Source organism: Patella vulgata, chromosome 3 (assembly GCF_932274485.2).
Source record: "Patella vulgata chromosome 3, xgPatVulg1.2, whole genome shotgun sequence".
Lineage (NCBI taxonomy): Eukaryota > Metazoa > Mollusca > Gastropoda > Patellidae > Patella > Patella vulgata.
Window position 1 is genome coordinate 62,499,535 of NC_065881.2, and position 60,948 is coordinate 62,560,482.

Below are 60,948 nucleotides of genomic sequence, written 5' to 3' on the forward strand. Positions count from 1 at the left end.
CAGAGGAAATAGTGATACATGTCGGGCTCTTCAACCGGGAGGAAAGTGGACCCAAGGATACGCGTCATATAGCTTTACTTAGCAAAACGTTTTATTATTTTTTTCTTTGTATAACGTTTTACGGGCTACAATTTATCCTAAACAAATTGCAAAAGAAACCAATGCAGTTTGTTCCAATGATAAATATGTCAGACAAAATCATACTAAAAATCGGCCAAGGCAAAATGACATGATTAACAGAATTCAATTTGGCGTTCTTCGGGAATTATCGGAGAGCGATATCTCGTAATCAGTGTCTTTCAGTGGTGGGAGGATAAATATTTTTTTTTTAAATTCCTCAAACACAGAGTGGTTATGCAAGCGAAATGTGTCGAAAAATCGAATTTGACAAACATCAATTTAAAAAATGTATTTTTCATTTGGTGGCGGGCATTTATTTCAAAATGACTGCCAAATTTATACCATTTTTAAAAAAATGAAAATAAAAAACAACAACATTAATTTGGTAATAAATGGGAAGCGATGATAATCTCAAAAAAATAATTTCGAGAATTCTTGATGCTAGATATTCAAAATGGCCGGCAAAATGAAATCTAAAATGGTGGAATTTTAATTTTTTTCCGCTGGGTATGACTTATATATGGGTTTAGTGGTTGTTGGATTCTATATTAAAAAAAATTATGAATTGTCCATGGCGATGCCTGTCCTCGTGGATATTGCTTGTAATTAGGTTTTTACGGTTACTGAATCAATAATTGGTTCAAAACTCAATTTCAGATAGGATTGCACACATCAAATTTTGCGTACGTTAGAAACATCAGGACAAATTACAGAAGACATTTTTACGATCGGTTTTATAAAAGCAGGGAGAGAACCCCACGGGACCCGCAACAGAGTGGTAACCCCTCGCGAGGCCAAGTTCAGGGACCCTCGGTCCCCAAGTGTTTCTTGCGTGTGAAAAACTGTATAAATGTGGCAATTACAAGAGCCTGTCGTGAAATGAATAACAGACAGAAATAAACCCGTGGTAATTATCGGCCTTGATGCTACCAGGGACAGACCGGAAGTCGAGGATAACTAAATCATGATGTACCCTGTAGTTCGGAAAGAGTCTCTAAACCATGATGTATCCTGTAGTTCGGATAGAGTCCCTCTAAACAATCATGTACCCTGTAGTTCGGATATAGTCTCTAAACCAAGTCGTGTCACAGCCTCCAGATCCGTGACCATTTCTCGGGGAACAAGGTTTGACAATGGTTTCTGATAGAACGGTCCCTAGTGAAGATATTTGTAGTTTGCTACCTCTGAAATCTACGGGCTAACACCAGAAGAGCCGAAAATCCAAGATGGCGGCCAAAAATGGCCTGAAGTTGACATTGACAAGCATTGTTGGCGAAATGACCGGTGTAATATAGCATTTAGGTTTTGTTGGTCATCGGAAAAACTCTAAACCAACTGCGTCTCCTTCACTGAACCCCTTCAATGCCTGTCTACCAGTGGAATAACATGTACATTATTTGTATCTGTTAAATTTGTGAGGTGTATATATTAGATTAATATACTCTTCAAAAAAAGTAGGGGTATTCAGTAAAAATACAAAACTGCGGAAATGCACTGCTGTTTTTATTAGAGGTAACCAGTGTATGTTAATAACAGGCCAATTGCCTACAGATGAACATAAACAGTTCATATAAGCGGCTTATCTGACAGTCCCATTTCACTCGCAAAGAGATACACTGTCAAAAGTGAAAATGGACGTTTTTGATTTTTGTCTTAATAATGAGTAATTGCTCCACCAATCCTCAGGCATTCAGCAATTCGTCGTGGCATGCTCCTAATCAACCGTCCAATTACGATTTGGGGCAATCTGACCCACTCCTCTTGCAGTGCCATGGCCAATTCTTGCTGTGTTGTCGGTTGACGTTGACGTCGACGAATACGTCTCCCGAACATGTCCCAGACATGCTCTATAGGGGAAAGATCAGGACTCATGGCTGGCCAAGGCATATGGACAATATGGCGACGCTGGAGGTAGTCATTCACGACACGAGCGCGGTGGGCTCGGGCATTATCATCTTGAAAGATGAAACGTCGACCTACACGTTCAGCAAAGGGCAGAACTATCGGTGCCAGGATGTGGTCATTTTAGTACACACCATTGACCCTCCCTTTAACAATATGGAAGTCCGTTCTGCCAGTCATGGTGATTCCTCCCCACACCATAACAGACCCACGCCCGAATCTGCCATGCTGTCTGACGTTAACATTAGCATGACACTCATTTACACGCCTCCAAACGCTAGCACGCCTATCGGTGAAATCCAGAGTAAATCTGGACTCATCTGACGATTACCCCAATTTCTACGCTGCCTACACCATCGCGCGCATGCAAATGGGCTGCATGTAGGCGATTTCTAATCGTTTGAGGTGTAACTCGAATTCCTGTAACATGGTACAAGTTTACAGAAAGCTGATTGGCCGTTTGTCCTCGATTTCGCAGGACCTGTGTACGAATGTATCGATCTTGGGTTTGTGTAGTGGCTCTAGGACGACCTGAACGATGTCTATCATCAACATTGTACAGTCTGCTGATCACAGACTGTGACACATTAAGCATGTTGGCTACTGCTCGCTGTGTAGAACCAATTTGAAGCATGTCAATGGCGCGAAGACGTTCATCATGTTAAAGACGTCTCATTGCAAATTAAACGTTACACACTTAAGCAAAGATACGCTAAACAATAAATCTTATGCAAGAACCGATAGCACAAACTGTCTTGCAATGGTTATTCATGATTCCTGTGGTGGTACTGAACAACTCCAAAGCTGTTTTAGGTGGTACAGATTTCAGCTAATCTAGCCTAGCTGTGGACTGGAAATTAGATAACTCTTGTCAGGGATACTCTACCACTACAAATGTCTGACAATTCCATAGCTCTGTCAGGGGTAACCCACCACTAGAAATATCTGTTAGAATGTTTTTGTAATACCTGAAGATGTACGGTACACTGCTGTACGATTTTCATGTGTTACACTTTTGAGCTAATCTAGCCTATAGACCGGGAGCCCGGGAGGTTAGCCTAGCTTAAAAGTGTACCAATTTTCGCATATATGGTATTAAAGCATGCATATCTGGTATCATCAAAATGTAAGTCTGCCGGGTATCTGATGGTGGGTGTGGCTGTGAGAGCTTCGATACTGGGTATGGATTCTTGAGCTAGATTAGCTCAAAAGTGTACCACATGAAAATGGTACAGCAGTGTACCGTACATCTTTAAGTATTACAAAAACACTCTGACAGACATTTCTAGTGGTGGGGTACCCCCGACAGAATTATGTAATTGCCAGACCACAGCTAGGCTAGATTAGCTGAAATCTGTACCACTTAAAACTGCTTGGAAGTTGTTCAGCATCACCACAGGAATCAAGAATGATCACTGCCAGACAATTTGTGCGGTGGGTTACCCCGACAGACACGACGAAAATACCCCCCCCCCCCCCAACTAGACTAGATTAGCTGAAGTCCGTACCACCTAAAAGTGCTTGGAAGTTGTTCAGCACCACCACAGGGATAATGAATTATCACTGCCAGACAGATATTGCGGTGGGGTACCCCTGAAAGAAACGCCCAAAATGTCCCGCCCCGCAACTAGGCTAGATTAGCTGAAATATGTACCACTTTTAACTGATTTGGTGTTGTTCAGCACCACCAAAGGAATCATGAATGATCACTGCCAAACAGATTGTAATACATCTTCAAGTATTACAAAAAAAACTCTGACGGACAGTTCTAGTGGTGGGGTACCCCGGACAAAGTTATGTAATTGCCAGACCACAGCTAGGCTACATTAGCTGAAATCTGTACCACTTAAAACTGCTTGGAAGTTGTTCAGCATCACCACAGGAATCAAGAATGATCACTGTCAGACAATTTGTGTGGTGGGTTACCCCTAGCAGAACAGACACACCCAATATGCCACGCCTCCCAGCTAGTCTAGATTAGCTTAAATCCGTACCGCCTAAAACTGCTTGGAAGTCATTCAGCACCACAGGAATAATGAATGATCACTGCCAAACAGTTTGTGCGGTGGGCTACCCCTAACGCACATGCCCAAAATGCCAACCCCGCCCCTCCGCACCCAGGCTAGATTAGCTGAAGCCCGTACCACCTAAAACTGCTTGGAAGTTGTTCAGCACCACAGGAATCATGAATGATCACTGCCAGGCAGTTTTTGCGGTGGGTTACCCCCAACACTAACAGACACGCCACAAATGTCACGTCCCCAACTAGGATAGACTAGCTGAAGCCCGTACTACCTAAAACTGCTTGGAAGTTGTTCAGCACCACCACATCAACAAGAATGACCACAGCCAGACAGTTTGTGTGATGGGTTACCCTTGACAGACACACCCAAAATACCACGACCCCTCTCCCCCAATTAGGCTAGATTAGTTGAAGCCCATACGATCTACAATTAATTGGACGTTGATCTGCAAAACCTCAGGAATCATGGATTACCACTACCAGACAGATTGTGCGGTAGGGTAACCTTGACGACCGGCCAAATTGCCACGCCCCGCAACTAGGCTGGATTAGCTGAAGTCGCTACCACCTAAAACTGGAGGTTATTCAGCGCCACCACAGGAATCAAGAATGACCACTACAAGACAGTTTGTTCGTGGGGTACCAATGACAAAAAGCCCAAAATGTCACGCCCCGCAACAAGGCTACATAAGCTGAAGGATGAGGCCACTCTAGGGAAATTTTAATATTCATGATGTCCGTCATGAGACATTTTCTGATTATTTACTTTAATTTAGTGGGGTAAAATTCGGGAGAGATTCTCTCGAACCTTGGTATGAAGGTAGTTTCTATAAGAATTTGACCCATTGAATCCGGCAAGCTTGGGTGTTCCTCCTAAAAGTGACTGCTAATTCCAGTATGAAGCCAAATTCCGCTTTCATCATAATCATGCAACGGGGGTGAACCTTGTCTTGACAGTTATTAGGTCACTCATACGCGCCGGTAAAGCTGAGGTTGGCAAACATTTTCCATCCCTTCTTCCCCTCTGTAGAGAGGGTGTCATAGTGAATCATAATGTATGCTTGACAATTCGCTCTATGAATTCGGCGAATCAGAAAACATTACTAACATCGTTATGTCTCGCGAAAATTGGCCGCCACTTTGAATATGACCTCAACCTGGAATACCTTTTGGTCGGAATATGTTTTTATGTTTATATCTGAAGTAACTGACATTGAAAACCTATATTTTAATATACGGCACACCTTTGTTAGGGGACGATATGGGTTTCCCTCCAAAATAAGCCTCCATTTTGAATTTGGCCCCCTAGCGGAATTAGCCATCACTTTTAGGAGGAATAGCAAAATTCATTGGATTCAGCGGGTCAAATTACGATAGAAACCAGCTTCATACCGAGGTCCGAGAGAATCTGTCCCGACTTTTACCCAACTAAATTAAAGTAAATAACCAGAAAATGTCTCATCTTGAATATTTAAATTTTCCGAAGGGTGCCAGGGTGGCATTACCCAGATTCTGAATCTACATATATGAAAGACATATAATCCACCCAAAACCTACATTTCAATATATTGCACATCTTTTAAGTGAACTTTATGAGTTTCCCTCTAAAATGAGCCTCCATTTTGAATTTGGCCCTCTAGCGGAATTAGCCATCACTTTCAGGGGGAATACCCTAGAAATATATTCAAACCGAGGCCCGAGAGCAGCTGCCACATATTTTACCCCACTAAATAACCAGAAACCGCCTCATGTCGGCCATCTTGAATATATAAATTTCCCCAATTCTGAATCTACACGTATAGAAGATATATAATCCACCAATAAACATTAGGTGGGCTATAGTTCCATGTCAAGGCTTAAAATGGGATTTGGCAACTGGACTTTATGGTTCGTATGTCAGTGGTCACTGAGTTGAACCACTACTTATTATTCTTCATATGTTTACTTAATCTTTAATAGATATTACATACTCATGAAAATATGTAATAGTCTGACCCAGCTGATAAAGCCAGATTTTTGGGAGGGGGCGCTTGGCTGTCGTGTCTCTTGGGAGAACCCCACCAAACAAACTCTCTAGCAATAGACAGTGTGATCCGTAGGGTGCTGAACAATTTCCAAGCAGTTTTAAGTGGTACACACTTCAGCCACTCTAGCCTAATTGCGAGGCGTGTCATTTTGGGCGTGTCTGTTAAGGGTTACCCACCGTACAATCTGTTTGGCAGTGAACAACACCAAATCAGTTACAAGTGGTACATATTTCAGCTAATCTAGCCTAGTTGCGGGGCGGGGCATTTCGGGCGTTTCTTTCAGGGGTACCCCACCGCAATATCTGTCTGGCAGTGGTAATTCATGATCCCTGTGGTGGTGCTGAACAACTTCCAAGCACTTTTAGGTGGTACGGACTTCAGCTAATCTAGTCTAGTTGGGGGGGGGGGTATTTTCGTCGTGTCTGTCGGGGTAACCCACCGCACAAATTGTCTGGCAGTGATCATTCTTGATTCCTGTGGTGATGCTGAACAACTTCCAAGCAGTTTTAAGTGGTACAGATTTCAGCTAATCTAGCCTAGCTGTGGTCTGGCAATTACATAACTCTGTCGGGGGTACCCCACCACTAGAAATGTCTGTCAGAGTGTTTTTGTAATACTTGAAGATGTACGGTACACTGCTGTACCATTTTCATGTGGTACACTTTTGAGCTAATCTAGCTCAAGAATCCATACCCAGTATCGAAGCCCTCACAGCCACAGCCACCACCAGATACCCGGCAGACTTACATTTTGATGATACCAGATATGCATGCTTTGTTACCATATATGCGAAAGTTGGTACACTTTTCAGCTAGGTTGACCCCCTGGGCTCCTGCTCTACTAGTTGGGGTGCATGGCATTTTGGGCGTGGAATACCACACCCACCACCGGAAACCCGGCAGACTTACATTCTGATGATACCAGATATACATGCATTGATAACATATAGGAAAAAATTGGTACACTTTTCAGCTAGGTTGGCCCCCTGGGCTCCCAGTCTAATACTCTCAAAGCATGTCAAGTGTCCATGACTATTTATCATACCACAACCTGCATAGGTATTTGCATTTCAGTTGGCCCTATCCCCTCCTTTTTTTTTCTTTTTTTTTTGAAGAGTACATTATTATTTTCACATGGCCCGGGAGTGATAACGTCTTACCCACAACAAATTGCAAATGAAACCAGAAAGTTTCGGAGAGCGATATCTCGTATCACTGATGAAACATGTTATATCCCCGAAAGACATGTCACAGACACTGATTTTTAAGTTACACTGATTTTAACTGTTTTATCCATTAGTTAATTAAAAGAAATTTCAATTTTCGAAAAATTGATGATGCAATTAATGATCGATGACTGAAAACTGACACACAACGCGGAATGGCTCCAAACCAAAAAATCAAGAATTTCCAGGCATTCTATATTTATTTTGCCGGCTAGAAGGCAAAAAGGTTTTACCTCCCAAATTACTATTTTAAATTTTTATTTTTCACTTTACCCTTCTGCACAAAAAATCTGATTTTTAAAAGCGTACGAGCGTATTTAAGTTAAATATATTTAATATAGAGCGAAGCTCTAAAGCATCGCGCGAAGCGCGGTGCTTGAGCAAAGCTCTTTTCCGGTAACACAGGAGCGTAATTGAAAATGTCACCCACAGACTGTTGATTAAAAAAAAATTCAGACAGGAACCGGATACACTGGGGAAAACAGGCAATGCGCATGTCTGTCAATGCGCATGTCAGCGCATGTCAACTTACCAAATCTCGCCCAAGCGAGATTTTGGGTCTCTAAGAAATATTTCTATGACGCGTCGAATAAATGACGTCAGATAATTTTGACGTCAATGAAAATCCTCACACCTTTTTGTTCTTTTTTCAATTGGGGAAACTTTATTATGAAGGTTTTATTTGACAACAATCACATCAGCTTTGCTCTACTCAGGCAAGGCCTGTTACATATTAATATAGAGCGAAGCTCTAAAGCATCGCGCGAAGCGCGGTGCTTGAGCAAAGCTCTTTTCCGGTAACACAGGAGCGGAACTGAAATTGTCACCCACAGACTGTTGATTAAAAAAAAATTCAGACCGGAACCGGATACACTGGGCAAAACAGGCAATGCGCATGTCAACTTACCAAATCTCGCCCAAGCGAGATTACGCGCCTCATAGAACTATTTCTATGACGCATCTAATCAATGACGTCACATATTTTTGATGTCAATGAAAATAATTCTCACACTTTCTTGTTCTTTTTTTAAAAACAAAATTAATGTATACAATTTAGATCTAAATGAAAATCAATTTGGAAAAACTAAATTATTTAACATTTTTTGTATCACTTGAGAAAATTAATTATGAAGGTTTTATATTTGACAATAATCAGCTTCGCTCTACTCAGGCAATGCCTGTTACATATTATAGAGCGATGCTTGAGCAAAGCTCTTTTCCGGTAACACAGGAGCGTAATTGAAAAAGTCACCCACAGACTGTTGATTAAAAAAAAATTCAGACAGGAACCGGATACACTGGGCAAAACAGGCAATGCGCATGTCAACTTACCAAATCTCGCCCAAGCGAGATTACGTAACTAACAAAAATAATTCTACACACCAAATCTCGCCCAAGCGAGATTACGCGCCTCATAGAACTATTTCTATGACGCGTCTAATCAATGACGTCATATATTTTTTTACGTCAATGAAAATAATTCTCACACCTCTTTGTTCTTTTTTTAAAAACAAAATTAATGTATAAAATTTAGATCTAAATAAAAATCACTTTTGAAAAACAAAATTATTTAACATTTTTTGTATCACATATTTTTGACGTCAATGAAAATAATTCTCACACTTTTTTGTTCTTTTTTAAAAAACAAAATTAATGTATACAATTTAGATCTAAATGAAAATCAATTTGGAAAAACTAAATTATTTAACATTTTTTGTATCACTTGAGAAAATTAATTATGAAGGTTTTATATTTGACAATAATTAGCTTCGCTCTACTCAGGCATTGCCTGTTACATATTGAAGCAATGCCTGTTACATAATATGCAACAGGCAATGCCTGAGTAGAGCACAATATGTATTCCTATACAGTAAATTTGTTAAATTGTTTTAGAAATTTATGGAACTAATTAATAAAGAGTGTAGAGAAATGAATAGCCCGCAGAATTATATGTACCGGTATTTTTATTTATTTGTTAATTATTTTTTTTAGGAAATTAGGGAATGAAAAGTGAAGAAAAATTAATAGCCTACTTAAAATGTTGTATTTCTATTTACCGGTATTTATTTATTTGTTAATTATTTTTAGAAATTTATGGAACTGAAAAAGTGAAGAGAAATTAATGGTCTGTAGAGAAATGATCCGAATAGTTTTAGAACAACAACAATAATAAGGGAAATATGTTTCCACTATTCCAGAATGAAAAAAAATAATAATGAAATGAAATGAGGTTTAATGCCCTACTGTTCTGCACCAACCGGGCTAATGAAGACGGCCGCCATGGAAACCACCTAAAAAGTCATTATCACCAGCCATCCTAAAAACTTTCGACGAAATGAACACAGAATGTAGCACCATGGGTCGTCTGTCAGATGTAGAGTGCGGTGACGTTAAACCGGTCGCCACACCCGACGTATAACCCATGCATTGTTTCTTACTACATATTTTGGAATAGCCCTTGATCGTTTAGTGTTGTTTCTGACTGTATTTGTAATGCCTTAACTGGTTAGGACGTATCTTTAGATGCCACTCTGACATCCCACATTAATGACAGCTTCACGTTGTAATTGAATATACTGTATCTTAATTAGTATCACTAACAGGAACAACAAATACAAGAGTTTCTTGATAACAGTTTTATATTAAGCTCCGACACATAGGCCTAATACAAACACAGATTATATTAAAGTCATTCTCACTATCCCACAATCCAGATGTTGCCACTTGAACCTCAACGGTCTCTCCTAACGAATTTCTCCCTGATGTGTCCTCTCTCAGATCTTTATGGTGTCTACCTATATATATTCTCAGATTTACAGCCATCAATTATTCTATTGGCTAATTATGATGTAATTAATCATGTGATTGGTCACTCATGCTAAATATGAAATGGTAACTTTCCAATCACGTTTTAGACACAGAATCTATCCTTGAACTTAGACCCCCTTTCCTGTTATTCTCACAATATTTCACGAACAATTTAATTTGCGTTTTAAATACACTCATACCATAACTAATATACTGGCAATGGATAATACAAATAAAACATATGTATTTATCAAATTATAACTCATGTCCTCTCGTGCACTTATATTCGTCTAATACAATTCGCATAAATTATCAAATAGTATTACAAGAAATATCATCCCTTCAACCATAATCACAAAAAAACAAATCTCAACCGAGCAACGAAAACAGCATTAAACATCCTCAAAAAAGACAAAAACATAATAATTAAGAAAAACGTCAAAGGCTCGTGTTGTGTCATAATGAATCGCACAGACTATATCTTTGAGGCAGAAAAACAATTAAATAATCCTTAACGTTACACTAAATTAGACCAAACTATCTTTAAGGACACCGTAACCTTAGTAAACAACATCTTACATGAATTGCAAGACAAGGAATATATAACAGTAAAACAATATGATTATCTATCCGCTAAATCTGACTGCCAACAACGACATCTCTATACGCTACCAAAAATACATATAAATCCAGAAACGGGATTGTTTATACCTAACAAATTACCCAAGGGACCTCCAATAATATCAGACTGTGGCAGCGAATCATACAGCGTACCACAATTTATAGACCATTTCTTATTACCCCCGAGCATGCCAACACCTATCCTACTTTAAAGACACTAACGATTTTATTCACAAAATCAAACAGTTAAGAGTCCCTGAGCACACCATCGACGTACAGAGCATGTACACGAACATCGATAATACCACAGGAGATGAAGCAGTTAGGAAAGCATTTCTTAGGAACCCGAAAGCATCTAGACCGAACAAAGAAATCCTTAAATTACTCGATATTTGTCTGAGGAGGAATGACTTCGCTTTCACCAAGTATACATCCAGTCTCCCGGAACAGCGATGGGAAAACGAGTTATGCAAATCTCTTCATGGCGGAGTGGGAAAGGAAAGTTCTGCCACTCTCTCTCTGCCCATTAAAACCAGATTTCTATGGACGTTTTTTAGATGGCGTTTTCATAGTCTGGGCGTACACACTAGACGAATTTTGGACGTTTTTCAACGTTCTGAACACTCATCATCCATCTGTCAAATTATCCGAAAATGTAAGTCATAACAGCCAATTGGAAACTAAAGTATTTTTCAAAGAAACCGACACACATCAATTATTGTTCAAAAGTTTCTTTTACCCAAAACATACTTTCTCTGGCATCATAAAATCTCAGATTCTCCGTTTTCATAGGATATGTACTCAGAAGACTGGCTTTGAGTCAGCATGTACGCTGGTATTTAGCAAACTAAAAGAAAGGGGATACTCCAAACGCTATCTCCGACGTATAAAAAAACAACACTCTAGCAATCAGCCGTTAAAACCAAAACTTGTGGCCACCCAAGATGTCAAACATGCAAAATCATAAACATATCCGACCATTTCCAAACCAAAACATCTGGCATACCATTCCCAATATTAGACCAACTTCCATGCAGTAGTCCAAACATAATTTATCTTATGACACCAATGATTCAAAAGAAATTTCACCGATAGCCACGGAGATAGTTAACACAGGATGGGAGATTCTCGAGAAAATTGTTAGGGGATTTCGAGAACATTAAATAGAGATCTGGAGAAAGTATCACAGGATCGCATGGATCTCGAGGTCTTCTACAAAATTTTGCATGACCCCTATAATTTTCTCGAGAATCTCCAATCCCGTGTTAAAGATCTCGAGAATTCGAGTTAATGTTCTCGGGATCTTGCCATCCTGTGTAAATGTTCTCGAGATCTCGGGTATTTTTATGTATGCGCGTAGTTTTAACGTATTCTCAGCGCCCCACAATCTGTCGTTTCGGAGTTTACCCCCCCCCCCCCCACACACACACACACATACACACTTTCCCGAAAACCTTAATAGCACGATAGAGCCTACAGTTTTTAACGGATTTGTTTCAAATTTAGTGTAAAGCATTGGGGCCATGAGAGGACGGTCCCTGTCGCTTCTAGCGCACCTTGTCGTTCTGAAGTTATCTCCCTTTTCTGAAAAACCTGTTGACGTAATAGAGGCTAGTTTTTAACTGATTTTGTTTTTCAATGGTGGTGTGAAGCACTAGGACCTTTCGATTTTCAGTACTCAGCAAAATTCTATTCGAAGTTTACCCTCTTTGTCGGGTTTTTTTTTCAAATATGTGACGATGAGAGGACGAACCATATAGATATTCAGCATTCTATGACTTTCAGTTCCTTAATATACCCCCCCCCCCGGCCCGCCCGCTCCCTCCCTCCCTGAAAGCATTGTTCACGCCATAGAGGCTTCCATTTTACAATTTGGTGTGAAGCTTTGGACTTATACTCTCCATTCTTTGAAAACCTTGTTTTTAACGGATTTTCGATATTCAGTGTTCCGCGACAAGGATGACCCCTGTTAATTTTCAGTAATATAACGTTTTCTGTCCCAGAGATATAACAAGCACGTGAACACGATAGAGATTCGATTTCTTGATGAATGCTAGATCCTTATTCAATTTATTAAACAACCAAGTTTTCCTTTCGAATAATCTGCTGTTGAGGCATAGATGCTGCGTTGGCGTATCTCCACATTTTGCGTGGCTATTGTTCAAATTTCTTTTGAATCATTAGTTTCATAAGCAGAGGAACCCTATTTATTTTCGGTGGAACGATGAACCTTATTGATTTGCAGCGCTCCCTGACGTTTTGTTATTGCGTTATTCCTATTTTCCGGTAAACCTTGTGAACGCGCTAGAGCCTAGAGTTTTTCAAGATATTTTATTTAAAATCTGCTCGAAAGCATTTGTGCCACAAGAAAATAAACTCTGTGTCTAGCTTTATTCTAAAACAAAATATGGTCCGAAAACCATGTAAATAATGACATTTCAATTAAACGTCGCCCACACATTAAATTGAAATAATTTAACAAGCATGTCTGTAATTCAGTTTCACACATTAAAGCTAACGTGGTAGGGTTTTGAATTTCATATTCGGTGTGAAGTATTGGGGCCATAAGACGATGAACCCTATCAATTTTAATCATATTTCAAATTTGGTGTAAATCAGGGGCGGATCTAGGAATTTTGAAATGGGGGGGGGGGGGCGCCGCAAAATGAGGGCACTGACCGCGGAGACGGGGCACGCCGCTGAGAGGTGATTTTTTAAAAAAAATTTTAGGAGGGGGGGGGTCCCCCCAAGGAAATTATCCGTCATTTCCTTGCATCTGTAGCCATTCCAAGAGCTATTTGGCTGATATTTTCGTCTAAGTAAACGTTCGGAAATCGTTGAAAAAGAGCCTTAAAATCGAGCAAAAAACCCAGTTGAACATGCGACTCGAAAATTGTCAAGGCGAGCGAGGCATTATGATGGGAAAAAAGACGAATTTATTCCCTAGCCACCTCACTATTTAAGCCTTGTAACTTGTATTTTGTACTGTCCACACATGAAACAATGCTACATCAAGTTGCACTCATGCGCGTCTGTGATGGGCATGAGTGTATACGCCGCCGATTCCACAAGATGTCTGTCTATAGTCACTCTATCGGATTAGGGCACCGTCAGCGAAACAACAAGAATTCGTTTGCAAGTGGAAGCATTAATTAGACCAGACTGGTGTGTTTGAATCGATGGTTTGAGTCATTTGGGATCCCTGCAACGGGTTGGGAACTGACATATTTGGGTCTGAGAAAGGGCACTTTCAGCAGTAAAAAAGGGCACTGTCGAAAATTAGGGGGGGGGCGCCCCTCGCGCCCCCCTTAAATCCGCCTCTGTATAGAGGTCACAATTTTTATCCGATTTTGTTGAAACTTGATTGTACGAAAAATCGCGTTTTTAGCTTGTGGACCCTATAGAGGTCATAATTTTTATCCGATTTTAAAAAAACCCAACGTATTATTATATCACAGTTACACCCTAAGTACGGCTGAGTTCGAATTTCGTGAAAATCGGCCTAAAGCTGACAGACAAAATGACCGCCCTTCGTTCTCAAATAGCGTAAAAATATGGTATATCAAGGTTGTGGACACTATATAGGTCACAATTTTAATCCTATTTTGATGAAACTTGAAATGTAAGTTTATAACCCAAAGATCTCGGTTACTGTCGATATTCGCGCATATCGGACCGTAACTTCCTGAAATATGGCCCCTGATTGTATGAAAAATCACGTTTTTAGCTTGTGGACCCTATAGAGGTCATAATTTTTATCCGATTTAAAAAAAAAATGTATTATTATATCACTGTTACACGCTAAGAACGGCTGAGTTCGAATTTCGTGAAAATCGGCCCAAAACTGACAGACAAAATGGCCGCCCCTCGTTCTCAAATAGCGTAAAAATATGGTATATCAAGGTTGTGGACCCAATAGAGGTCACAATTTTTATCCGATTTTGTTGAAACTGGAAATGTAAGTTTATAACCCAAAGATCTCGGTTCCTTTCGATATTTGCGCACATCGAATTGTAATTTCCTGAATTATGGCCCTTGATTGTAGGAAAAATCACTTTCTTTTTAGCTTGTTCTCTTTCCATCTCACGAAAATGTGGGCGTATACTGCCTGGCAGCCGCTGGTTCCACTATCCCGGGGTTAGGGCTAGGGATTCTTATAACTAGCTGATTTTATTTACTAAGGGTTAGGGCTAGGGTTTGATATATTGTCTGCTTTGGGTTAGGGCTAGGACTGGTGTTATTTAGTTTAATTTTCTGTGCACTAAGATGTCGTTCAGATTTTTATTTTTAGAATATGCTATTATAAGTTTATGTGTAAAAATTTCCGGGTGATTTTCTTGGAGAGCAGTATAGTGTTTTCTGATGAATTTGGATGCACTTGCTGCTGTTGCGCTAAATGGGACTGCAAGGGGGGCTATTGTGCTAGCTGTATGAATATGCAAACCTAGAGGAGCTATTGTTTTAAATTTGTCAATTCAGAGATCACAATGAGATCAGAAATGTCATGATTTGGTTGGTTGAAGTGAATGGTACGGTGGATGATAAGGTACATGAAAAATAATATCATTTTTATCTTATTTTCAAACCAGTTCAAATATATCATCGTTACATAATAATTATGGTCGAGCCTGAATTTCGAGAAAATGCGACCGCTCCCCTTTATAGTTCAAAATTTCGTTTTACTTGTCTTCACTACACAAGGATCTGGAAGAGTTGTTATATTGCCGGCGTTTTGGTTGACGTGAGGGATAAGCCAATGAAGCGGTCTGTTACGGCGACTACATGAAACGTCAACACTGGTTGATTAATCAATGTCTGACGCCATAAGGTCAAAAGCCGCTCGTACGACAGCTCCTTCGGTCATCGACCATTAATTGTGTCATCAATTTTTGGAAAATAGAAATTTCTTTAAACTGACTAATGGATAAAACATTTAAAATCAGTGTAATTTAAAATCAGTGTAAATTTAATGTAATTTAAATAAAATGTGTCTAGCGTGACATGTGTTTCGGGCATATGTTTCATCAGTGACATGTGATGCGAGATATCGCTCTCCGAAACATTCTGGTTCCTTTTGCAATATGTTTGGGGTAAGACGTTATCACTCCCCGCCCATGTGTAAATAATAATATTAATCTAATATATAAACCGCACAAATTTAACAGATAAAAATAATGTACATGTTATTCCACAGGTAGACATACATTGAAGGGGCCCACTGAAAGAGACGCAGTTGGTTTAGAGTTTGTCCGAATCCTTTGGTTATTTGCGCTCCATTTCCAATGAAATAATCATGTTGTTCTGATGCTCAACTAGTATCAAACATATATCGTGTCTGAGATTTGTTACAAATCGCCTCGAGCATGTTCCACTACACATCTCAACATTTGTCAAATTTTTGTTCAATCTATAAAATCCTACATTCCGCCAAAACATTTTGTTTAATCAAGTGAAATAAGAAAATTCATAGGCTAAATGGAACAATAGAATAAATACACAGTGTCGACAAATACCTAAAACTATGAAATAAGATACTATTATGATATGATTCAACCGAAAGGTCCTAAATATGCAACGTAGATAAATGATATCTACATTCAAGTTAACCGAACTGCATCTATTCATTTTAAGTCTTGCGTCGAGCCGAATAAAGTATATGAATTATTGTCATTAAAACATCTATTGGTGGTTAACTGTGTGTATCTAGAATTTTCTACACCAAGTATCTTGCATCCAGATATTTTGGGCGCGTTAACAATATATTCATTTAAGAGAAACTATGTCATTTCGCGAGTAACATATTCATATTATTTGACGATCGACCCCTATTTACGAAACTATGGTTTATCCCAACTGCAGAGTAAACATGATTTAGAGATTCTATCTGAACTACGGGGTACATCATGTTTTAGAGACTACATTGTAGATTATGGATAAGAGACTCTATCTGAACTACAGTGTACATCAAACTCCAGTGTACATCATGGTTTAGAGACTATATCCGAACTACAGGGTACATGATTGTTTAGAGGGACTCAATCGGAACTACAGGTTACATCATGGTTTAGATATCCTCGACTTTCGGTCTGTCCCTGGTAGCACGATTGTTTAGAGGGACTCTATACGAACTACATGATACATCATGGTTTAGAGCCTCTATCGGAACTACAGGGTACATCATGGTTTAGATATCCTCGTCTTCCGGTCTGTCCCTGGTAGCATCAAGGCCGACAATTACCACGGGTTTATTTCTGTCTGTTATTCATTTCACAACAGGCTCTTGTGATTGCCACAGTAGTACAGGGTTTTTTTTACAAGCAAGTGAAACTAGGGGACCGGGAGTCCCTGAACTTGGCCTCGCGAGGGGTTACCACTCTATTCGGGTTCCGGTGGGGTTTGCTCCCTGCTTTTATAAAAATTTGCTTTTACCAAATTTGGCAGTCATTTTGAAAGAAATGCCCGCCACCAAAGGAAAAATACATTTTTTAATTGATTTTTGTCAAATTCGATTTTTCGACACATTTCGCTTGCATAACCACTCTGTGTTTGAGGAATTTAAAAAGAAATTATTTATCCCCCACCACTGAAAGACACTGATTACGAGATATCGCTCTCCTATAATTCCTGAAGAACGCCAAATTGAATTCTGTTAATCATGTCATTTTGCCTTGGCGATTTTGAGTATGATTGAACCATTGAACCAAACTGCATTGGTTACTTTTGCAATTTGTTTAGGATAAATAGTAGCCCGTAAAACGTTATACCAAGAAAAAAATAAAACGTTTAAATTGTTACGTAAAGCTATATGACGCCATGACGTCATAGTTTTTATGGCGTCATAGTTGGGACCCAAAATGGTACCGGTAAATGAGTTGTCGTAACTTTCCCTATACAGGACTTTGAGGCATGCCAAACGGTGACGTCATATTCTTATCTTGAGAGCATGCGCAATAAAAACTATCGCGGTGTAGACTGAAATAACCAGACGCTAGAGATTGCAAGTCGATTGAGACTTCGGGCGTATTTCGCCGAACATAACTGATTTGAAATTAGAGTAAAAACGGAAACGACTGAATGTAAATCAGTTTATATACATTCATGTTACATTATTATATCCGTTGTGACGCATTTGTGTCAATTTCCAGGTCCCAAATATTAGCGATTTAGCTCCTTTGAACTATGTGTTAAGGATCAAAAGTTCTTGGATGAGTTCGACTTTGGTACGCATCAGACCTTACATTGTAGAGCTATAGCCTAGCCCCTGCTTTTACGCAAAATTAATGTGAAATGTCTGTGAATTGTGTAGGCCCTCCAGAGGGTCTACTATTGTTGCCACATTCTGAGGAAACTTAGCAAATATGTTAAGAATCAAAAGATCTTGAATGAGAGGATGAGATCTACATTTCCCCATACATTTCTTGAAAAATGTGGGCGTATCTTGCATGGCAACCGCTTGTTTCAACTGATAGCTGTGAATTATTTGATGGATAAGGGACACAATGAAAGAGAGTGAGAAAAACTATATCCCTTCTATGTTAAAGTGGTGTCAGTCATTATCATAGAACTCGTTAAACACGTTCCAACACGTTTTAACACAGAGATCATTGCTACGATAGATGCGCAATGAAGGTTTCTACAAAAGGAAGTGACGAACACAAAAGGAAAACACGAGTTATCCTTCTATATAACTTACTGAAGTGACGAGTGATAACAGATACACGGGCGAATTTCTGCTCACTAACAATTCTTTCGAAGACTGTGAGAGGATATCTGATAATTCAAAGAAGTAATTGAATGTCACTAGATAAGAGAACACGAGAAAAATAGAAATAGTCCGTACATTCATTTGTTTTTATTCATTCTATACTTAATAAAAACATGGTAATGCACGGACTTTTTCTATATTTTTTTGTTTTCTCGTTTCTAGTGATAGTCAATTTCTGTTTTGAATTGTCAGATATCCTCTCAGTCTCATATAACCACTTTTGGTCTTCGAAGCAATTATTAGTGAGCAGAAATTTTGCCCGTCTGTTATCACTCGTCACTTCAGCCAGTTATATAGAAGGATAACTCGTGTTTTCCTTTTGCGTTCGTCACTTCCGTTTGTTGAAACCTTGATTACGCATCTGCCGTAGCATCTGTATTAAAATTATATTTGGAACATGTTAAAGCAGTTCTATCACATATGTGATAATGACTGACACCAATATTGTTCTTTAAAATCAGGTCTCGTATCTATAACCGCACAATTACTTGCGATAACCCGTAGAAAGAAGTACTTGCGGCCAAATTATTCGAGCCCCCCCCCCCCCCACTCCGCCAGGCCTGAGACGTACATACGCCATACTTTTCAACAAAAAAAATTGCCCCCCCTCCCCCGGTGAAAAAATTGTCGACCATAAAAAAGATAGATATACATTGTCCGACAATTTTACAGCACACCGGAGAACACTTCCCGCTTCTTTTACATGCACGCCAACGTGTGCACGGGACCTCAGTTTTATCCGAATAACTACACCAGTGATTCTCAACCAGATCTTCCTAAGTGTGCCGCGAAATTTTGAACTGCACTCTAAGAAAATGCGAAAACCACGTAATCCCAATTGAGTATTCACTGGTGTCTACTGATAAATTCATAGTTGTGTTTTTCTTTATTTAGTTGAGTCATTCTGTGTGTCCACTAGTCTCTGTCTACGGTTGTATGCCGTGTGGCTTACAACATTTTTATTTTGCAAAATTCAAATATTTTTCATATATATTTAGCCGGGTGTACCGCTATTATTTTCATGTGTTTCAAGGTGTGCCGTTGGCAAAAAAGGGTTGGGGACCACTCAACTAGACGCTACCCATCACAGCGATAAATAATTAAAGTAGATCCAAAATGATCGATTCCCAATCCAGCCTCATTTGATCTTCTTTCTAACAACGATGCTGTACAATATGCATATGTTTATGCTAAATTCCAATGTGAACATGCATTATGTAAGAGCTAATAATGCCTATTGCAGTTCTTTTCTTTTTACTTCAAATGTTATAGTAATTAGGCATTTATTCACATCGGTTAAATTGGATCGATTAAACCTATTCTCCATTTATCAGCTGTCTAGTCGTTCGGATGGGACGAAAAACCGAGGTCCCGTGTACACATTGGCGTGCACGTAAAAGATCCCTTGGCAGTTGGAATTCGATATAAGAGTAGGCCGTTGCGCCGATATCCGAGCAAAATTTCCCTCATAGCACACTATGGCGTATGCCTGTCTTTGGAGCAGAACAGTAGGACGTTAAACCCCATTTCATTTCATTCCATTTCTCTCCATTTAATAAATTAACATTAAAATGGATAATCGAGACTATAGCCACTTGAAATTTCCATTTTTTTCTATTGACTAATTAATCCACGCCATACTGACGTTTTATGCATTTTGGTTTAAATCAAAATTTAACCAATAGCATATTCTTTGCATGGGATGAAGGCATCGGGTGTTTTCGCCAATATTTTATTTTATGTCAACTTCACAATTGTTTGTATAAATATAGCATTTATTTAACAATTATCACAATTTTCATCTGGCCCTAAATCGAGTTATTGCAAACATTTTGCTTGGAACTCTCTGGATTTGTGTTGCTGGGGTTATAAGCTTTCCAAAAATGTATAGTTTGTCTTGTAGGGAGGACCTTGTAGCGGAACTTCACGCTTAAAGTTTTGGCTGCAGGCCTATTTTGTTGATTGCGGGTGAGTTTGATTTTGGTGGACTTTGCTTTTACCTTTGCCCAAATTATGGCAAAGCATGTAATACATATTAATACATGTACACGTGTGCGCTAGGGATCAAACATTGTTATCCGATTTAGCATGAGCTCGGGTAAGTGGGATTGTAACGCCCTAAAGCATAAACTAGAAACATAAGGATATACTATAGTAAGCGCCATTTACATTCTGTTTTTCAAAAAGATTCTCGAGCCAGGGGGACGGGAGAGACCCCCTCTCGGTCATTTCTGCTATATTCAACGCCTTTTAACCTTCCGTCCTGGGTTTATCCCCCAGTCCCTTTCCCAAAAACCTCAAAACCTTATGGGCACGATATAGGCTATATAGTTTTTAACGAATTGTGTAGCTCCATGGGTCTTCTGTCAGACGTGGAGAGCGGGGAACCCAATCCGGTCGCAACATCCTACGTACGACCTATGCATCTTTCCTTACTACATATCTTAGTAGCCTTTTGATCGTCTTTGCGTTCCCTTCACGTTGTGTATTTACTTCTTACTGTTTTCTCTGCTGATGGAAATTGTTACATCTTTTCCCTTTCAGAATCTGTCTTCTGTCTGACGAATTCTCACAAGTATGATAGTTTTGTAGCTTTGGGTTTTGCACCTTCAATTATCTAATTGGTCAAATATGATGTAAATAATTAGAGAGATTGGTTAATTGGGCCAAATGACGTCGAAACCCACCCTTATATGGTTAGTGGAAATTCGCTGGAGAAAATTCCCATGAGATATCTGTTATCAACCTAGAATTGAATGTTTAGCACATTATGACTCTTTTTTTATGTGACCATCTGTCACTCATTCGATAACTTGATTTAAATACAAATATGTGAATCTACTAAGTTTCCAGAGATATTACTTAATACAATATAATGCTATCCCTAATTTAAAGAGCAAAAATCCTACACAAGTCTTACAATTGATATCAAATTTGGTGTGGAGCATAGAGATCGTGAGAGGACGAACCGTGCCGATGTGTCGCTTTTCAGCGTTCCTTGACCTTCCGGTCCGGAGTTTCCCCATTATATTCGAAAAACTTGCAAATGCCATAGAGGCTACACTTTTTAACGCCTTTTTTCCCATTTCGATGGTAAGCATTGGAAAATGTTGTCTTTCCTGACAACCGCTTGTTTCATTTGTTGTTAAGGCCCCTTTCTGTGGACCCAGGTTTTCGAGTTTTGTACCATATGGTCCATGGTAAATCTGGCAATGGAAAATTTCGGTAGTGTCCACCTTCTCTTGATACCCTAAGCAGGTCCTTATTTTTTTTCAGGGTTAATCCAGCGCTGTATCTATGTCTTACACATACGGTACATAAATACAGAGGTATTTGAAGCTATGTCATAGCCGGCTGCACAAAGATGTATAGATTGACCTGGTTCTGTCTATATGCTATTAGTTTACTCTAAGTGCCTATAAGTGCGGGCAGTTGCGGCAATAGAAATGCCGACCGCGGTTTATGGTCGGTCTACACGTTTATTATCACCAAAAAAAAAGTCCCAGTCCGAAATCCGTGCCCAAATTGGTCAAAATCCAAAATGGCCGCCGGTTTTGGAGTGTAAATTCCGATTCCCACCCAATTATCATAATGTAATCGAGTTTGGTATCAAAATATACGTTTCCGGGGTAACTGAATCCATTTTCATACACACTTTTGTGATAAGTGTTACCGCTGAGTCAATATTGGGGGTTATTCAAGATGGCGGTCAGTTTTGGCGGGATTTTAGTGATTAAGTTGTTTCCTGTGTCAATGTAGAAGAAATTCTAATTACGGATTTAGATTTCCGGTTGGGGATTGGAGATTAGACCTAACAATGACATTCATCCAGTATCAACTAAATTTCATATGGAGTGTCCCCCAGCTCACTGCGGTAGCCGTGTAGGGGTGTGTCGACTGGGGCCACTCTCAGGTCACTGCGGAGTATTAGTATCTTGGTGCTTTAAATTCTGCTTCCACAGAAGTCGCGAAGCTTGTCGTGCCTTTTGAAGCACGTGGCGACTTTATTTCACAAAATGTTTCAAATGTTGAGGCACATATGAATACAGTATCGCCTGTTTTCATATATGCAATGAGCCATTTGATAATGAACAACTCACCGTTATTGCTCAATATTGAAACGCTGTTGAAGTGGAGGAACCTGTATCAAGGTCTAGACGGTCCGCGGTGCCAAAATTCATTTTTGCGGACCATTTTCTTTTACATTGTCCGTAGGAAAGATTAGCAGACTGTCCATTACAACAGATATAATCGGTGACCGCTGTTGCAACATTAAACAGAAGTCGCAACACCTATTTTTTGGACATGCCAAGACAGGACAAACGACCACTGGGCATTAATCCAGAGATACTACACAACCAATCACACTCAATGTACGTACAGAATATGTTCGTTTTTCATTGATGATGTAAGGTCCCCATACAAGCTCAATCAGACCCTGATTTCCACGGCTGACTTCCAGAATAGATTTCACAGCCGGATTACTATTTCCATTAAATTCAGAATCCACTAATTTGTCTTAGTTTTATTTATTGATCTAACTGAATTCAGGAAAATTGCAACACGGGTAATGGGAACCTTTTTGTCGGTTAGCATACTCAAGGGCAATACGCTAACCGTCACCACAAACTCTATTGACATTTAATCTGTCACCAATAACTTCCTTGGTCTGGCTTAAAGTGTATCTTATCCGTCGTCTCGTTCTTGGGGTTGTCAGTCTACTTTCAATTCTATCCCCACTCCCCACCCCTCCCTTCATTTGGGAACAGAATCGAATGAAACTTGGCAGGTACCCTTTGTAAGGAATACCAGTTCTTTTTGATGCTTGTTTCTCGTTACTCACGGGAGCTTTAGTTCTTGATTGCAGCTAACGATGTTCTTGTTCAGATCCTTAGGACTTAATCATAATCCCTTAACCATGTGTCAACCTATTGTATGTCATGGCTCTCATAGACGTCAAATGGCTTCTACCATGTGCCACAGAACTCAAATTTTCCTTTGGTCATGCCTGTCACGCTTCTTCCGTAGTGAACAGTGGTCAGCCAGAGAGTCTAGTTGATGCTTGATGAATAAATACTGTAACACTATCTTAGTGATAACAGATATCAGTTTAGTAAATATATGATTTATTTACATCGGGTATATAAAACAGTTACATAACTATAACATGAACATATATTAAGCATAAACTAGACTACGACAAAAACACATCAGGACGGTGCATAAATATATTAAATTCACCATTCCGCCCCTCCGCCAAGGCAGCGCCTGAACTCGGGTGAGTCCGTGCACTCGTCCAGGCCTCTCTTCTCCTCCCCGCTCGTCTCTGGTGTCTGTCTGTCAGCAAACTCCTTGTTATATATCGTCCGACAATAGGTAAATAGATAAGCCTCAACTGCCTCATGACCATATATGGAATTGTCTTCTTATCACGTCATTGTATGATTACTGACCAGTGCGTATTCCTTTGAAGTCATGCCGAGTGTTGTACACAGATCACGTGTAGCTTGTAAAGGACATGTTGAATTAATTACATGTTTAATTACAACACAGACAGTCGTGAGTTAAGAGAAGTACATACAGGTCAATATCATAGATATTATCAAAAACCAGCTGTAGGTCAATAAGTTCAATTTGATAAAGGTTATAAATCAATTTGTCACAATCTAAGGCAGACTCGACTACCCTTAATCACCAAATCTCCAATGGGATTTCCACATATTTTGACCAAGGGGAACCAGTTAATTACCAAGTTGAAAACATGTGTCGAAAATGGAATCAGCTGCCTCCAAAACGTATATTTTGATACCCAATGTGTCATTTTGTAAAATTTGAATTTTCCCGCCAAAATTAACCGCCATCTTGAATTATTTCCCAATGTTGACTCCGCGGTATTACTAATCACCAAAATGTGTATGGAAATGGCTTCAGCTACCGCGAAAGAATATATTTTGATACCAAACTCGATCACATTATGATAAGTGGGTAAAACTTGGCATTTTCTAATCAAAACTGACGGCCATTTTGGATTTTTGCCAATTTGACCCATTTGAGCATAAACCGACCATAAACCGTGGTAGGCATTTCTATTGCAGCAACTACCCGGAATGGTGCGAAATTGAGTTAAAATGCCTGGGCTATAAAGGATTTTTATATATATGCCAGTTATATTTACAGAGATACGGCGCAAATGTGAGATATTTTTCTGATCATTTCAATAATCCACGATATTAAATTACCCAAAGTATTTTTTTTATACGCCCACAACTGAAGTGTGGTCGTATATTGTCGTCACCTCCGTCCGTTCGTCCGTCTGGCGTCCACAATTGCTTACGGGCGCTCTAGAGGTTAAAGTTAATATTCGAATGACTTTCAATTTATACACAGTCTTTAAGGTCATGAGACGAAGAAGTCTATTGATTTTCAACGATTTCCGATAATTTCCGCCTGAGTTATGGCCCTAGATCACTTTGAAGAATCTTGCGGGCGCTCTACAGGCTAAATTTAATATTCGATTGACTTTAAATATATGCACAGTGATTAAGGTCATGAGACGAAGAAGCCTATTGATTTTCAAAGATTTTCGATAATTACTACCAGAGTTATGGCCCTTGATGCTCTAGAGGCTAAAGTTAATAGTTGATTTACTTTAATGACTTTAAATTTATACACAGGGTTTTAGGTCATGAGAGGAAGAATCCTGTTGATTTTTACCGATTTCCGATAATTACTGCCAGGGTTATGGCCCTTGACCTCTTTGAAAAATCTTGTAGTTTAAAGTTAATAACTGGTTGACTTTAAATTTATACACAGTGTTTAAGGTTATGAGACGAAGAAGCCTGTCAATTTTCAACGATTTCCAATGATTATGGAAATTGATATTAAATGTTTTGTATGCTAAATGTTAGAATAGGGCAGAACTAGAAGCCAAATGGGTTGTTACTTGTAATCAGATTGTAGTGTGTTGTAAATGTTTTCATTTCTGGCGAAAAAAATAAATTATAAGCGACAACCCTTGTTGACACCACAGACGACTTAGCTGCTGTGGGAGTATGTTTCGTTGCCTGGCAACCTATCTTTCAATTGATTGGTTGGACTTCGCTTCATTGCACATAATTATAAGGCTAACTTCTTTCGGGTAATCGTTTCTGCATCAGCTGTTAGTTCAATTCAGTTGTCAGAGTAGTATACATTTCAGTAGTGTCATAAAGCCTTACATTCAAAATTTTAGAAATTTAATGGAAGAACATTGATAATACGAATACGAAATAATTAAATTGATTTTTTTGAGTAAAATTTGGTAAAGTTTATAATAAAATTATTCTTCGCTTTCATCTTATTTAATTAATTATATTGGTTTAAGGTTACCAATTCAAATGATTAGTATCATGTTGTTTTGTGACATCGATGGGCTAAATTTACGATGTCTTCTTTGTTGAACCGTATATACTAACTGCAAATGACCAGGTTTACTCAATTCTTATCAACTTCTTTATCGACGAATGTCTGATTGGTTGAAAAGAACAGGTGTTCGTCACACTTTATATTCTCGTCAAGTTTTATAGACCCCATCGACTCTCAACATCCTACTATTATTCTCTGTCAACACGTACTGTGTATTTCCTTGTGTTATTCATTTATGTAAAGCACAGATCATATCAATATATAAGATAAAGTTAAAGGCCAGGGTTCATGTTATATTTTTGTAAGGTGCTTATAATGAAATGACACATTTTTGCACAATCAGTTATGACCACAGTGGTAATCTCCTTATAACCGCTGCATTGTTGCTGATAATTGGTGTAATGAATAGATAATGAAGCAAACAGTTTGTTTTTAAGAGAAAAGTTGTCTGGATAATAAGTGTTACATGTAGAAGTTGATCAGAGACTTCATAAATATTAAACTGATTACGCAGTACTGTTCATTCGATTAAGTTAATGACACATGGTAATGTTAGTTGTGCGACTTGGCAACAGATGTTCCTCATGTGTTCAGACCGATCACCTATATCGGATATTGGTACAAGTCATACTTAACATTGATTGCAAAGTTGGGTGAAACTGGCGAGGACGCTTAATGTGTGAGGTTCAACTATTTGGATACAGCAGACAATTACATGCTAGAAAATCAACACGTCTAATTTCCAGGGTTCAAACAAAGCGGGCTGTCGGTTTATTAATGGTAAGACAATCTTTCTTGTCTGGTCTCTACTCATGAAATGCTATATAACACTCGTGATAAATTTAGAAAATGGTTCTAAGTGATATCCCAGAAGGCGCCTGGCGACGCGTGCATTCAGTAATATGAAATGACCTTAATTTTCATAATTTCTTAATTGTATAGCCTCCGGAATAATGTCCACAGAGCCCGTGCATGCAATGACGTCACGTAGCGACCCCACAACGTGATCGATTGTGTACGGCGATATTCTGTGTGTTGTTTCAATGCAATACATTGGCATATTTTTCAACGTCTTTGTTCTGTAAGGCTGAGGCCGATTCGTAAGACTTGTAATTTTTAGGGCCAAAAGGGTGTCTAATTTACCAAATAGTGAAATGATAGGGTTGGATAGCTGTTTTTAACCGCCGCCTTTCTGTATATTGCAGTGCTGCCGGCCTCGATGTGACTCGCTCTGCTGTTGATTGGACGTGAAGGGATATAGAGAATTATTACATAGCATTCACCGTATCTCGCTGGTTCACGACCGTGTCGAGATCTCACTTTTTATGCAGAAGCACAGCAAGAGCGAGTACCAGGGTGAGGAGACGGTGTTGTAGGGGGTCAAAACATCTCGGATTCTCCCACATTGTGCGGGCGGGGTGTGGATAAATTTTAATCAACACGGAAGCGGAGGTTTCATAGCAGATTTTGTGAAAGCTATAGCTGGATATTATCAGTCAGAATGGGGTGTACTCTCAGCGCCGAGGAGAGAGTTGCTATGGAACGGAGTAAAGCCATAGAGAAAAATCTCAAAGAAGATGGTATCCAAGCAGCAAAGGATATAAAACTGTTGCTTTTAGGTAAGATAATTGTAATGCAATATTGATTTGATGTGCACAAAGCCGACGTTGCATTAATGAATTGAAAACATTCACCGGCTAGAGAAACATGATTGTTATTATGCGGCCGCCATTTTGGATAACTCATAGACATTGGCATTACCATTACCAAAATGGCACCGAGTACACAAGTCTGATTTTACATTAATTCCTGGCATTACTGGTGATTTTCTTTAAATTTATATCAATAAAGAGTCGTATTCTTTTACTGGTGTATTATTTCTTTAATACTGACACTGTTAACTTTCGGTTGTTTTTTTTACTATTCTTAGGTGCGGGCGAATCTGGGAAAAGCACTATAGTGAAACAAATGAAGTAAGCATTTTTATTTTTATTCCTGCATACATTACTGTATTAGTAAATGGCATGTCTGGGGGCCGAGGTAGGGTTCATAAGTATATTGGACATCTTCACATGCCATGTGCCCATTATATGGTGATTGCTTGTTTAATAATCCCATCTTATTCTTATTTTCTGGTTTCTCTCACTATCATTTGGTATTCTCCAGACTAAAGAAGGGTTTAATTTAGACATTCGATAATTCTAAATCTGAATGGACACATTTAGAACAAATCAAAACATTTCATGAACATGTGGTTATTCTTCACCAACAACCTATTAGGGTTTTAAAATGATTAGTCATCCTAGAATGCGTTTAAATACATTGGCTTTGGATTAATGAGCTTTGGATCATAGTTCATTCAAAGGTTATATGTATTTTACCAAATCTTTACCTAAAGAGATTAACTCCATTAATTGTATTATCGGCACTATGGACTGTATGGGTCTCGTATTTCGGTAAATGACCTAATCAAACTGTGAAGTATGGTCAGCTTGACGTCTGTCTGCTGGTTTTGAAGTGATTATATATTTTGAAAGTGTAAATAACCCTGTCCACTCATCCGGATCATAGCCCATTATTGTAGGGCAGCTGGTCTTCTGATTACCCACTGTATCATTTAAGCTGTCATAAATCGCTGTAATGTCATAATAATAGATTGTCATGGCGCCATCTTCTTTCTCTGTTGTTCCAGTTTATTCTTAGCCAGACAAGAAAGCATAGTCGAGTGATATTATGTCATAATGACAATTTTATTCAGTTTTAATAGCAAACGGTTGTAATAAACTAGCCTAGGTTAAGAAAAACATATTTAAAAAGCAATAGGCAATCGTAAATGTAGATTTCACACAACCATGATTCATAAATTATAGCAGACTACGTTACTTAGCTATTCAAAATGGAGGCTCGTTTTCTCAGTTCTATCGACAGCCGTGTGCTTGTTGTAAAATTGAAAACCATCAAATGAGAATTTATGCTCACTAAAAGATTTAGACACTGATCGAGAACTAATATTTGTTGTTAACAAATAAGCAAGGAGACAAAATCATCCGTTGAAAGAACGATATTTCAGCCATATGTTCCATTTAAAGAAAGCGCAATACTCTCCACGACAGGGTTGATCTGCAGATCGCGCGCATTACCACAGAAAATGGCATTTCATAGAATGAGTGTTGGTACCCGGTATAGGTCTACAATCTGCGCAAATAAGGATATCGATCAGGGCTGCGCCCATATCGGTGGTTGTTAAATAGTGTTTAATATACCAATAAATATTTGTTGGCGTAGCGCAATTATGTGAATAGACAAAAATCACCAATTTTTAAATAGCACAGGCTAACAATATGTAAAGCTGCGTGTATGTGAGTGGTTTAGTATATCGTGCAAAACTCAAGATGTAATTTCTTAATCCACGATTTTGAATTAGGGCAATTGATATTACCAAATGATAACTTACGAAAGAAGACATAACGACTCCCTTGTTCACATATTGTAATACTTCAAGGACTGACCTATACTTGAGTTATGTAACCAATATGGGGTAACAATAAGAATCTTATACAATACACCATCCAAAGGTACAAATGAATAGGTAACTAGCCAAATTCAACTACATGTTGATGTGGGATCTTCATCTATTTACGTGTATATTTTTGGACATTCACTCCATTTAAATGCGTATGAATTGTGCTAAATTAATGAATTATTAAGAAAATAACAACACATACAATTCATTTATCACATGGGAATGACAGTATATTTTTCGTCTGTATACATGTATACTTAAAAATGGTAGTTACATGAATATTGTTTTTGAATCGATTAAACTTATTCAGAAAATAATACATGTACACTACTACTAGTTCCTCTATTATAATATTATAATCAGTAAGATTAAATGAACATTTAGACGTGTTATCTTATCTCATAAATTTATAAGAAGTAATTATTAATTTTTCCTTATGTTGGATTTTGTTAGTCAAATCCCCACATTTCTTAAAATTATAATATGAATAACCATGTAACTTTTAATGGGGAAAAAGTAGAGTGTTTTTTTATGGCAATTTTATTTAATCTTATAAATAATAGCCAGAACGGTGAATTATTTATAAATATCATTTTGATATTGACCTTAAAGCTTCGTGATTTCCTACGATAAAAAGTATAGAAATTGGTCATTTACACACTAAAATAATTAATGTTTTATTATATGAAAATCTAAGAAATCTTTATACGAAACTAAATATACATATAATGGCAAATCGGATAAGTTTTGTTTGATGGTTGCCGTTTATCTGAACTGGATTATCTTTCCATATTCGACCATAATATATATATACATGTATACACACACACACGCATGTATAAGCAACTATACCATTATTTTGTCCACCTCCTCAAGTATCTGTAATAAATCAGGAAATGACAGATACAGTCAATATCACAGATGATATACTGTTTTATATACTGTAAGGTACATGTACATACATTCGAAACGATAGCAAATTGACTGTCAACAAAAGAAAATTCACAACACACATTTTTTATACGTCCACATGGAAATATGGTCGTACATACGGTACATGTATATTGTCATCGCCCCATCCATCCGTCCGTCCGTCCGTCGTCCACAATTTTTGAAATTGAAATATGTTGTTTACATTAGAGAGATGAAGAATCCTATTTAATTTCAATAATTTTCGTTAATTACTTCTAGGGTTATGGCCCTTGTTTCACTTTATTGCACCTTGTGAAGGCTCTAACAACAACAAAAATATCATCCGATCTGTATGAAATTTATGTGCATCGTTTAATTTAGTGACACGAAAAAGACTATTGAATTACAGCAATTTATGTTAACTACGTCTAGAGTTATGGCCATTGCTTTACTTTGTCGAACTCTGTGAATGCTCGAACGACAAGTCATCATCCGATCTATATACGAAAAAGGCTGTCGAATTTCAACAATTTTTGTATATTGCTTCCAGAGTAAAGGTCTTTGTTTCAGTTTGTAGCACCTTGTGAATCCTCGAAGGAAGAAAATTTAATATGATCTGATCTGTATGAAATTGTCTTGTAAATGCCCCCATTACCTACAAAAGATTAAATATGCGACAACAATTGTTGACCAACGGATGATTTAACTGCTGTGGGCGTATGTTTCGTTGCCTGGCAACCTATTTTAAGAGATATATTTGTAGGCCTGCCAATTTTGCCATCAACATTGGAAATTCTTAAAAGTTTCTTTTAAGACACGTTCTGTCTTACCGGTGTAATAAAATGCTGAATTTACAGCCATAATTCGAATTATGTAGTATTTTAAAAACAGATGGACATGTATCTCATAAGAAGATTTAGCATCGGATTTTACTCAAAGCAGCAATATAATGGATTTGTTAAATTTTAAGCTAGTGCACTACTGGTATTTGTACCGAAGAACGCATTGGTCTCCTGATATACATAGTTATCACAGACATTTTTTTACCTATGTGAGCTACATCTACATGTACCTGATGTGAAGAGGTGTGCTCTTGATTAAGCAGACACAGACTCGCCCTTTGTTCTGTACCTGTGGTGATTTATATGGTGGCCTCCGCGTTCCGACTTGGCCAGGAAAATACAGCCATCGGTTATTGGTAATACTGGGATGGTTAGGAGATGGATGTACATGTACATGTACCTTACATAAGGTGTCAAAATATCTGGATGTTAACCGCGTTCTAAAAACTGGACTGATTGGGACATACATGTACATGTAGTGGGACTTATAATTATTAAAACAGGTCAGCGTAATGGGGTGTCTTGGACGCCAATAAAACCAGTAACGTATGTGTAATCGGATTAGGGAATGCATTACATTTCGGAAACGGTGATGTTCACGAATTTCATCAGATGCAATAGAATGGGTCAATGTACACAAGCATGATCTCATAAAGTTAAGCAGATCTTTGCTATGGTAATTGTTAATGTTGTCATCGGGATTGTAATTTTGAGGCTTGGATTCTGGGCACTAAACCAAAACACCTCAGGTAAATGTTAAATTTTTAAAAATTGTTCACAAGAAAAGACTAGCTACTACATCCTTTGTGTTATCTTTTATGTACATGTACATCTTAATGAAAATGATATTGTGTGCATTTTGACAAGGACCTATATATGAGTGATTATTTAAAGACAACACAAGTTCTTACTGAAAATTACAGCTCTAACAAATTTTTGTGGTAATGAGAAGGTGACAGAATTATGCACATTGGAAAAGGAGCTTTCGTAAACCAACATAAACTGGCCGCTTGGTTAGGTGGAGATAGTAGGTTTGGAAATTGAATCTCCGCTAGGGTTGGGCCTAACCCTAACATTTGGAATAAAATATATTTGTCATCTTGGATTCTACTGGAGGTGTCGGTTACAGTTAAATTTAGCCGCTTTTTATTTAACTTTAAAATAGTGCTGGCAACTCGAATACTGCTAAATATTGGACTTCCTCGCATCAGGTGCGTCTGAAACTACTATTGTTATAGTAATGCATATTACGTATTCCGGGAATTCCAGACGTATATTTTAATTATAAGTGGACCTCAAGAAACTTCGATCTTGCATATGCGTTTTTAATAAAGGATCACATGGCGAATCAACGCAAGATTGATACTGGTATATGTCACCAATGCACTGTCGAGCTCTCAGTATATTAACTTCCATACTAGTTATTGTGAGGTATGGTCATCAACGCCTAGAAAGGTCTATGGACATGTCATTCTGTCGGGGAAAGTGTAAGATGTTGATCGAAATGTTATTCAATGAAAGGATTTCAGACAGCAAAGGAGTATCGTCACCTGAATTCGAACCAGTCGTGCGGTCGGTTAAATCTATGGTGTTTGCTTTTCATTTGCTAATGCTTTTTGTTTAGTGAAGGATATTCGTCATGCTCATCGGCGCATTGTTTTATTGATTATGTAATATTTCTCCTTACAAGGCCTCTGGAATCTGTTAACGTGGTCGTCAGGACAGCGGTGAAAGGTATCAGCCTGCGTGACTAGCTTAAACCTTTCAAAAATTCTAGAACCGGACCTGGAAGCATAGCAACATTGGGTCAAAATATTGTATGAATTAAAGTGTCGTTTTTTAAAAACATAATCAGTTTGTGTTGTAAACTCAACATTGACAAATGTTCTTCCTTTTTGAACATTGAGCTGCTTAATAACTTCTAATCTTCGCGAATTTTATAAACTGGTAGACGAAATTATGAATACGAAAACTAGCGTATACAATTCCAACTCACCTATATTTTCACGCGCATTCAGTAAACCTCACAGGTCTTGCTTCACAATTAAATACGCAAACTACTTGCATGTGGCCGTGAAAGAGAGCGTTAGTCTGAAACTGTTTATTTTTAGACCAAGAAGAAATAGTATCCGATAGGCATGTGGTATATAATTCTAGTTACGGTACCGCAAGTTATTTATATACAACCGATTAATGCGCCCAATAAACATTCCGAAATAATTTACTCGGGTTTGACACTACCATCAATGTTTGTTGTTTCGGTGTTAACCCTTTATGCCTTTTGTTTCATTCATATCTATTCTCATCTTGCCAAATCAACATCTTTCGTCTCCATAACATATTTTACTTTTCTTCTTAAAAGTAAAACTCACAGCAAAGTCTACATCATATCGGGGGGTTGGATGGCTGAATGGTTAGCGTGCTGTATCATAAAGTCTGTCATTGAGTCAACTGGCGTGGTTTCGAATCCCCGGTTGTACGTGGCAAGGAGTAAGGTCGCCTGTCCAACCTCGCGGGTTTTCTCCGGGTCCTCCGGTTTCCTCCCACTGCTAAAGACCCCTACGCGCAAGCGAATTATTGAAATAAAATTAAACAATATGTTAGTCCCGAAATGACCTAGTTTGTGTCGAGTGGACGTTAAACCCCTTCTCTCTCTCTCTCTACATCATATCCACGGCATACCACGTACAGTTCATATATGTTTATGTTACATGTATAATGATTCAACAGTTCTGGAAGATATTTATAGAATGCCAATACAGATCTGGAAAGACCAGTGGTCGGTCAATTTTATGACACGATCCAAATGTCGAATGTAGGTAGACGAGAAAACACATTTAAATGCATATTAAATCTTTCCCCCTTTGAAAATCATACTATGTGGGCTGAAAGTTAGTTTTTGAATTGTCGCGCCAACAAGCTTTTTGTTCATGGAAGCAAATTCTGTTCTGACTAGTTCATATATGTTTATGTTACATGTATAATGATTCAACAGATCTGGAAGATATTTATAGAATGCCAACACAGATCTGGAAAGACCAGTGGTCGGTAAATGTTATGCCTCGATCCAAATGTTGAATATAGGTAGAGGAGAAAACACATTCAATAAGCCCATGTTTTTTAACGTATAATAATATAGTTTTTGTGAAGGCGGGATGGGACCAATTCACATTTGTTTAATACAAAATGGTGCAAATCGAAATTCAATTGGAATTTGCTGTCCATCTCTATTATTATCAGACATTTAGTTTAGTAAGGATACGAGGTACTTTAATTGTCTCCCTGCTCTCTGTCCGAAGGATGAAAATTTTTATAAGTTCGTGGAACAAATCTCCGAGAATGCCACGCCCGCATTTACTCTGTTTAGTCAGATTTTTTCATATTATGCGGCGTGGTTTCCCCTTGTCAGTGATGCAGGACGGAGGGCCTGACAAGGATAGCTGTCTAGTCGTTCGGATGGGACGAAAAACCGAGGTCCCGTGTACAAATTGGCGTGCACGTAAAAGATCCCTTGGCAGATGGAATTCGATATAAGTGTAGGCCGTAGCGCCGCTGCCCGGGCAAAATTTCCCTCATACATGTAGCACACTGTATGGCGTATGCCCGTCTTCATTAGCCCAGTTTAGGAGCAAAACAGTAGGACGTTAAACCCCATTTCATTTCATTTCTCATATTATGAACAAGGAGTAGGGTCGTCCGTCCAACCTCGTGAGTTTTCTCCAGGTCCTCCGATTCTCTTCCTACTACTAAAGACTCCTACGCGCATGCGAATTATTGAAATAAAATTGAACCATGTGTTATTCCCGAAATGGCCTAGTTTGTGTCGAGTGGACGTTACCCGCCTCTCTCTCTCTCTCTCTCTCTCTGCTTATTCCAGTCTACACCAGTCCCATTCTCATGTGGGATATATTTAGCCTCATTCACGTTTACAAATCGCGTTTGAAAGCATTCGTGTGCCAATTTTAAAATTTTCATTTTGTCTTAAATATTATATAAACAAAGCCCATCTTTCCATGTTGATTTAAATCGTCCAATCAGCCGTGTTTGCAGTGTTGAAGACTGGATGATATTGAGTTGGAGACTTGCCTTCTTTAAAGGCCTTTCATCCCCATGTTTGCTGTTTCTAAATGGTAGGCCTATATCTTTAAACAATTTATAAATCATTATAACGTGACCTTTTTCAGAGCAGTATATAAATATTAATTGGCTCAAATGTAGGGGGTTGGATGGCCGAATGGTTAGCACGAGCGCGCTGTATCATAAGGTCTGTCATTGAGTCAACTGGCGTGGTTTCGAATCCCCGGTTGTACGTGACAAGGAGTAGGGTCGCCTGTCCAATCTCGTGGGTTTTCTCCGGGTCCTACGGTTTCCTCCCACTGCTAAAGACCCCTACGCGCAAGCGAATTATTGAAATAAAATTAAACCATAAGTTAGTCCCGAAATGACCTAGTTTGTGTCGAGCGGACGTTAAACCCCATCTCTCTCTCTCTCTCAAAAAAAATGAACCAATGTTGTATAGCCTATTTGACGTAGTATTTTAAAAACTAGATCACATTCGATGTTCTTTCCAATTTTAGCATTCCGTCCAGCCATTCAACCAGACGAAGAATTACCAAATAAACATGTAAAGAGTCAATGAAGAAGACATTTTTCATCTAAATAATAGAAACAAGATGAAAGAGAATTAAAATTTACGCCGAACAATAAAGAAATTGTATTATGTTATATTGTCGTAATTTAGAAATTACGTGCATAGAAGTTAGAAATTAGATGATAGCACGACATTAATAATCTAATATTAGCGAATAAATGATAATATTTTCATTTTTCATGAAAATAGTAATTATAGACCCAAATACAAGTCAGATATGCATATTATGTACACGGGACACAATTAGAAGTTAGAAATTAGATGATAGCACGACATTAACAATCTAATATTAGCGAATAAATGATAACATTATTATGTTTCATAAAAATAGTAATTATAGACCCAAATGCAAGTCAGATACACATATTATGTACACGGGACACAATTATATGGATTACAATTACCATTTATTACTGAGCAAGTGTCAACTACATGTATGCTTATTTAGTCTTTTTCCAACACAACACAATCTAATTAAAATACACATCCTATTTCGTTTCGTTTTTATAGTTCAAAATTTCGCTTTACTTGTCTTTACTACGCTAAGATCTGGAAGTGTTATCATTGGCGTGTTCTGGGTGGTGTGAGGGATTAAACGCTTTAGGCGTGTTTAGCACGGAACTGTGGGTAATCCACTAGTAACATCAATGCTGATTGGTAAATCAAATGTCTGACGTCATAGGTCAAAAGCCGCTCGTATGACCACTGACGCGACCTATCGCTACAACCGGTCAGATCTTCATGTAGTGTAGGCCCCCGAAAGTATAAAAAAAAACGTCAACTATTGGCTTGTGAACGCAATAGAGGCTACAGTTTTTAACAGATCGTTTTTATACGCCCACATAGAAATGTGGACGTATATTGCCGTCGCCCCCGTCCGTCCGTCGGTCCGTCCATCGTCTATAATTTCTTGTGATCGCTCTAACGCCAAAGTTATCATCCAATTGTTTTAAAATTGATATTTAATTTCAATAATTTCCGTTTATAACGTCTAGAGTTATGGCCCCTGTTTCACTTTGTTGAACCTTGTGAACGCTCTAATGCCAAAAGTGAACATCCTATCTTTCTGAAATTTACATGCATTATTTAAATTAGTGAAACAAAGAAGCCTATTGAATTTCAACAATTTCCAAGAATAACGTCTAGAGTAGAGTTATGGCCCTTGTTTCACTTTATTGAACCTTGATCTTTCTGAAATTTATATGCATTATTCAGATTAGTAAAACGAAGAAGCCTATTGAATTTCAGCAATTTCCGTTTATTACGTCTAGAGTTATAGCCCTTGTTTCACTTTATTGAACCTTGTAAACGCTCCAGCGACACAATTTATCACCCGATCTTTGTGAAATTTATATGGATGATTTATATTAGTGACACAAAGAATCCTATTGAATTTCAGCAATTTCCGTCTATTACTTTTAGAGTTATGGCCCTTGTTTTACTTTGATGCACCTTGGGAATGCTCTAACATCAAAAGCTATCTGCCGATCTGTATGAAATTTACATGCGTCATTTAAATTAGTAAAGAGAAGAATTTCAGCAATTTCCATTTATTACTTCTAGAGTTATGACCCTTGTTTCACTTTGTTGTACTTTGTGAACATTCTAACCTCTAAAGTTATCTGCCGATCTGTACGAAATTTATATGTGCCATTTAGGTTAGTAAAAAGAACAATCCTATTGAATTTCAGCAATTTCCGTTAATTATGTCTAGAATTATGGCTCGTTTCACTTTATTGAACCTCGTGAACGTTCTAACGTCGAAAGTTATCATCCGATCTTTGTGAAATTTATATGCATTATTTAAATATGTGAAACCACGAAGCCTATTGAATTTCAACAATTTACAATAATTACTTCTAGAGTTATAGCTCCTGTTTCACTTTGTTCAACCTTGTTAATGCTCGATTGATGAAAGTTATCATCCGATATGTATGAAATTTATATGCACCATTTATATTTGTGAATTTAGGTTAGTAAAAAGAACAATCCTATTGAATTTCAGCAATTTCTGTTTATTACGTCTAGAGTTATGGCCCTTGTTTCACTTTATTAAACTTTGTGAATGCTCTAACATCAAAAGTTATCTGCCGATCTGTATGAAATTTACATGCGTCATTTAAGTTAGTAAAGAGAAGAATCCTATTGAATTTCAGCAATTTCCGTTTATTACTTCTAGAGTTATTGGCCTTGTTTCACTTTGTTCATCCTTGTTAATGCTCGATTGATGAAAGTTATCATCCGATATGTATGAAATTTATATGCATCATTTAAATTTGTGAAACGAAAAAGCCTTTTAAATTTCAACAATTTCTGTAGATTACTTCCAGAGTTTAGACCCTTGTTTTAATTTGTATAACCTTGTGAACCCTCAAACGGCAAAAATTATAATCTGATCTGTATGGAACTGTCTTGTAAAGGCCCCCAATTACCTACAAAGGAATAAATATGCGACTACCCTTGTCGACCGCTCGGACGATTTAGCCGCTGTGGGCGTATGTTTCGTTGCCTGGCAACCTATCTTTAAAATTTGTTACGAAGCAATGGGGTCACGAGGAATCATTTCCAAATTCAGCGTTCCTAGATATTTAACTCTGGAGTTCCCCCTCGCCCACGACCGCTTTTTCTCAAAACCTTTTGAACACAATATTGACTACAGTTTTGAACAATTTGATTTTTTGTTTTTTTCGAATATCCAGTGTTCCTCGACCTTCCGTTCCGGAGATAACCACCTTACAGTCTTAACAATAACAGATTTTTGTCCGATCTGGTGTAAATCATTAGGTCCATGCAGGGCAAACCTTATCGATATTCAACGTTCCGCTACCCTCTGTCCCGGCGTTCGCGAGCGTCTAAATTATATCGAGTTTTAGCGTTCCACGACCTTCATGTGAAGCTTATATTATTTTATCGGAGAATATGAGCCTTGTTTCGGCTTTCCAGGATTTTCTGTTCCAGAAATATATTACGTGTCCGGAAAGGCATGTGGACACATTGGAGATTCAATTTCCTGAACGCATAAAGGATCCTTATCAAATTTGGTTAACATCCAAGTCTTAATTTCGGATAAGCTACTGGCTATGGTCATCTTTTTTTTCGAGACACAGCTATGATCTGTTTCACAGAGGTACTGCGAAAGCCCTAGCGAATATTCACAGCTACTCTGTAGGCGTATTTCTACGCTTTTCGTTTCCATTATTTGGTACGGTGAAGAAGACTTATATTATTTGTAGAAAATTAGACACACCAAGATCTTATCGAATGTTTATACAAGTAAGAAAATAATGAAATTAGTATTTTTTTAGTGGGCCGCCCTGAAGTAGGCATATAGACAATGCTACTGTGTGGGCGTATTTCTACGCTTTTCGTTTCCATCATTTGGTACGGTGAAGAAGACAATATTATTTTCAGAAAATTAGACACACAAAGATCTTATCGAATGTTTATGCAAGTAAGAAAGTAATGAATTGGTATTGTTTAGTGGGCCTGAACCCACGAAGTAGGCATATAGACAAATCGTACGACATTCCGGTTAACCGACAGTTTCTGTTATATTTATTGTTTATTTAAAATATAAAAACTGAGTGCCGTGGAGGTGTATCTATTTGGTAAGAAATAAGTAAAATATGGATTGGTCTACAAAGATATGGTGGAATTCAGATCTCAAGGAGAAACTCGAGGTACTTACATTTAGAAGGACTCACGAAATCCATTTGCATAGGCACACAATGGATTTTTGTCAGATTTAGATAAATATTGAAATATGTGGACCAAAAGACCTTAGATGAGCTCGAGTTTGGCGCGCATCGAAAAGTAACTTTCTGCATGGGTTATGACCCCTGCTTGGTTTGGAAAGGGGTTCACTAGTCCGCCGCTATAAGAAATACTATAAATATGGGTATCAAAAAACATAATCCGAACCCTATCCCTGATAATAGATATTGATGGATTAATGAACCCACGGACTAGTGTACCTTAACCCTAACCCGACCCCTATAATAGATATCGGTGGACTAATGAACCCGCGGTCTAGTGAGCATTCCCCTTGGTTTGAACCAACTTGAACAATTTTAAACGGCCAATTTTACCGTGATGCATTGTAACCATGAGGGGGGGGGGGGATCACGATGGCTAAGTGGGTAAGGCGCTGGCTCGCTAGCCTGGAGGTCGGGTGTTCGATCCCTGCATTGGCCGAGAAAGTTCATCCAGATTTTCCGGCGTGGTTTCCCCTTGCCAGTGATGCAGGACGGAGGACCTGACAAGGACTGCTGTCTAGTCATTCGGATGAGACGAAAAACCGAGGTCCCGTGTACACATTGGCGTGCACGTAAAAGATCCCCTGACAGTTGGAATTCGATATAAGAGTAGGCCGTAGTGCCGCTGTCCAGGCAAAATTTCCCTCATAGCACACTGTATGGCGTATGCCCGTCTTCATTAGCCCAGTTCGGAGCAAAACAGTAGGACGTTAAACCCCATTTCATTTCATTTCATTTTTGTAACCATGAGTCCCCGGTCCTCCGGTTTCCTCCCTCTGCTAAAGACCACAACGCGCAAGCGAATTATTGAAATATGCTCGACCACTGGGACATTTTCTAAGACCAGTGGATAGCCTCATGGTTTCTTCCACAGCGGTAAACGAAGATTGACCGTCCTTTGTAGGTAAGGTGAGGTCGAAAGTCTTAATTTGCGTGCATGTTATTCCCCACTGTTGCAGAAATATACAGTGTAATTCCGAAAGATACAATTGATAAATTGTACCAAAACGTTCAGCATACATGTGCATATACAAAATTCATAATTAGCATAACACAATCTTTAAGTGACATTTAGCGATCGGGAAACACATTAACACTTTGACACAATGAACAAAGACTGTTTTGAGTTGGCGGTATCGTTGTATAAATTGAGCCGTGATTTCGTGGCACCCATTCGTCCATTCGGTTTACAAGATTTTATATTTCGTATATGTTTTCTTATTCAGAGTGAATGAGAGTTGTGAACTGAGATTCCTTTTAGCCTACATGTACCAATTCCATTCAACCAAACCTCTTTATTCCCGTAACGTTTTAGCATTATGTAGCAGGAGGATCGCATGATCTACTCCAGGCCGGGGTTGCACATAAACAGTCGAGACGAATTAATAACACAACAGTTTATTTCGGGACAATATATACACTTTACACAAAAATACTGAAAAGATACAAAATGATTATTTACATTGAGTGAACAGAACATGCCATATTCAATTATTAAATGATGGATATATTCTACTAATCACTAATAGATCAAAAATCAAGTTATAATATAAGTAGGCCTACTATATTGTGTATTAAAATATAAACATTATCTATTTACATTTTATCAGTTATAACGAAGATATAAATACAGATATATATCAAACATACCCTAAGACAGGTGCTTTCCAGGCAAATAAATAGGACCATAGAGTTGTGCACTTTATGGACAACACAATTAGGAACACTATAAAATAATTAGACATCACAATTAACAAGACATTACACACAGGGGATACTATATTTAATTATGAAATATAAAGTTGTCTAGTTTCTATTATATTAACTTGCTAATACTTAATTGTGCTGTAACTCAGAAAAGATGTTGAAAGTTGAACAGATCATAAGAGAGTGAAGTTAGTAACCAAGATCAGCTAAGCAGAGCCCTGTTTCTCGAGATTTTAAATAAAGATAAAATCCAAATTTTAGTAGATACATGTACTTCAATTTTGATTGGCTAAGCACTAAAATCAATGTAATATTATCCAATCAAATTACTAAAATTTGGATTTTATCTTAGTTAAAATTTCGTGAAACAGGCCCCAGGTTTCTAAGATACTGAAATCTACTCCCTATCTTAAAATAGCATCTTTAAACTATAAACTAAAGTAATTATAACCACTGGAAATAAAAGACTAGCTGAATACACAGGACAGTGGAAACTGGCTAAAATATTTAAATCGAATATAACACTCTACTAAAATATTTAAAGAGAATATAACACCCTACTACAATTACGAAAAAATACAGATTGTTTTGAAATAAATTAATTACGACAACAGTGTACCATAGTATAATAGACTGTTGCAATGATGATGACTTCAGATCTAGCTTTCAATAATGCCGTCCTGTAGGCCTTTCTCCAACTGTGTCGTATTTAATAGACAGTTCTCTGTTCAAACTGGGAAAGTGTATAGTACTGAATGCTGCAGAGGCTATTTTTAGAAGCCGTGTAAAATATTGATTTCTGTGAAGCAGTTCTAGACTAGTATTGCTGGTAGCTTCAGATAGTATAATGAAGGCGAACCTTTTTCAACAGCCATATCTAGAAGTGTTTGTCGTGTCATAATTTGTTATTCTGATCCGTGGTGGACTAAATCCATCGCGGTAGTCTTTCTCTTACTCCATGTGTCTGCTACAAATATATGTTCATTTTATATGAACTTTATAGACAGTTATCTGAAAATCAATTCGCCGATTGTATGTGACAAGGAGTAGGGTCGCCTGTCCTACCTCGCGGGTTTCCTCCGGTTTTCTCCCAAGGCTAAAGACCCACTACGCGCAAGCAAATTATTGAAATGACTTTAAACCATGTGTTGGTCCCAAAATTACCTAGTTTGTGTCGAGTGGACATTAAACCCCATTTCTCTCTCTCTCTGTATCTGAAAATCAACAACCGGAGCGACCTTTCTTGTGAACAAAGTAGTGCCATCATAGTGCCAGATTAACATTAGCAAGGGGTTCAAGACACAAAGTTTTAAGATTACCACAGTTCATATTTAGGAGTGTATCTGGTAACCCTGCCTCAGCCCGGACAGGAAGTTTGAGGGTAAGATGAATTGACATGTAAAATAGATTTGGCATTGCTCCATTAAATCTGTCCCTGTACTTTATTTATCCTATTCAATATTGAAATCTATTACTTGTGTCACACTACATGAGTGGGAGTTTTGATTTTACTGTCACACCACTCGGTTATACTTAAACTGCTTATAAATGGTAATCGTGTAAAAATAGTTTTTTGATAGGACTGAATTTGAATCTTTATTAACCATTATACATGTGTTATAAATATTTATTAATTTGTTTTCACAATAAACATTACATACAGTAAAAATAATGTGATAACATATGTCTAAAACATTGTAGACCATGTCAAATGTATTTTAAATCTGCGCTCACTTTGATAATACCCAGAATGTTTGTGTTATATTTGAACCAAAAAGTTTGAATAAAAGAAAATAATTCTAGATTATTGCATAAGAAATCTTTTATTGAGAAGCTCCACCCACTAATGGTGATTAAAGAAAATATTGTATTTCTTCTTCTATTTGTGTTTAACTCCACTAACACCAATAGGGTTATCACAGACAAGTACTTGGTTTTATTTTATTGTTAGTATGGCTACACCAATTACCAAAGTGACAATCTTAGACAACATAGCTACTGTGGGTATGGTTTATTGTCTAGCAACCTTTCTTTTTTAAAATTGAAGCAAATTACCCGGACAAATGCCATTTTGAACTCAAAACAAGACTTCTTGGTGTTAAAAGTTATCCTAGTGAAACATGTCTTATACATGTAGATTGCTCATCATTTTCTCAGTTATGTTTTCTATTCTTATTGGGGTTTTATAAATTGAAATGGAGATATCAAATGACCAATCAATCAACCAATCAATTAATTAATCATTTTATTTGTTTACAGAATTATTCATGAAGGTGGTTTTACCAGTGAGGATAATAAACAATTTAAACCTGTGGTGTACAGCAATACTATACAGTCCCTTGTTGCCATTATCCGCGCCATGAGCACACTCAACATTAACTTTGGAGATAATGATAGAGAGGTAAGTTTTGAAAGAATTTCTTTTTCAGAAATAGATGCATGTACCTTTTGAATACACGTACATTGTATGTACATGTAGAGTCATATTGTTATATATTATATTTTTACAAGTTTTTGGTTAGAATGAAAAGAATTTTAATGGTATTTTGCATTTGCACTTCCTTTCTGCTAACCTACTTGCATTGTAATAAGCATCAATATCGATGAATGGAGGTGGAGAGGGTGAATGACAATGAAAAAAAAATCTGCCCCTGTCTTTACAGCAGTATTCTTCTGGAGATACACTAAATTTTAGGAAATAATGATTTGACTTTTAGATTGAAGAATGTAATGGTAGACTCATGTTGACTAGGAAATTCATTTAATTAATAATAGAACATGAGCCAACAGTCAAACTACCATAAATCAATGAATTCCATCAGTAGATTAAGCAATAAAGACAATTTGACAATTTTCATATGACTTTTACATGTACGTGTAGTTTTATTTCACAATAAGAATGTCATAACCTTCTTGCCTTGAATTGCCAATCTTTAAATTTTGACTTGGATGCTGATCATTTCAACATCCAGTAGGTAGTTTAACACACATCAGAATTTCAGACTCTGACAGTGACTTTGATAGGTTTATTACAACTTTCTTGTTTAGATTAAATATCAGTAGATCTTAAGTTTGACACCTTTACTTCATGTCAGATATTGCTAGATCACAAATATTTTACTTGAATGCATTATAATTGTATGGGCAATCTCTAGAGCTATCTCTTTACACTTTAAGATCAAAATATCACGATTCTTGCAATTACTATAGTACTAGTAGGAAAAAAACAAAAACAGATAGAGATTTGTATATAGGTAGATCAGAGTGTTTGTCTGGATAAAGACAAAGAAGCTTGATTATTTTGTACTGGTAGTCATTTCACTTGAATATTCTAAAAACTGAAACTGATTATAGTTCATATTGAGTACCATACTGGCATTTTAAACACGGTAATAGTATACATGTAGGAGTTTGAAAAGATATTACGGGTAATTCAGAATTCAATGACCTACAGAATATATATGTATCCCATAACACAACAGCTGGTTTTGAATTGAATGTATCAGAAGTTATGAAGATCAAGAGAGCAGTTGTATGCAGGTTGACTTATCAATATATATAGATCTAAATCCAAAAACAATCAATAGAAATGTATTCTATCCCAACAAGTAAATGTATCATGAATAACAGACAACATGTTGAAGCTACAGGAAGAATGAAAGTGTGATCAGTGTTTGTCAACATGTATATGTTCAGTTAGAATCTGTGGTGGCGCACTGTCATGGATAAAGTCATATCTTCAACATAGAACAGAACAGGTGCAAATAAACAGGTCTGTGTCTCAACCCTGTGCTGTTACAATAGGTGTTCCACAAGGATCTGTATTGGGAGTCCATTTGGGACTTCTACTTTTTATACGCACACATACACTGTACCTCTACTTTTTGTCCGTCCATCTGTGTGTCCGTTCACATTTGTTTGTGGACACTATACATGTTACAATTTTTATCCGATTTTGACGAAACTTAAAATATAGGTCTATCTCCCAAAGATCTTGGTTCCTTTCGATATTGACATATATTGGACAATAACTTCATGGATTGTGGTCCCTGATTGTACAAAAAATCATGTTTTTAGCTTAGGGACACTCTAGTAGAGGTAACAATTTTCATCTGATTTTGATAAAACTTGAAATGCATGTTTATAACCCATAGATCTTGGTTTCTTTCGATATTCGCACACATTGAATCGTAACGTCCTGAATTATGGCTTCAGATTGTACGAAAAATCACCTTTTAAGCTTGTGGTTCTTCTAGAGGTCAGAATTATTATCCAAATTAAAAAAAAACGTTTGAATATATCACTGTTACACCGTAATGTCGGTTGAGTTTGCATTTCGTAAAAATCGGACCAAAACTGCTGGACAAAATGGCCGCCCCTCATACGCAAATAGTTTAAACATATGGTATATCAAGGTTGTGGATCCTAGAGGTCACAATTTTGATCCAATTTTGATGAAACTTGAAATACGTGTACTGGTTTATATTCCAAAGATTTTGGTTCCCGTCGATATTCACGCATATTGAATAGTAACTTCCTGAATTATGGCCCTTGATTGTATGAAAAATCACGTTTTTAGATTGTGTTCTCTCTAGAGGTGACAATTTTTATCCAATTTAAAAACATCGTTTAAATATATCACTGTTACACCCTAATGATGGCTGAGTTTGAATTTCGGGAAAATCAGACCAAAACTGCTGGACAAAATGGCCGCCCTTCGTACACAAATAGTGTAAAAATATGTAATACGAAGGTTGTGGACCCTCTAGAGGTCACAATTTTTATCTGATTTTGATGATACCTTAAATTTATCTTTATATCACAAAGATCTTGTTTCCTTTTGTTAATAGCGCATATCCGAACGTAACCTGATTGTTCGAAAAATCGCATTTTTAGCTTTTGGACCCGCTAGAAGTCACAATTTGTATTCAATATTAAGAAACGTTTTAATACATCACTGTTACACATCAATGAAGGTTGAGTTAGAATTTCGTAAAAATCTGAAGTAAAATTGAACCATATGTTAGTATGCCTTAGAAACAAACAGAAAAAGTAGCTGTACCTGAACAAATAGGATGCCCGCCAAATGAAAGCTTTATTAGAAGTTTAGCACAAAAAAAAATATGTATGAATTAAAAAACTACCTTCTAAACTTAACAAGACTAAAAATATGCATGCAGAAGGGAGATACAGCTTGTTTTCATTTATTAAAACATATTTTAATAATTTATTGTAAAAAAAAAAAAAAAATATTAAAGATACATTATGTAAGATTTAGATAAAGAACTAGCCATTCTTGCTATAATAGTTCGAAAGTAGATAAAGTAAAATGAATAATTTGAAAATTTCATTCAAATTACTCTATTGCAAGCGAAGATATTAGCCTTTGAAGGTTTGACAGACGTGTGCAATAATTTCAACCACCGTACTGGTTGATCGAAGCTAAGTCTCGGTCCTCCATATTTGATTAAATCAAAGTATCGCTGAACCATTCTAATCTATTTAATATCGGATAAATCTGATGCCATCGAGAGTTGATTAAGGCCTGGATCAGTTAATTAATGCCTAATGAATACTTTAGAAAACATTTCAGGCCTAAAGAAAGACCTGCAATAGGCAGATTTAGCTCTAGCATAATGCATGTTTAATAAAGAAATAGATGGAACTATGCAAATATAAAAGATAGGTAGCCAGGCAACAAAAGATATGCCCATTGCAGCTAAATCGCTCGGGCACTCGACAAGAGTTGTCACATATTTTTACTTTTTTCGGTAATTAAACATTTGTAATACCGGTACACTAAAATCTGATTAAGAGTAACAACTCATTAAGTAATTATCAGAAAATCATTAGAATTTGTTTGGCTTTTATAAAAGTTCTGCGCCATGCTAATGTTTAGTATACAAAATATTAATATCATGTTCAAGTTATCAAAATTCATTGAAAATCAATATACTTGTTCGTCTCAAGACATTAAACTTTGTGTATCAATCTAAAGTCAATCGAATGATAACTTTAGCCTCTAGATTTTTCAGGGTGATCAATGGCCATAACTCTGGCAGTGATTATTGGAAATCGCTGAAAATAAATAGGATTCTTTGTCTCATGACCTTAAACACTGTGTATAAATTTAAAAACAATTGAATATTAACTTCAGCCTCTAGGGCATCCACAAGAAGAAATGAACTGTTTAGATTAATTTTATTTCATGAAGGGGGGGGGGGGTGTTGGGTGTCCGATTGGTTAGCATGTGCACGTTGTATTATAAGGTCTGTTATTGTGTCAACTGGCGTGGTTTCAATTCCACGGTTGTATGTGACAAGGAGTAGGGCTGCCTGTCCAGCCTCGTGGGTTTTCTTCCTCCCGCTGCTAGAGACCCCTACGCGCAAGCAAATTATTGAAATTTTGATATACTTGAATGATTTCCAACAATTTAAAATACTGATGATGAATAAAAATGTAGATATTTTAAAATGTTTAGAGGCTTTTAATTATATGTTGAAACAACACGAGGGACGTGAGTCCCGTGCTGTTGGTTTAATATATTACACAATGTCTTAAGCTCACGACCATTAAACAACTTAAAATACAGACACTTGCATGTGCTTTGCAGCAATGAAATAGTCACGCAGTTCCACAATTTCATCTAGTAGAAATAATGGTACGCCAACATCAAAGGATGACGTCACATCTGTATTTTAAATTCATGATATGTATGTTTGTTTGTTTCATGTATATTTTTGGATTCTTATTATTCATATATGCACATAACCTTGTAAGTTTTTTTTATGCAATAAGGTTTCTTCTATAGTGAAGTGAGCTTTTACAATTTAATCTATATGTCTCAGTTTAAAATCTGAGAGGGTAGTGTAACAGATTTCTGAAATTTGACTAACTGGGTGAAAATGTAGTGACAGCTGTTGCTGTTCTGAGGATGACAGCCTTGCAACATCATCTTTTTGACTATGCATTATCATTGATTTCCCAGTCATTCGAAACAACACTATTCTCAATATGATTATTTATTATCAATATAAACATGTATAATACCGTAACCTACATTCAAGTAGCCATTTCATAACAACTGTCCTTTTTTCATAGCCAAAAGCATAATGAATGAAATCTGGAATCTGATCCATTGTTCAATAGAACAAAGACTTATTTTTATCCTTTCCTATCACCTTTGACATACCATATGATTTTTATCAGCCCACTATTAAAGACAAGCCCTGACTGCAGCTCCTATCCTGCAAAAACCTACACTTTTAAAAAATTGGTTTATGGGTTGCCATGGCAGAAAAAATATCAAGCTCACAAATACATGTAGATGTGACATACCACACAAGTCTGGTCAAAAAAAAGGCAGCTGTGTTGGAGATATGTCCTGGACAAGCAAACAAACAAGCCCAATATGTGGTCCTATATTGCTGTCGTCCGGGCTCGTCCCCATCCGTCCGTCGTCAACAATTGCTTGTGGATGCTTTAGGGGCTAAAATTACTATCCGATAGATTTTAAATTACAGTCATGAGATGAAGAAACCTATTGATTTTCAACAATTTCTGATAATTACTGCTAGAGTTATGGCCTTTGATTATCTTGAAAAATCTTGTGGATGTTCTAGAGGCTGAAGGTAATATTCGATTGCTTTTAAATTTATACACAGTGTTTAAGGTCATAAGGTGAAGACGCCTATTACTGCCAGAGTATTGATTTTCAACAATTTCCGATAATTACTGCCCAAGTTATGGCCCTTGATCAATTGAGATATCTTGAGAGTACTTTTACAGTTGCGAAGTCTGGAATGGATAATCTGAATTTTTCTTTTACCAAAGAAAAGACTTGATGTAAGGAATAGTTACTCTTTCTTGAAACTCTGATTAAAAAAGTTCACACATAGTACATGTACATGTAGCTAACGATTGTTTTGGTAGAAATTATTTTGTAGGAAAATATCTCTTATATAAAAGGGTTATTTCGGTACATTTACATATATTTATTAAGACGTGTGTATAGTTTCTCTGACAGATTGTATTGTACTGTATAATATGTGATTTATTATCTTACATCTATTCAAATTTACGAACATTATCAATCCAAACTTTTATCAACAGCTTAAAGCTGCAGATCGTCAATTTAATTTTTCAGACAATATCTAATTTATCAAGGCTTAATCCAAGCTAAAATGTACTTAAATTGATCTCTTAACATATAATTAAGAAATCAAAACTATAGATAATCTCACAACTTGGATTCAATCAGTTTAAAGGGATTTTAAAACTTGTCTTATAAATAAAGGATTGAAACATTAAATGACTTGTTTGTCTATTTTGGGGTCGAAATGGTATTTGTGTGGATCAAGTATACAATGCTTTCTATTGATTTCATACTGACATCTTTATGTAATATTGAATCTGTTCATACAAACCAATCTATTGTTCTTGGAGCTTTTATTTTTTTGGATGACGCTTTTAAGCGTTATGATTACATAATAACTGTATTTTTGACTATTTAAGATGTATGTATTTGCTGTGTCTTTAAATAATGGATATAATGATTTACATAAATATACACATGATGTTTAATTGTGTGCTAATAAATCAACAAACAAGTATTTTATATATCTGATGATTAATGAATACAGTACAGTACATAATGTATATTATAGGTTTCATTTCTAATCATCATTGATGATGTCTGCCAATGTGTACAGCTGTGCTGGTTGGTATGACTAGTTTTTCTTTCACCAATTGCTCATGTTTATTTAATTGATTGCAGCTCATGATAATTCTTCGACCTTTCAGTCTTTTATAGCAATAATGCTAATATTCAGATGTCATTCAGTGAAATATTATTAGAAAGACAAGCCTCCCACCCACACAGAAATGCATTTTACTTACAGTAAGCTAATATTGGCAACAATTTAAAGCTAAAAATGGAATATGTTGTTAATCAAATATGTTCTTCTTAGGAAACTTGATTTATTTTTAAACTTTAAGATATTTCTTGCCATAAGAAAATCTTGAAATCATATTACTAGTAATTTGGAAGTTCTGTTTCAAGCCGAAAAATTGAGAAGCAAAGAAATCATTACTGGTATCAAATTACAAAATAGGTTTATATTTACACATGCACCTATCCATAGGTTATAAAATTCTGTGTATTTCCTGTAATTCCTGGTTTCATTAATTTTCATCTTGCATCAATACAAAGAGATCATGTTAGTATCCATATGATATTACAGATCATACACTATATGGATGTTATTGTCAAGTGAAAAATGGTAGATTGTTTTACAGTATTACACTTCTATTGTAAAGTAAAACTGATTTCCCCCCTAATTTTCCATATGATATTACAAATCATACACTATATGGATGTTATTGTCAAGTGAAAAATGGGAGATTGTTTTACAATATTACACTTCTATTCTAAAGTAAAACTGATTTCCCCCCTAATTTTCCAGTCTATACAAATCAATATGACTTTTCCCTGGTTTAATGAATGAGCTGCAGCAATACCGAGCTGAGACTTGTAGGGTTGGCATAGCAACACATCAAGACAATCAATATGGTGTTGGCTACTGTATGCAGTCACAGAGACAATACCATTCTGTGTGCAAGGCCTCTCCTTTCTTTCCTGCTTAATTCATATTAACCCAGGCTTTGCTCGCCTTTATATCAGCAAGAGGACACATTTCCCCTTTAATCCTAATAAATTAATGTCCAATTGATCTGTAGATAATTAATTTTGAGAGTATAAGCTGATCAAGAAATATTCCACGGTAGATGTGTGCTTTGACCTCTGAGAAAAAGTGATAGAATACTCTTTATTTATTGTTAAGATATCAATTTATTTAGCACTGGCTCATGCTTTTGAACTTAAGAAACAGAATTGCATTCCATACTGTATCAGTAGTCTTGCTAAATGTATTTTTTGCCAATACATTCTAAATATTTTACACAAAGTGCGTTTTACAAGTGATTATGTAGTACATATAAATGTATAGGAAATATGAAATGAAGTGGAGTGTAACATCCTTAATTTCTGCACCAAACAGGCTAATGAAGACAGGCAAACACCATGCAGTGAGCTATGAGGGCCAATTTTTCCCAGACAGCAGCATTTCATTGTATTCCAACTGCGAAGGTTTCACTGTACGTGCACTCGAACAGACATAAGAGATCTCGTTTTTCATCCTGTGTGAATGACTAGACTCTGTTCCATGCCAGGACTTCTGTCCTAATTAGGTTTCAGTGAACATATTTTTGATATTTGGATATCATTATCTACCAAAATAAGTGGACAAATAATTCATAGGATAACATATCGGTAAGAAAAACAGTGGATGAGAGATATTAAAGTGTTTCAATATCCATTGTTAGACATTTTCATTTTAAAATCCAATAAAATCATTAGCTGCTGACTTCTTCAATGTGAAAGCTTATTTCTGTGACACACCAAAAGAAAGATATGGGGTTATTTCTAACCAGAATTCATAATCTCTGCCTACATGTTACCAAAGAGCAGCTTTAATTAACTATTCTACTATATACTGTATGTATATATAAATATATATATTCACATTTCTCAGCACACAGCTATATTTATAATCTCTTTCATGTAGATGTTAGCAAAAAAATGTTTATCCACAGCATCCTATTTATTTAATGTTTGTTTTTGATAAAATGTGAACAGTTTTCAGCTATTTCTGTCTTATACTTAAGAAGGCTCGAAAAAGATAAGACCTTATCATATATATGAAGTAGATTTTAACAAGTTGAATAAAATGAGAGTACAGATATTTTGAATGTATAATTCATTGACAACTATTAATGAGACAAACACATTTTTGAATGTATTTAAAATGGTGGTGGTTATGCCCTACATGCAATATGGTGGCTAGTGTAACAAATCCTGTGATTAAGTCTTCACAACACATGTTATGAAGCTTAGTGATGGCAAATGCTTCTATAACATTTTACAATGATGCTACTATACTGCTGAATATCTGACCAGGACCTGATGTAGGAATAAAAGTAGTTTTATTTGTTCATTCTCTTCATCATTATCATAAACAGCTGCTGATATTCAAGTTTTTTTTATGATATGATCAATTTATTTATTTTGCAGTCTGATGCCAAAATGGTGCTTGATGTGATAGCTAGAATGGAAGATACTGAGCCTTTTTCAGAGGAACTTTTAGCAGCCATGAAAAGACTGTGGGGTGATAGTGGTGTACAAGAATGTTTTGGTAGATCAAATGAATATCAGTTGAATGATTCAGCTAAATAGTAAGCAACTTTATTCACATTTTACTCAGGCAGTGGTATTGTGATGGAAGTGCCTGCTTGTCATGTTTGAGAATTTACTTCTTGAGATAAAAATATGTCTTCATTGCACATTTTAATGCCAGTGTTTTGTGATATTACTGATTGTGTGTTTAAGTCAATAACTAAACAAAATTTGTAGAAAGACTAACTTTTGCTAGTTCTAGCAGAATTAACATTTGATTGAATAGAAAATGTCTAAGTAATAATTGAAATGACACACCAGACCAACCCAATTCATCACCATATTTTGACCTTATTTAAAGAGTTTTACATGTAGTTCCTTTAAGTTAAAATGGACACATTAAAGCTACATTATGTAAAGCTTCATGATACTACTAGCTTGTAAATTAAACAAACGTATATGTAGTAATACAACAGGATATTAAAGCTAGCCCTTACCTAGTCAATTATCCATACACTAATATAAATAAGTTAAAGATATATATTTCTGGACATAGGAGTGATAGACTAAATACTATGGGAGTTATATAGAGGATATTTGTCGTTTTAGAGTGAATAACATATTTTATTTCATCGAGAAGCAAGAAAACTTATATTTTCACGAATTTTACAATCATTTTAGGTAAAAACAACATGGACTACTGCTAGCCAGTGGAATAACACTTTTATTTCACTGATAAAACGCGGTATTCCACTACTGATCATAAAATAAAGGGGATTATTTGAAATGGCAGGTTTCTTAGACGCCATCTTGGATCTCGCAAAACGCTCAAGGTCTTGGTTACCCGGCAGTTTCTGAACAAGGACGCCCTAGGCTACTAAAATCAATCATAAAAAAACCTCTTTATACAATTTCCAGGTTCAGCCACAGGTCTGCTGGACTATATTTAGGTAGTATACAACCAGTTAATGTCAAAATTCTCTATATTAGGAAGTTAAAGGTACATGTTGAAAAACTAATTCAATATATTATGATGAAATTAAAGAAACTAGATAGACTTTTTCTTAGCCAATTCTCTATAGGAAGTAGGAATTTAAAGGTAGAAAGACTCTGCCTTAGCCAATTCTCTATATTTAGAAGTTAGAGCTACATGTATAGTGACTCAGCCATAGCAATTCTCTATGAGGAAGTTAAAGCTAGAAAGACTGTATACTGCTTATTTAATTCTCTATATATAGTAGAATAATGCTAGAATCACTGCCGTAGCTGATTTTCTGTATAGGGAAGTTTTCCAAACAAATTCTTTATTCTTCAAAACTAGGATGTTAATATTGGTCATGATGTCGCCGCAATAAGAATAGTGGTTTTGTTCCAGCTCAACATTCAAATTTTAGACTAGATTTTGGTGAATTGATTGTTTCCTATCATATAACACACAGTGAATATTTGTTTTGTGAAAATAATATTACACTTTGCAAAGTTTATATGATTGATATTAATTAATTTTATTATAATATCGAGATATTGCCACCAAATCCTTTCTGTGTTTTCTTATACTGTCCTATTTCGTTCTATGAATAACTAAGCTAGGACAGTAACAGCCACACTACCTCAGGTCGATCAATATAAACCCTGTCTATATTCTGTAAATAATGATGTAGATAATCAGTGACCAGTGAGGCCAACTCTTTCACTGACCTCTGCAAATATTATTTACATTGATAGATATCAAACATAAAAAATATGACACGGTACAGTTTGTTGATTTAAATATGATGAATAATGAGAGTTTGTTATATTATTTACATGATGTGACATTTACCATGATTATTACTTTATCTTTTATCTCTTATTATTCACCACTATGTATATTTATCATTCAAATGATAACACTAAATTGATGTAATAAATACATTTCTAATGAATTTTGCTTGTAAATAATAAGTAATTGTTGCTAAACTACAATTTATTTTAATACTCTATAAGCTATGGAAATTATTAGTATTAAGTTCAGATATACTATGGTATATGGCATATGCCATATGGAGTTTTAAACTTATAGTATGACTAATACTAGTATTTGAAAACTTCATATGAAATTGGCATCTGTTCTTTGTGGGGATTTTTAAAAATTACATGAACATGTAACTCCATGGATAAATTCTAGAGACTATTTTGTTGTTTAAGGTTAAGTTTTATACGCCCACATTTTCATGTGACGTATTATGCCATTGCCCATGTCCGTCCGTCCACAATTTGTTTGTGGACACTCTACAGGTCACAATTTTTATCCGATTTTGACGAAACTTAAAATATAGGTCTATATACCAAGGATCTCGATCTCTGTCGATTTTGACATGTATCAGACCATGACTCCATGGATTATGGCCCCTGATTCAGTGATTGGTCACAATTTTCACCCGCTTTTGATGAATCTTGAAATTCCTGTTTATAACCCAAAGATCTTGGTTCCTTTCAATATTCGCGCATATCGGATCGTAACTTCCTGAATTATGGCCCCTGATTGTACGAAAAAAATTTGTTTTAGCTTGTGGTCCCTCTAGAGGTCACAATTATCATCTGGTTTAAAAAAAACGTTTGAATATATCACCGTTACATCGTAATGTTGGTTGAGTTCGAATTACGTGAAATAAGGCCAAAACTGCCGAGCAAAATGGTCGCCCCTTGCACACAAATAGTGTAAACATCTAGTATATCAAGGTTGTGGACCCTCTAGAGGTCACAATTTGGATCCGATTTTGATGAAACTTGAAATACATGTACATATTTATAACCCAAAGATCTTTAGAGGCCACAATTTTTATCCGATTTAAAAAAAAAAGTGTGAATATATCACCGTTTCACACTAAGATCTTGGTTCCTTTTGATAATCATGCATATCCGAACATAACTTCCTGGATTATGGCCCCTGATTGTTCGAAAAATCGTATTTTTAGCATACCGATTCTCTAGAGGTCAGAATTTTTTTTTTCCGATTTTAAAAACCGTTTAAATATATCACCATTCCACCATAATGATGATTGAATTTGAATTTCGGGAAAATTGAAATGAAACTGCCCCACAATATGGCCGCTCTTTGTACGCAAATTGTGTAAAAGTATGGAATATGAAGGTTGTGGACCCTCTAGAAGTCACAATTTTTATCCGATTTTGATGAAACTTAAGACATATCTTTATATCCCAAAGATCTCAGTTCCTTTTGATATTTGCACATTTCAGACCATAACTTTCTGGATTATTGCCTCTGATTGTACAAAAAATCGCATTTGTATTGAGCTTGTTCTCTATCCACGTATTGCAAAATGTGGGCGTATCCTGCCTGGCAGCCGCTGGTTATTTTCTTAAGAAAAAATTATTTCCAAATTGAATATTTGAATAACAAATTTTTTGGAGGTTATTACACATGTCAAGCTAAATTTCTGTTTATTACGTCTAGAGTTATGACCCTTGTTTCACTATATTGAACCTTGTAAACGCTCTAATGACAGAAGTTATCACCCGATCTTTGTGAAATCGATATGGATGATTTATATTAGTGAAACGAAGAATCCTAGTGAATTTCAGCAATTTCCGTCAATTGCTTGTAGAGTTATGGCCCTTGTTTCACTTTGATGAACCTTGGGAACGCTCTAACATCAAAAGTTATCTGCTGATCTGTATGAAATTTACATGTGTCATTTAAATTAGTAAAGAGAAGAATCCTATTGAATTTCAGCAATTTGCATTTATTACATCTAGAATTATGGCTCGTTTCACTTTATTGAACCTTGTGAACGTTCTAACGTCGAAAGGTATCATCCAATCTTTGTGAAATTTATATGCATTATTTAAATTAGTGAAACCACGAAACCTATTGAATTTCAGCAATTTACAATAATTATTTCTAGAGGTATGGCCCTTGTTTCACTTTGTTCAACCTTGTTAATGCTCGATTGATAAAAGTTATCATCCGATATGTATGAAATTTATATGCATCATTTAAATATGTGAAACAGAGGTCTATTGAATTTCAGCAATTTCCGTCAATAATTTCTAGAGTTATGGCCAGTGTTTTACTTTGTGAACCTCGTGAACGTTTGAATGACAAAAGTGATCATCCGATCTGTATGAAATTGATCTGTATGGAACTGTCTTGTAAAGGCCCACAATTACCTACAAAGGAACAAATATGCGACAACCCTTGTCGACCGCTCGGGCGATTTAGCTGTTGTGGGCGTGTTTCCTTGCCTGGCAACCTATCTTTTTTATAAAAAGTCAATTAATTGATATATTTATTTTTTTCTGTTACAGCTTTTTAGATGATTTAGAACGTTTAGGTGCAAAAGATTACATGCCTACAGAACAAGATATTCTACGTACTAGAGTGAAGACCACTGGAATAGTAGAAGTTCATTTCTCATTTAAGAATTTAAATTTCAAGTAAGTTAAAGTCTGATCGTGATTTGAGAAATATAGAAATCCTCTTTAATCCTAAATAGGAATATCAGTCCAAAAATTATCAATTCCATTCAGTATTTAAAAAGATATGATGAAGTAAAATTCCATCGATCAATGCTACCCCTATGATAATCGTACAATTTACTTGTTTTATTTTTCTCTCTTCTTGCTTCTTTTTCTTGACAAAATCTATCAACAACACTGTTCTACATTGTACAAGTGGGTTTTTTTTTGTCGTATGACACCATGATATTAAAACCCACCCACCGCTATCTTTATGTTTTCCCGAAATCTTATTGATTAGCATGTTTTTAATCTGATTGAATCCAAGCCAGGAGATTATTTAAGATTGATATATTTATTTTGTGTAATAAATCTGAATATATATTAGTGTGGAATAAGCCGTGATAAATTTGATATATTGTATAATGTCGTCGTCCCTGTCCATCCGTCCGTTTGTGAACACTCTACAGGTCACAATTTTTATCCGATTTTGACGAAACTTTAAATATATGTTTATCTCTCAAAGGTCTTGGTTCCTTTCGATATTCGCGCATATCGGATCGAAATTTCATGGATTTTGGCCCTTGATTGTACAAAAAAGGTCAAAATTTTCATCCGATTGTGATGAAACTTGAAATATACATGTTTATAACCCAAAGATCTTGGTTTCGTTCGTTATTGGCGCATATCTGATCGTAACTTCCTGAATTACGGCCCTTGATTGTACAAAAAATCGCATTTTTTGCTTGTGGTCCCTCTAGAAGTCACAATTTTTATCCAATTTTAAAAAAACATTTGTATATATCCACTGTTACAACCTAACAATGGTTGAGTTCGAATGAAAAAGTAAAAATGAAAAAGCTGGTCAAATTTCAATAATTTTTGTACATTACTTCCAGAGTTAAGGCCCTTATTTCAGTTTGTAGGACCTTGTGAACCCTCAAACGACTAAAATTATAATCTGATCTGTATGAAATTGTCTTGTAAATAAATGCCCCCAATTATCTACAAAAGATTAAAGGTGCGACAACTCTTGTTGACGGCTCGGACAATTTAGCTGCTGTGGGTGTATGTTTCGTTGCCTGGCAACCTATATTTCTAAATATGGCTATAATGAAACTTCAGTTTATAGAATATAAGTAAAAAGTTAGAATTGATTAGGCAAAATTATGAGCACATACATGTAAGTTAATTGGCATAACTTCTATACTTTTATACAATAATTGGTTAAAACTGTCAAAATTGAAACATCATGGACAGAGTTTATTATTAAGTGTATTTATATGCATTGGAGTCAGAAACTGTCAAACACACAATATACAAATATTTAAAACACTGTGAATAGTTTCAATTAATTAAATATGTTAATTGGACATTCTATAGACCCCTAATAGAATCAAGCCCTCCCTACCCCGCCCCCCCCCCCCTCCCCAAACAAAAAACAAACAAAAAAAACTACGGTACTGTATTATAAATTTGGTTTTGTACATGATGTCAGTCACTTTAAAAAAAAAATGAGGTGATTCCATATAGTTTCTTAATTATAATTAATATTGGATTAGTTCCAGTACTATGTTATATTGTCCATGGATGACATGTAGATAATAATACTATGGGTTATAACTTATATACAAGTAGACTTACATTTATTTGAAATTAATTTGATGATAGTTTGTAGCAGGTGAGAAGGGTGTTAAATAACAATTCTAGATAATTACAATGTAATAGAATCAAGAGATTCCATTCATACACAAAATTTAGATATTTCTGATATTTTTTTCGTATGTGAGAGAGAGAGATGGGGTTTATTAAACCCTTTAACGTCCACTCAACACAAACTAGCTCTAACATATGGTTCAAATTTTTTTTAATAATTCGCTTGCATGTAGGGGTCTTTTTTAGCAGTGGTAGGAAACCGGAGAAAACCCACGAGGTTGGATAGCCGCCCCTTTTTTCGTATGAACATTGCAGCTAAAAGTAATCATGTTGTGGTAGAATATGATATAGGGACTATATAATATTTTATCAAGCCTGCATGCAATTGAGATCCGCTGTTTCACAATTCAAAAGTTAGACTTTTCAGATTGCAAGCTGCAATATAATTTACCCGGATATTCCATTTTCTTACATGTGAGCTACTTACATGAATAGTAGTCTTTGAATGGTATTTAGTAATTCAGACATAATGGATAACAATTACTATAGCTTATTACACAGTTTCAACAAGATTTCACAAGTCAGGCATATAAACACAAATAAAATAAAATGAGAAAAACATATAGGCCTACAAATTGCAGTGTAATTGGTCATTTATTTGATTATTTGTTACATGAATAGTAGTAACACTTATATTGAATATTATGTAATATTATTTTTTAGATTATTTGATGTTGGTGGTCAACGGTCAGAAAGAAAAAAATGGATACATTGTTTTGAAGATGTAACTGCCATTATTTTTTGTGTAGCTATGAGTGAATATGACCAGGTTTTACATGAAGATGAGACAACTGTAAGTACTGCATGTTTTAAACCCTGTGTCTCTCCAATATTGTTGACAAAATTTACCACTGATTTTAGTTTAGAAAACAATTGCTTAAAGGAGCTAAATCGCTAACATTTGGGACCTAGAAATTGACAAAAGTGGGTCGCAATGCATATAATTCGTCCATCAGTCTGGTGTCCACAATTGCTTGTGGACGCTCTAGAGGCTAAAGTTAATATCCGATTCACTTTAAATTTATACACAGTGTTTAAGGTCATGTGACGAAGAAGCCTTTTGATTTTCACTGATTTCCGATAATTACTGCAAGAGTTATGGCCCTTGATCACTTTGAAAAATCAGGTGGACGCTGTCGAAGCTAAAGTTAATATCTGATTGACTTTTAATTTATACACAGCGTTTAAGGTCATGAGACGAAGAAGCTTCTTGATTTTCACCGTTTTCCGATAATTACTGCCAGTAGTTTTTTGTTTGTGTTTTCAAGACTTAATCACACAGACTGCAGAATATTTTTTTATCTCATTTGGCATCATTACCCAATGGCCATTATATGTATGCATGTAAGAATTTAGCAATAATTTCTCTTTCAGTTAAAACTGAACAATATGAATTTTGTTTTACAAATGAATCTAAGTTTAGGTAAAGGTACATGTAAAAGGATAGAATATCTTTTTTTGTAGGCATATTTCTATGCAAAACATACAATAAAACATACATTTTGATTTTTCTTTCAGAATCGCATGCAAGAAAGTTTGAAGTTGTTTGATTCTATTTGCAACAACAAATGGTTTACTGATACATCTATTATCCTTTTCCTTAACAAGAAAGATCTGTTTGAAGAAAAGATTAAAAAGTCATCTCTAACAATATGTTTTGGAGAATATACAGGTATGGTAGATCGAGCACAAATAATTATATGCTGTCAGTTGTAGTGGTAGGGTAGTTCAAGAATTTCCATGCATAAAATTTACCTACCAGTGTAATACATTGTCGACTTCCATATAGTGAAAAATCTGACACTGAGTAAATATGTCCAGTATTTGCCAAAGCTGCAAATCAAGTTTAAAATCAGCTCCTGGACTGGCAAGAAATAGCTCTGTTCAATTTGTACTGTTGTCTAATTTCAATAACTGAGCATGATCAGTGGTTTCATTTGTTAGAACTACTACTTGTGTAAAAGTCTATTTATTAATAGGTATATTATACTCACCAGCAATAGAAAATTTACTTATAATCCAGACCACTGATTTTCTCTGATTTATAAAATAAAGAGCAATATTCATGGAACTGAGCTGAAAGTTTTCTGGGTTTGATGGTTCTGTGAGTGGAATTTTTTTATACGCCCACATTTTCATGTGGGTGTATATAGCCATCACCCCTGTCCGCCCGTCCATCCGTCTGTCCACAATTTGTTTGTGGACACTCTACAGGTCACAATTTTTATCCAAATCCAAAACTTGAAATATAGG

At 36.5% G+C, this 60,948-nt stretch overlaps 1 protein-coding gene across 1 annotated transcript; it reads left to right on the forward strand.

Moving 5' to 3' along the window:
• Positions 1 to 26,898: 26,898 nt before the first annotated feature.
• Positions 26,899 to 60,411, forward strand: LOC126814491 (guanine nucleotide-binding protein G(o) subunit alpha). The gene is made up of 7 exons (XM_050539662.2): positions 26,899 to 27,514; positions 27,826 to 27,868; positions 43,545 to 43,686; positions 52,417 to 52,577; positions 56,830 to 56,958; positions 59,359 to 59,488; positions 60,214 to 60,411. The coding sequence occupies exons 1-7, from the start codon at positions 27,397 to 27,399 to the stop codon at positions 60,409 to 60,411; spliced, it is 921 nt and encodes a 306-aa protein (XP_050395619.2). The 5' UTR covers positions 26,899 to 27,396.
• Positions 60,412 to 60,948: the final 537 nt, after the last annotated feature.

Bases quoted from the DNA above. Each gene is read 5' to 3' on its own strand.
- LOC126814491 (XM_050539662.2), top strand. From the start codon at position 27,397: ATGGGGTGTACTCTCAGCGCCGAGGAGAGAGTTGCTATGGAACGGAGT. The intron at 43,687-52,416 runs GTAAGTTTTGAA...TTTATTTTGCAG, and splicing joins TTGGAGATAATGATAGAGAG to TCTGATGCCAAAATGGTGCT. The intron at 56,959-59,358 runs GTAAGTTAAAGT...ATTATTTTTTAG, and splicing joins TTTAAGAATTTAAATTTCAA to ATTATTTGATGTTGGTGGTC.